Genomic DNA, 72,089 nt, shown 5'->3' on the forward strand with positions numbered 1-72,089 from the left:
AGGTTGCAAAGAACAAAATGCTGTTATACACCTTCAAGTGATGGGATTTTAGTTTATGAGATCATGGAGACATAAGGAGGCCTGGAAAATAAATTGGGAGTAATATAAGTCAACCTCTTGATAATAGGAGTGTCATTAGAGTTTCAATAGCATGTCATCATTTTGTCCCCTTGGAACTACTTGTAATTGTCCTTTTTTTTTGTAATTGTGTTATTCTAATGCTCTGGTACCCTTATATGTTCACATTCCACAGCTAAAAGATTTTCTCTACTGTAAAACCTAGGAGTAATCAAAACCTCCCAAAGAGATACTGATAACCAGAGGTAAAGGCCATCAACATGTATGCTTTTTTATAACGTATTCTCTTCCAGCTCACAGTCTTTGAGATATCTTTTTGATATTTCTTTGTAAACTTGTAAGTGTGAATGTTGACCTCTGTATGGCTATACCATCAGTTCTCACGACTTGGCAACAGTTTTGTGTTTACCCACTCACTAAGAAAGATTCTGATTTGATCTATTAGTCACTAATATATATTATTACCAGTTCTAAATTTTTAGAGATTATTTAATTTTTCCTGAATACAAATTTATTAGAAGTATGTATATATATATATATTTTTGGAGATGATGAAAGTGAAACAAAGTTAAGTCACTTGCCCAAGATCACATATCTAGTACATAATGAAGACAGGAGAGAATTTAAATACCACTAGATATTGTCTTTTGCAATTTAACCTCCATTGATCCCTGAGCAAATGGGGAACGACTTGACTCTTTTTGGCTGAGATATTAATTTCTGACTCAATTAGTGGTGTACAAGATGGCAGTATCATCTGGGATGTAGAATGGAGACTTCTACTAAAATACAGAGTCTTTGCTTCAGAAGAAGACTTAGTATATCAAAGTGATTCAAATACTGTATGCTGTTTAGCCCCAATATCAGGTATATTAATTCCTGCTCTTTTTTTTCTCATCCTCCTCCCTACACTTTCTCCCCCACCCCTAACTTTGTCTCTGTGTCATTTTAACACTCTTCTCAGCCACATGCCCATTACAGATTATATTAATAAAGTTATGTTTTAGAATATGATAATTAGGGGCACCTGGGTGACTCAGTTGGTTAAGTGGCTGCCTTACGCTCGGGTCATGATTCCAGGGTGCTGGAGTCAAGCACCGCATCAGGTGCCCTGCTTAGCAGAGAGCCTGCTTCTCTCTCTCCCTCTGCCTGCTGTTCTGCTTACTTGTGCTCTCTATCTCTCTGCCAAGTAAATAAATAAAATCTTAAAAAAAAAAAGAATATGATAATTAATGGCATATAATGGTAGTTTCTTCCTCTCATATTTTAAATTTGAAGACTATTGAGGACAAAGGAATTCATTTAAATTTGCAAACTGTCATTATAATATAATAATGGCAGTAATATAATGTCCAGTATTCCGTTGTAAATGAAAATCATAAAACTATAGAAGTACTGTATTGCAAATAGCTCTAAGTTTAAAAAAGAAAGTAAAATAAATAAGTTAGAAGAGGGTTTAGATTTTCAAAAGATAAGACAGACAAAAAATGACTTGCTTATACTTTATATGAACATATATTACTTAGGTTATTTTGCATTTGGCACTTTTGAAAAATCCCAACTCTTGCGGTATGAATGTGTGAATTAATAGCTGGTATTTAATGTTAAAAAGATGTGTAATTTGTCACATTGGGATATACTTTAAATGCATATTTGTGTTGCACCATGTCATAAGCCAAAAAGAGATATTCTTTAGTTTGACACATCAGAAATGCAATTTAATTCTGCAAAAGAAGTACAGGGAAGGGACAGCTATTTTTGGCTTCACAGTATGAACATGTAGAGGTTGACTTTTTAGTTGTTTAAGTAACATAATTTTATTAACTGAGAGCACGAAATGCCGGAAAAAAAAAAAAAAAAAAAAAACAACTGTAAATTCTTGTACTCTTCCAACATTCTCTGCTGTTTGCCTATTGTCTTCAATGAGATTGTTCTCCCGAGTAAAAAAGTTTATGCTTTTACAGAGAAAACAAAATTAGCAGATTTATAAGTACATATTCTTATTATCTGAAATGTGCCAGGATGTCACTGAATTAATTACGACATGAACAATTAAGTTGTATTATTAAAGGATTGTTTATAAAAATTACTAAAATATATATCATAAATTTCAGTTTCTGGATTTTGAAGTCTACAGTTTTTATTGAAGTCTTGTCATTATTGCTGGACTACGAAATCTGATCTTGCTTGGTAAGCTATTTCCTAGAGCATTTAGAAGCAAAAGTAAAACATCCAAGGAAATCCCTTCTGTGCATAATTATAGTTTACAGTTTGATTCCAACCTTGAGAGTGATATTTTGAGAGATCTTTGTTTCTACCATGTCATAGACCTGTGAGATTGGTTTAGATGGACCAATTACATGCTATCTTGATATAGAAGTTTCCCTGTTGCACTTCTGAATCCACTCAGAATGTCTTTTTTAACTGTTTAAAATTTGACATAGTTCCTGACATATAGTTGCCATTCAATATATACATGTAAATAAATAAATAAATAAATAAATAAATAAATGAATAAATAATGAGATCAGTGAAATTTTTAAATATTTTGCCTATCTAGCTAAACTATGACTCTGCACTGGGTTGTGCTTTGTCTTTATTGATTTGAGATTCACATGCTTTTCAAGTTTAAGTGGTAACCTTTACAAGATGAAAACTGAATTAATCATTTGAATCTATAATGGGTAATTTAGTATTAATTTATCTAGTGAAACACTCATTTATGTTCTAAGATGTCTAGGAGAATACATGTTCACCCTTAACTTTGATACGGTAAATAAAAACGTGTATCTTACCCAAACCTGGAATTTGGCGGAAGGGACTGAACGAGCTACGAGACAAAATGATTAGCAAAGAAGATGACAAGGAGAAGCAGTTTTTGTTGCTGCTGCTGCTGTTTTTGTTGCTGTGAATTCAGAATGGAGTGCAAGAGAACTTTGAATCATGTTCCAGCAAGCATGAATGCATGGGCTTCAGTTTGGGTTATGCTGGGTTATCACCCCCTTCTTTATCTGCCAGACCTGAATCCATTTTGTTTTGCACTTCTAGTACCTTCAATCCCTCTTTGTTCTTAAACTTCTTATAGTAAATATCCAGTGTCTGAAATATTTAACGTGGTTTCATTTTTTTTACGGACTGATATCCGTCATTCAGACTCTCAAAACTCATTTTTCATTTTCGTTTTCATTTCTAATTTATTTTGGATATTGAATAATTCTGATTCTAAGAAACACATTTTATTCCAAGTTATTCTAGTGGCATTGACCTTTTTTCTGCTTCTAATGACACTGCTATCCATCCATCCATATTATTATATGTCAATCAATTATCAGACCATAGTGCTAATGAGACACTTTTAGTCTCTAGCCCTTCATTTTACAACATGAAATATTAATTCTTCATGATATACATGATTTCTTAGACATTCAAAAATAAATAATACAATATTATTAATCTCACAATCACATAGAAAAATAGGATATTTAGCATTTTCCCTTTGAACCATGAATATGCATTTGCTTAATGATCACTAATAAGTACATTATATTTTTCCCTTATGGAATTTATGATTGTCTGCATCTGTAAACTGGAGGTCAAATAGTAGTCATCATCCAGATAGTTAGAGAGAAAGCTCTGGAGTCTAAAATGGCTATTTTTGAAATCTATATCCCTCAATCACTGACTCCAGTCCAACTACTGGACTCCTCTGTACCACAGTTCCCAATCTGTGAAGCAGATAACAGCACTAGCATTGAGGAGTGGTGGTACTGATTAAATTTAAAAAGATATAAGTGATACTTGGAACGGTGGGTGGCTCATATTAAGTAAGCCCTTTATCATTGTTAGTGCCTATTACTGTTACTATTATTATTTTCTCTGAAAATGGCAGAGAATTTTTCAAATGAAAACAATGGAGGAAATTTCTCATGGATTATCATTCTGAATTATAACATATAAGTTGCTGAAAATAATTTGAGGATTCAAAGTAGAGATTAGTATTTTTGCAATTAAAATGTCACTTAAGAGTGCATTTATAGCAGTAGTTTAGAAGATAATTGGCAAATAGTACCATGTATCATTTATTTTTGATTGTATAGGTGTTAAATACTTGTTCTGATATTTGATGCACAATATTATATCAGGTTTAAATTTTACTAAAATAATTCAGAGCTTTCAGTAATACTAATATATCAGGCTTTATCTTTGTGCCACATCATAAGTTAGGATCTACAATAAAGGATGAATTAAAAATAGGGATATAGTCTATTTCTTCTCAGAATTCATGATATACATGGTCTAGACAGAAATACAGTGACATGATTTTAATACTACATGATAGACACTATACCAAAAATATGCCAAAGACTCCATGAGAATATTTTTAAAAAATAAGATGAAAAAACAATTATAACTGGCATGCCTAGGGATTCTATGGAGACTTGAGCGAAGTGATAGTTTTTGAGTTAATAAATGTAAAAGAGAAATAGGATTTTTGGTAAAGACTGATGTAGAAAAATGTACACAGATATTCAAAAAACATGGCACATTTAAAATAATCCTTTTAATAATTCTTTAATAATCCTTAAGCAGTATGATAGATAGGATACAGAGGTAAAGTAATGAGAGCTGAGGTATGACTTTAAGAAAGTGAAAGACAGGAAAGAAAAGAGAGAGATTGATTCAACTCATTGCATGAAATTCTGGCAAATTCAGAAGTAAATTACTTCCATTTTATTAAATTTAACCATTTTCTCCTCATCTTAAGTTATAAAACTTTCCTTTGATGAATAATTTTTGTTAATCTATCAGAAAAAACTAATACTTGGAGGCTTGAAAAATACAATTGTATTATTTTCTCATTTATATTTCTAAATGTTATTTATCATAGAAGATATACCTAAAATTTATGTATTAAGTAGCCATGTATTACATTATGTATTTTGTGAACTATTCTATTAACTTATATCTAACATAACTATAAAAGCTCTAGTAAGATGGATTCCAATTACCCTCAAATAAGAAGCCATTTGGAAACATTTCATGTGGTCTTTACCTTTACTTTTGTATTGGGAACTTAGAAAGCAAAACTCTTATTCTTAGACATTGAGCTTAGGTGAGTTAAAAGCAATAGGTTTCTGCTTCAGGGTTTGTTATTTGTTTTGGACAGGTGTGCTATAAACGAACAATTCCAACCTACTCCTAAACAGAAATTCCTCCCCCGAGCCCCCTATGAAGTGTATGATCACTATTTACTCTCCTGACAAACCCAGTACTGTTAATGAACATCAGGGTTAACCTATAGCCGTGCAACTCCCTGGCTTGTCTTTTTGAGATGAAAGTTCTATCGTGTGATGAAAACCACTCTTGTCTCTCTTAACTAATGAGAAACAAACCTACTGCCTGGGCAAAGATAGTGCAGAGAATGTGCCTCAGAGGGATCACTGAAACTATCCAGAAAACTATATTAAGGATCATTAAAGATCTCAGTACAGCATTTTTCATATCTTTACTTGAAAAGAGCATAAAATAGAATTTGAAAGTACATGGCAGGGACTGAAATCATTTACTCTAATGCAGATCATTATTTATCTAAAAAATATTTCACATAGTTATTTAATTTAAAATCTCATAAAACATCTGGGTTATTTGCTACATTTGGTTATCCAAGCACAGACCACAGATTGGATCCCTAGACCCAACAACAAGCTCTATGCAGAAAGGAACCGAATGACAGAACAATTCATTTGTTCCAGGATTCCAAGTTGGAGAGCAAGGGAAAAAAATACCTACTTTTGAAATACAGAGCCCTCAAGTATAAATATAATTCACTCTTTGACTTGATTCACTAACTGCAGGGAACATTAAATGGCATTTCTATGTTGTCTTGTTCTCCTCAAATTCACTCCCTATATTTTATTTAAAAAGATTTTTCTAGGAGTCAATTCTAAGAACTTTTCATGAAACTTGCTAGAACAGTCATAGTCAGAAATGTGACCTCCCTTGAAAAGAACCTTCTCTCCCATAATCAACTATAATGAACCAAAGTAAACATAAATAACCACAAACTATAATATATATGATTACACATTACGATTTTGAGCACTTTGGAAGAGAAGAGTAGAAGTCAGAATATAAATCCTTTTTGAAAGCCCGCCATGCTGGTTGGCAAGTAACGGGAACAATTCTGACAAGGTCACTATGATATAGCCCAATATATTGAGTCTGCATTCTGAAACCCCTTGATACACCTATCTTTCAAGATTCGAAATATTTTCAATGTAACTAAGCCATACCTTCCTCTACAATATATTGTGTAGCATCCCCAGTAAGATCTGGGATAGTAACTATGGGAAAAAATAGTGATAGTATATATATCCTCATGTAAATCCAGGTCTATATCAGATATACATATAAATTACCTTCAAGAAATTACTCCCCAAATATGGATGGATTTTAAAAATGTGGATAAAGCACAGTGGACCTTCTTATAGTGGACCTGTAAGAAGAAAGAGGAGGAGGAGGAGGAGAAGAAGCTGTGAAGTTCTGGGATGAGTATTGAAACAATTGGGAATATCCTCTCCTAATCCTGTCTACCTCAGAGGACAAGTCATAACATCAAAACTAAAGAAAAGCCATGTATTGAACATTTTTCATGAGCATCTTATCCTAACAAGAAGGATAAAGAACTAGATATGAGTAATTATTAGAAGCAGGAGAGCCAAGAAAAACAAACTTTTGTAGGGAACATTACCATGCTAATCTGTAATTTAAGCATCTGTAAATTGACCATAAGAGATAACACACCTGGGAGTTTCATTCTTATGCAATTATTTCCTTCATGCTGGCTCACTCATAATTGGAAGAGCAAACTGAAATCTGAAATATGAAATCTGAGCAGTACACATGCACTCCTCAGGACTCATGAACTTTTCCCCATGACATTTAGGTTTTTCCTTCATTACACAAAGATAAATTCAAGTGGCTACATTCAACTATATAAATTTAAAAGTAGATTTAACAAAAGTATCAGAAAAATAGTAAATTGATGGTTTTATTTTCTTTTATGGCCATAGTAAGGGTAAATTTTTGCTCTCAAATTCAGATATGTAATTATGAAATTGTTTATGAATCAACTTGTTATTACATGTTCCTTTTCTTCTGTTTTCCCAGAAATATAATCTCAATCAATTTGAGGTCCTTCTTCCATGTGGTAAGTTTGGAGTGAGAGATGGTGTTTGAGTGATGTCGTGGGTTTCATAGGAGCTCAAGTTTTTTCCTTGGTGTCATGTGATTACAGAGGCTCTTACTTAGCATCTACCACTAATTAAGTCCTAAGGTAGTGGTCCTCAATATTGACTGCATATTTGACTTTCATTCTCGTTTCATGGACACTATAGGTCTGAAAACTATTTCTTCTATTTTCATGTTATCTTATGATACACTACAATGGTCCTGAAGCAGCCCCTATGAATGTTGAGAAGAAAACTTATCAGACTGCGAGATTTTTTTGAAGTCTTTCCTGTTTATATATACTAGGCTTCATATCATTTTTTAATTTATCCCAACTTTCCTTAGACTCTAATTGAATAATCTTTCATAGAGCTTTGTCTCATTCAGTTCTAGATCACCAAAGCAATTAGGGATGTTTGCCAAATCCCAGGCCTACAATAGAATGTATAGAGTTATTTCCCTAAAATCCCGTAATTTCTTCTATCAATCTTACAATCTCTAAAGCAGAGATTATGCTCTTTTGTTGAGAGGGTGGGAAAAATCTACTTTGTTTATGATGTTTCTTTCAAGACTTGGACTTTTATATTTCTTTGGTGGCCTAGTTTTCCTTAATCATGAAAGTGAGAGAAAGACAAGAAAGACATTTTTATTCCTTTTTTTTTTTTTTGTCATGCAAAACTCTTAAGTTTGGGCACAGAACCTATCTGTTTGAATAAGTTGAAGAGAAAAATGATTTGCTGAAGGGGATAAATAAAAATTATTTATAGAGGGCACCTGGGTGGCTCAGTGGGTTAAGCCGCTGCCTTCGGCTCAGGTCATGATCTCGGGGTCCTGGGATCGAGTCCCGCATCGGGCTCTCTGCTCAGCGGGGAGCCTGCTTCTCTCTCTCTCTCTCTCTCTGCCTGCCTCTCCGTCTACTTGTGATCTCTCTCTGTCAAATAAATAAATAAAATCTTTTAAAAAAATTATTTATAGAGCAAAAATAGCTTCTGTTTTTAATAGCAAAACTTTATGTAAGAATAATATATAAAGGTGGGAGAGTATAAAAGAGAATATGAGTTGTTTGGACCCTGATCACTAGAAAATTATATATAAAAATATAAAGTCATAGTCAATTGAAAAACTAGAAAAATTTTTCATAGTACACTGAAAATAGAGTCATGTCACATTAAATATTGCAAAAGTGCTCATATTTAATGTAAACATTAATTACAACTATATCAAGAAAAGCAAAAAGAAGCAATGGATAATTGAGTGAAAGCCATAAACATTTGACTCAAAAATATAAGAAATTCTCAATAAACATATCAATAACATGTTCTATTATTTTTGAGAATAATTTAAAAATATATATTAAAACATTATGTATGCATATGCTGTTCCTTAATTTTACTTTAGGCATATAAAATTATCTAATCTATTAATTTATAGCTGTTTATCTAGACATATGTCATATCTTTATGATAGTTACAATTATTTAACATATTTGTAAAAAGGCGTCTATTAAAGAAATTCTAATAATTTTATAAAATGGAAGAATTTACTGCCATTAAAAATTATATAGATCTGCATTATGTCTGAGTGTATACATACATATATATAAGAATTTCAAGATAAATTATTAAGTGATTTAAATAAGCTACTTATAGAGTATGATCATATTAATGAAAAGGTGTTTGTTCAACAAATATTTTTCTAGTACTAGTGTATATTAAAGCCTATGTTAGGAACTGGGAAGAAAATCTTAGACACAATAATCATAATCTTTTCCTCATATAGTTAACAGTCTAATAAAGAATAAAGAAAATCCTTAATAAATAGTCATAGAACCTCTATCATTGTTTCTTTTTATTTCATTTATATCTAAATAAATTAACATATTAATATGAAACCTACCTCTACATTTTATATATTAATTCAAGAAATAGTCTTCTAGGCACTGAAATTATAACAGTAGACAAAGTTTGCGTGCCATTACCCTTTGCATAAGTAAAAATATAATGAAGTTCCACTAGACATTGAGATTATAAATGTTTGGTGGCCATATATGCATTCATGTCATTCACTTCTAGCACATCTTATTCTTTATTACAGTGTCTAAAATACCTTATCACAATACAGACTGAAACTTATGACCTTTAAAAACTCAGTGTGTTTGTTGCATCATCATAGATAAAATTCAAACTACTTTCCTAGAATAAACATCTATCATTTTTTCCTAACCTCTAAGTAATGAGGATTCTTTGAGATTTTTCGTTATCACAAATTCTTGGATCTTCCAAATTGCATTTCTGCAAATTGCAATGTATTTCCCATATTCCCCAATTCTTGGTCTATGTGTTTAGTGTTCCTATTGTGTAGAATGAATATCCCATGATGTAGATACTGAAATACAACCCAGTCTTCAATTTCCAGCTCTAATGCTATTTTATCTCCTAACTCTCATGTTCCCCATAAATGTAATGTCAACTCTCCACTGAATATTGAATGAATTTGTCCGGGTCTGCCCTCATTCTCCTATAGTTTTTTTTCCCCTTCATTTTGTTATGTAAATTGTACACACACACACACACACACACACACACACACACCTGCATGTATTTATCCATATATATACATAAATAATCTTTTCTAAAATTATAATCTCAAGACAATTCATGTTTTGAATAATTTTTGAGTTGTTCAAAGCATCTACCACAGATATTTAAAATAATATTAAATATGACAACTATTTGCTACATACCAGGCACTATTGTAAACACTGTACATATATTGATTCATATTAATAATTCCAAAAGTATATATTATTATCATTAGAGAATATTAATTTTAATCACTCATTTGTTTTGAATGGCTTATTGAAAACAGCAACACACATAGGGAAGCATATCTGCTTTTCCCTCAATTCTCTAGAGCAGAAGTCATGTAATACCATTCACTCACAAAAACTGTGATTAGTGATGGCTAGCCAGGCCTCAGTGAAGCTTAAGTCCCAGGACCCTGCCTATATCCTTTTCACACTCCCTTTGGCTCATCAACGTGCTAACAAGTTGTACTGTTTATCTGAACATCCAAAATCAAAGCAATTGAAAGAATCTAGGAATTAAACAATGAGATCAGTTTTGTTATACCTCAAAAACATTTTACATGTTTTTTTTTTAATTTGCATATCCATATTTTTAGTACTACCAAGTTTTATGCTTCTCAGAGAACATTCTTTCTCTGATTTCTTTTTCTTTTTGTATTAAACCCAGGCTTTAACTACATTTTCTTGTTTCACTGTAATGCCCACCTTTTGTACCTGCTGCAGGCCTCATAACTAAAACCTCAAGTCAAGTAGCTGGCAACTCTCTGTGTTCTAAGCATTAGAAGATTGAGGTTGTGATTGCTCATTACCATAAATGGTGGGGAATGCGTCTTCAGGGAAAGGAAGATCTATTTAGTTACATAATGAAGCAGGACTAGGGACTGGCTTTTCCTCTACTGGCTGTAGCATTTTGTGGAGTACTGTTGGCAAGCTCCTTGCGTGCTCCCATGGGCATAACTGCTCCCTTTCTTTCACAGATCCACTGTTTTTACTGTATTATTCTCACCTAACATAATTCTTACCCTGTTTATTGTGGAAAAGTGTGAGAGAAAGACAAGAAAGACATTTTTATTTCTTTTTTTTTTTTTTTTGTCATGCAAAACTCTTAAGTTTGGGCACAGAACCTATCTGTTTGAATAAGTTGAAGAGAAAAATGATTTGCTGAAGGAGATAAATAAAAATTATTTATAGAGGGCACCTGGGTGGCTCAGTGGGTTAAGCCGCTGCCTTCGGCTCAGGTCATGATCTCGGGGTCCTGGGATCGAGTCCCGCATCGGGCTCTCTGCTCAGCGGGGAGCCTGCTTCTCTCTCTCTCTCTCTCTCTCTCTGTCTGGGCTTCATCCCCCTTTATTTATTTATTTATTTATTTATTTATTTTGTTTAGAAGCAGCAATTGCAGCTGCTCCTTGAGAGGTTCAGAAACATCAATCAGTTTCACAGCTAGAGGTTGAGTGATGAAGATTCAGCCTTGACTTTTTTTTTTTTTTCTCATTTTAACTTTGTTCTTCTAGGAGAACCACTTTTGGTTTTGTCTTTGTTTTTGTTTTTTGCACTAAACATAATGTACTGGAGGGGCTACAGATTGAAATGGTACAAGCAGCTCGATCTTTGCCTTTGCCTATGACTGGGAACAGAGAAGGTACGGGAACAATTCCCTTCTCCAGCCACTGACAACTGCAGTTCCAATATCCTTACTGCCTCTGCTTTTCAGTCACTGCATTGACCATTGGCTGAATATTATTTAAAATTCCAGTGAGGCACCTGGGTAGCTCATTCTGTTAACTGTCTGCCTTTCACTCCTGTCATGATCTCTGGGTCCTGGGATTGAGCCCCAAAGTCACTCTTTACTCAATGAGGAATCTGCTTCTCCCTCTCCCTATGCCCCTCCTCCCACCATTTGTGATCTCTCTCAAATAATTAAATAAAATCTTTATAAATAAATAAATAAATAAATAAATGCATACAGACTCCGGTGACTTTCCACCACTTAAGGAAACAGATTTTTACAGTGGTACTGCATCAGTTACCTGGTCTTCCCTCATTTGGTCAAACCCTGCTATCCCTAATGTCATGTGGCTTATATGAGTCATTTTTTTCTTTTCCTGTATTTCCTGATTGTAATATAAGTGTTTTTTTTTTTTTTTTAGGAAGTCGATTATACCTTTTCCACTTTTACATATCCTTAACATAAAATACAAAATAAGGCTGAAAGTGGAGACTAGGATCTTACTGCAGGGTTCCACAGATGGAAGGCCGCAGTGAGAAGTAACTGCTGAATCCTATGGGTGATAAGAAGGCAGTGAAGGTCTATTTGTTCACTAAATGTCCACTCAAATGTAACATGCCAAAATTTTAATTCTGTGATACAGTATGTGCCCCTTATTATCTATCTATGAAAATATATCTTGTTATCTTCAATTATTCCTTAGTGATGGAACTTTAAGATCTATCATTACAGGCCTGGCATATGCACTTGCATAATAGATAAAAGATGTGGTAAATTTAAATGTGTTTTACTTAGTAAGTAGGAAAGTGAATACCTTGACTAAAGCTCACTTTTATAAAAGTTAATTCACCATAGTGCATAGCATGGCTTGGAGTCAGAAGTCTGTAAAACTATATAACTGAGAAATCACAAGCTTATTTTTATAGGCTCCAGATAGTGGTTACACAGGTGAGATTTTATAAGGTCAAGGACTATTGAGTTGGCAATAGCAACAAAAAGAGAGAATGGAGTGCATAGACTTTGTACTTGTAGAATCTATAGGACTTTATAAATTATTTTTTGTTTAGAGAAGAGTAGAAGTAATATATTTTTAACTAACACTGAGCAAGGTAAGTGCAAAAACCTGAATTTCAAGAAATAACAGGATGAGTGTAGAAAGAATATCTGATAGAAGGAAAAAAACCTGAATTTTATGTTTTGAAACTTTAGTTATTGTTCTCAACTATGACCATAACTAACAATCTAATATTGCGTTAATTCTTTAAGTTTTACGATCTTAATTTCTCATCAATAAGAAAAAAAAAAGATTAAAGATCAAACTGCTGGGGCACCTAGTTTGCTCACTCAGTATAGAGCATGTGGTTCTTAATCCTCAGGTCATGAGTTCAAGTCCTAGAACAGGCATAGGACTTCCAAAAAAAAAAAAAAAAAAAGTTTCTAGACCCCTATTCCATGATTTCTGACAAGAAAACCCAAGCAATAAAAGACAGGGACAGAGGGGTGACTGGGTGGCTCAGTGGGTTAAGCTGCTGCCTTCGGCTCATGACATGATCCTAGGGTCCTGGGATTGAGCCCCACATTGGGGCTCTCTGCTCAGCAGGGAGCCTGCTTCCTCCTCTCTCTCTGCCTGCCTCTCTGCCTACTTGTCATCTCTCTCTGTCAAATAAATAAATTAAAAAAAAAAGGGACATAGAGTGAGATGAAAGAGTGAGACAGATTTTCATATTCTAAAGGAAATGTTTTGTTTATTTTTGTTTTAAAGTGAAGAAAAAATGTATAGCTAGAGAAGTGAGGATAATTTTAGCACCTGGCCCTGTATGACATATGAAAAAAAAAGTATATATAGTTTAGAATTTGCCAAGAAAAGAGGCACCTAGGGGCACCTGGGTGTCTTGATCAGTTGAGGGTCAGACTTTTGGTTTCTGTTCGTGTCTTGATCTGTGGTTGTGGGATCAAGCTCCATGTCTGACTCTGTACTTGGCATGGAGTCTGCTTCAGATTCTTTCTCCCTCTCCCTCCCACTCACTCTTTACCTCTCTCTCAAAGAAATAAATGAAATCTTAAAGGAAGGAAGGAAGGAAGGAAGGAAGGAAGGAAGGAAGGAAGGAAGGAAGGGGTGCCTGGCGACTCAGTCAGTAAAGCATCCTACTTCTGATTTCAGTTCAGCTCATGATCTCAGGGTCATGTATAAATGCATGCAAGTATAATGAATAAATCATGTTTTCTTAACTTTCTGAGAAAGGTTCAAAATGAGCCTGCTTTTGACTTAAAAGACCAGAAATAGGCACAGAATGGATACTACAATGCTTAGAAACTGTGCATGGGGAAATGAGTGATTTAGCAAGCCAATATTAAATGATTAAAAAGAGATAGAGATCACAGCTGAGGAGACATAACATGAAAATTTGTTATATGAACAAATGTACTTTCTCACAAATTTTCTCATCTTCCATTTTATGCATTTAAAAATGATAGAGAATATATTTCTTAACTGACTCACAATATTATTTTGGAAAGAAAATTGCATATAGTCATTTTGATGGGTGGTATTCTAGGTTAGAGAATGAAGATGAGCCAAAGAACTTGAAGGGACTTTCCAATGAGACTGAAGAGTAGATTCAGAGAGAATATAGAAGTTGGGCTCATATTTCAGGTTTCAAGATCAAGAAAATATACAAATTAGAGTTGACAAGGTGAAAGATATAGTCAGATCATGGTAGATTGTGAGCATATGAGGTAGAGGTCACTGAAGTAGAGCAGGTAGAATGTTTATGAGGCCAGGACTTTGTTAGGGACATGAATACAGCTGTTAACTATGTGGAGATTTTTTAGTACAATACATAGTCTGTTTTATACTCTAGGTGTATATTACGGTTTTCACAATATAAAGAAGACACCTAGGAGATTAAAATCTAAACAAATCTCACAGGTTTATCATCATCATCATCATCATCATCACCAGTATACCCTTGAAGTAGATGTTGAAGTTTAGTGGAAGAAATGGATAATAAGCACACACTGAATAAATGTATAGTCACACATAACAATGAAGAATTTGAGAAATGAGAACATGGAAATCTTGGAGAAAAACTCATTTAAATATGAGTTTATAATACATGTTAGAAAAAAAATCCCCCTAAAAAACTGTTGCTCTTAATCTAAAACCTGACAAATGTGTTGAGATTAGCAAGATGAAAGCTTAGAAAAAAATGTTCCTGGAAGTGGATACAAGAAAACCCTCTAAAGAATAGTTCATATCATTCCCTTTTGGCTGGGGTGGAGCTCGAAATGACATTGAAGAATAACTGATACTTTACCACCCAATAAAATGTGTAAATAAATTCTAACTCTGTATAGCAAATAACATATATGATAGAGTGGGTAAGTCTGTTTCCTCTTCTTATTATGAATAACTATAGACCATGAGGGTTATTACCATATTTTCAATCTGTAAAATGCAAGAATGGAAAAGCATTGATTTAGATGTTAGAATAGAAATAGGAGGAAAATGTATCGATTATAAAATACATGGCATTTGCCTTGCTTTGTAAAAACTCCAAATATTCTTCATTTAAAAGGAAAAACCTGAACCAGGATGTTTAACAGAGGACGTTAAACTGCCTTTCTAAGCATAAGATTACAAACAGATTTTATCATATTGTTTTTCATTGGAGAAGCTTGTCTTTTTTCCAACACTGGACCCTCCATTCTTTTTTTTTTTCTTTAAAGATTTTATTTATTTATTTGACAAAGAGAAATCACAAGTAGATGGAGAGGCAGGCAGAGAGAGAGAGAGAGAGAGAAGCAGGCTCCCTGCTGAGCAGAGAACCCGATGCGGGACTCGATCCCAGGACCCTGACCCTGAGATCATGACCTGAGCCGAAGGCAGCGGCTTAACCCACTGAGCCACCCAGGCGCCCCTGGACCCTCCATTCTTAATAGCTCTGACACTCCATTGTCATATCTACATCCAACTGTCCTGTGATATCAGAGGAGGAAGTGTTCATTCAAATTAGATCATATGATACTGAACTGAGACTGGGTGGAGTATGGGGATCCAACCCAGCATTATTCAAAGTGGATGATCAGCGCATGACAGATGATAATCAATGATTTGTACTCCTCATGAGCTGGTACTGATGGTGGATGGGTTTTGCCCAGGTGGGTCTCATGATTTTCCTCCTAGAAGCTTGGTACCTTCTGTTAACACTCCTTCTATCACTGATGCTAGCAAAAGTTATATATAGTTTTATTTTTAAGATTTTATTTATTTATTTGAGTGAGAGAGTACAAGTTGGGGAGAGGCAGAGGGGAAAGGAGAGGGAGAGAGAGAATCTTAAGCAGGCTCCATGCCCGGCATGGAAACCCACTTGGGCTCCAACTCACAACCCTGTGATCAAGACCTGAACCAAAACCAAGAATCAGACACTTAACCAACTGACCCCCCCAGGGGCCCAGCAACATAAAATTTTTATTCCCCAAGTTGAAAGTTGGTGAACCATGCTCCTAGATACACTATGAGTGCAATTTATTAAGTCATTTTTGCATTTGTTTTGACAAAAGCATTGATTTCAGTATTTCAGTGGAAAAAAGATAGGCAAATTTTGAGGCATTTCTTAAAATTTAATTTAAGAAGATAGATAAGAAGTTAAACCCAGGCAAGATTGGCACATATCAGGAAAGGATTACAAACTAAGCACAGTGGAAGATCATGGAGAGAAATTTAACAGAGGAGCTTCCCTGAGAGATGTCTGAGATGAAATTTGAAAAACTGGAATACTTTGAAGTGGTGGAGTGGGGGTTTTAGGACATTATGGGTAAATGTAGTAGCTTGAGGTTAAGATCAAAGATAAAGTCAAAGGCTTTTGAAATGTTGATTTATTCCTCTGGATAGGATAAGTCTATGGATTTAAATTTGACAATCTGTATGGGAATGCTCACTGAAGTTAAAGAAATAAATAAAATCCCATTAAAATAATGGAAATGAAAGAAAAAAGGACAGAGTGCAGAATAAGCCTCAGCAAACAACAAACCTCTCTGCTTTTTCCTCCCAATCACTTTCCACATCTTCTTTCCTTTATTTTCTTTTTTTTTTTTAAGATTTATTTTAGAGAGAGAGAGAGAGAGAGCAAGTAGGAGGAGAAGCAGAGGGAGAAGAAGAGGGCAAGAATCTCCAGCAGACTCCCCACTGATCAGGGAGCCCCACGAGGCTCATCACGACCTGAGCCAAAACCAACAATCAGTCGCTCAACCAATGGAGCCATCCGGCACCCCTTTCTTTTACTTTAAATTCTATAGTTTTGAAGGTTTTTTTGAGCTTTATACTGTCTTTATAATACTGAATTGTATGTATTCCTTTATATTTGGCTTCTCTTGCATAATACTAAGTTTAAATTAGTAATCCATTTTGTTGCATGGTGACATATAGCATTTTTTTAACTATTAAAAATGCCACTGAATAAAAGTGGAAACAACATTCTGAGGAACCTCCACGCTGTTTTCCAGAGTGGCTGCACCAGCTTGCATTCCCACCAACAGTGTAGGAGGGTTCCCCTTTCTCCACATCCTCGCCAGCATCTGTCATTTCCTGACTTGTTGATTTTAGCCATTCTGACTGGCGTGAGGTGATATCTCATTGTGGTTTTGATTTGTATTTCCCTGATGCCGAGTGATGTGGAGCACTTTTTCATGTGTCTGTTGGCCATCTGGATGTCTTCATTGCAGAAATGTCTGTTCATGTCCTCTGCCCATTGCAGCCATCAAAAGAAATGAAATCTTGCCATTTGCGACAACATGGATGGAACTAGAGCGTATCATGCTTAGCGAAATAAGTCAAGCAGAGAAAGACAACTATCATATGATCTCCCTGATATGAGGAAGTGGTGATGCAACATGGAGGCTTAAGTGGGTAGAAGAAGAATAAATGAAACAAGATGGGATTGGGAGGGAGACTAACCATAAGTGACTCTTAATCTCACAAAACAAACTGAGGGTTGCTGGGGGGAGGGGGTTTGGGAGAAGGGGGTGGGATTATGGACATTGGGGAGGGTATGTACTTTGGTGAGTGCTGTGAAGTGTGTAAACCTGGTGATTCACAGACCTGTACCCCTGGGGATAAAAATATATGTTTATAAAAAATAAAAAGTTAAATATTTAAAAAAAAAAAAAAAAAAGTGGAAACAAAATGCTCTTTCCTTGAACCCAAAGTAAGGTTGGTGTCTACTAGTTAATTTAATGTAAGCTTTGGGTTTATTAGAGGTATCTTTTATCAAATAAAGAACGTTTCCCTGCATACTTCGCTGAAAGGTTTTACGTAATAATAAATAAATAAACTTTTTATAAAAAGATTTTATGATAAATGTCTTACTTACTCTGTATCTTCTGATGTGCACATATGCTTTTTCTTATTTTTCTTGCTAATTTGAAGTATTTATTGATTGATTATTGAATGTTAAACTAACCTTGTATTCTCTTTTATATATTAATTCAAAGTACTAATATTCTGTTCTGAACATTTCTATCAATATTTATGAGCCATATTGTTCTTTAATTTTCTTTCTTTAATGTCCTTGCCAGGTATTAGTGTTATAGTTTATGCTGGTCTCATGTATCAAGGTGGGGAATGTTCTCTTTTCTGAAAGATGTTTACAAGATTGGTAAAAGTCTTCCCTAAGTGTTAGGCAGATATCACCAGTGCAGTCATTTCGGATGGAGTTTTATTTTTGGATCATTTAATTCACTAATTAACATAGAATTATCCAAATTTTCTATTTAATCTTTCTCAGTTTTGGTAAGTTGTACTTACTAAGCAATTTTCTCACTTCACTTATGCTGTCTAATATATTGCCATAAAATTTTTCAGTAATATCCCCTTGTAATCTTTTAAATATCAATAGTCTGTAGTGATACCACATCTTATTGGTAATTTATGTTATTTTTCTTTATTTTGGATGTGTTTTGATAGGGACTTATGAATTTTGTTAATCTTTTAAAGAAGCAACTTTTGCTCCACTGATTTTTTTCCCTTCTATCAATTGTCTGCTTTACTTAATTGATTAATCTTAACTGCAATAGTTTATTTATTTATTTATTTATTTATTTATTTTACTTTATTTGATCTTCTTTCTCTAGCTTTTTGGGATAAAGACTTAGATCAATTTTAATTTTTGTTTTTATTAATATATGCATTTAAAGCTATAAATTTTCAGTTAAATATTGATTTAGCCAAATCTAAAAGTTTGTTATATCATAATTTCTTTATGTCCAAATTGTTTTCTAATTTCCATTTCTTTAGACCCAAAATATATTTTGAAAAATTTTTTTGATTTTCTTCCTAAATTTAATTCCTCTGAGTGCAAGAATCTAGTGTTTATTTCTCCGATAGTTTGAAATATTTTGAAACTTATTTTACAGTATATTATATGACCACTTTGGTAAATGCCATATGTACAAAAAATGGGAATACAGTTATTGGGGAATAATTATACTTTGTATAATTATGTCAGATGGTTAATTAGGTTTCTCTTTTTAAAGATTATATTTATTTGACAGAGATCACAAGTAGTCAGAGAGGCAGGCAGAGAGAGAGAAGGGGAAGCAGGCTTCCCAAGGAGCAGAGAGCCCAATATGGGGTTCCATCCCAGGACCCTGAGATCATGACCTGAGCCGAAGGCCCATCCAGGTGCCCAAGATGGTTAATTAGGTTTCTTAATTGATCAAAATAACACATTTTTAAAAATATTTGCTAGTAATACCAATTACTAGGATCTCAAATATAGTTGTGGATTTGTTCATTTATTATGTTAATTTTGTGATTTTTACCTTAAATATATTGATGCTTTGTTATGAGAGTCTCACACATTAGTAATATTGCTTCTTGTTGCTTTGTTTCTTTCCTTTTATTATGAATTCACATTTATCCCAAATAACATTTTTTAACCTTAAAAATGTACATTGTATGGCACCTGGATGGCTCAGTTAAACATCCAATTCTGATTTCAGCTCAGGTCATGATCTCAGGGTCATGAGATTGAGCCCCACATATAGCTCCATTCTCAGCATGGAGTCTACTTGACTTTTTCTTCTTCCTCTCATTCTGCCCCTACCCTGTGCTTGCTCACTCTCTCTCTCTCCAAAATAAATAAATATTTAAAAAATATATCTTGTGGGGGTGCCTGAGTGGCTCAGTGGGTTAAGTTTATGCTTTCGGCTCAGGTCATGATCCCAGGGTTCTGGGATCAAGCCTGCATCCTGCATGGGGCTCTCTGCTCAGCAGGGAGCCTGCTTTCCTTCCTCTCTCTCTGCCTGCCTCTCTGCCTACCTGTGTTCTCTGTCTGTCAATAAATTAAAAAAAAAAAAAAGAAAAATAAATTTAAATATATATATATATATATCTTGTGTAACATTAACAGTCATACTAGCTTTTTTATATTGAGAGTTTTACATAATTTTACTTTCAAATTAATTATGTTTTAATTATTACTTGACTTCCATAAACAGAATATAGTTTCAACATTTATTAGGTTTTAACCTGAAAAATGTATTCTTTAAATTTGAATGTTTTGTCCACTTATTTTTAATGTAATTAGATAGAGTTTGCTTGAATCTACCATCCTTCTTTTTGTGTTTTGTCTTTATTTCTTTATTCCTGTTTTCTACTTCCTTTAGATTAACAATTTTTTTTCATTTTTGTTTGTTTGTTTTTAAATTCATTTTTTTTAGTGATCCAAAATTCATTGTTTATGCATCACACCCACTGCTCTATTGAATACATGCCCTCCTTAATACCCACCAATGGGGTCACTCAATCCCCCACTCCCCTCTCCTCCAAAACCCTCAGTTTGTTTCTCAGAGTTCACTGTTTCATTTTTTAACTTTATTTTCTTATAGTTGACATACAATGAACTGCACACATGTAATATGTAAAGTAAGATTTGATATGGGTAAAAGGCTATAAACCCATCAATATAATAAAGATAGCAAATATATCCATCACTCCATCCCCTGCCAAAGTTTTCTGGTGTCTCTTTGTAAGCACTGCTACCTCCCTACCACTCCTAGGAAACTGGTGCTCAAATTTCTGATTGGTTTGCATTTAATAAATTTATATATGCATGAAATCATAAATGTGAACATTTTGTCTAGTGTCTCTAATTATTCTGAGATCCGTCTATATTATTGGTTCATCAATAGTTTATTCTTTTATGCTACTAAACAGAATTTTTATTGTGTGGTACAATATAATTTTTTTTATTCACATTTTGATGAACATTAGGTGGTTGTACTTTGGAGCAATTATAACTACCATGATCATTATTATATAAGGTTTTCTATAAGCTTTTTCACTTATCTTGAATAAATATTCTGGAGTAGAATGACTGCATTGTAGGATAGGACTGTGAATAACTTCTTATGAAAATGTTAAATTGTCTTCCCAAGTCATTATATTATCTTACATTTTTATCAATAGTGGATAAGAATTCCAGTTCCTCCGGATCTTTATTACCATCTGGTATGGTAAGTCCTATTAATTATAATAATTTTAATATAATGGCATGCAGATATATCTTATTGTAACTTTAATTTTCATTTCTCTAATGATTAAATATGTTCATCACCTTTTCAAACCTTGATGAAGTGTCTGTTCAAATCTTTTCACATTTTTATTTGGAAGCTCTTATTACTGAGTTTTGGGTGTTTTTATAAATATATCACAGACACAACTCTTTTTATGAATACAAGATGTGCACATATTTTCTCCTAGTCTGTGTCTCCTGGTCTTTTTATTCTCTTAATTGTAGGCTTTAAATTTAGGCCAACTCACAATTTTTTTTTCAATGGATTGTGCTTTTGGTATTGTATCTAAACATTTTTTGCCTAACCCAAGGTTATAAGGATATTGTCATATGTTTTCTTTTAGAAAATGTGTAGTTCTAAGTTTACTTAGGCCTATGATCCATTAAATTAAGCTTTTTATATTGTGTGAAGTATTGATTGACATTAATTACTTTTATAGATGTTTAATTGTTCTAATACCACTTGTTAAAATGCAGTTGGGAAACTATAGTTTTCTTGCATTTTACACAAAGAGTGTAAAAGTGTCATTTAAATACTAACAATAATAGTTGCAATGTATATGTGCTAACTGTTAGGACAACCACAAGTCTAAATAAAAGTCAATATATTAAAATCATTCATAGTATTTTCTGCAATTTGCTTAAAATCAATCTACAGATAAAACTTAAAAATTCAATTAACTACAATATTCTTATACATGTAAAAATTAAGAAATGTCTAAATAAATTATATGTTAAAGAAATAATGACCTATGTGACAAATAAGTTGCTGGAATGGGTTTTAGGTATATTTTGAAGGACATGGAAGTGAAAGTGTCAAGACGTGGAATACAGCTAAAGCATGTTTATAGGAAAATTGTGTAAGTACAAGATTAATCTCAGATGGCCTGCTGCAGCCTAATGCTTTTTTCTAGGGATGCTTAGAGATACAGTGCCACACCTTGACTAAAAAAGCAATGGAGTATATGAGCTAATCAGTATTGTTTTTCTGTATTAAGATTTATAATATAATAAGGAATAACATACAGCAGATTTGCAACTTTGTTTTCAGATATGTGCCGATTTGTGTCTATGTTATCACGGTTTGTGTTATTGATGTTGGTCATGGTTTAAACATGGTTTTAGCTAGCTAACAGGAGTGGCATAAAAGACTTGTCGGTGTCTGTGAGAGAGAAAGTACTCTGAAGTCTCTCTGAATGCTATTTTAGGCTTGTTTGCTTTTCTTGCTATATAGTTTTTATTTACATTAAAGTGTTTCATGGATAAGTGTTTTGTTCCTGTAAGTCCTTTCAATTTCTAGACCAATATAATTAGTATAGTAGGCATATTTGGTAGAATAATAGCATAATCTTTCAATAATAATATAATCTATTCAGTAATGTAGAAGTGTTTGATTTTTTTTCTTAATGAAAAAGGAGAAGTAAAGAGCAGAATATGCCATCCCAAAATGTAATTGTAGAGGAGTTTGCCGCTTTGGTAAATTGGTTATGTTAAGCTGTAGGCACTTGAAAAACAGCAAATATGGGGAGAGAACTTTCTTTGAACTTTCCGTGTCTGTTCAGATACAGATTTCCCAAAAGGAACTAAGCTTTGTAAATCTTTTCCCCAAGAGTTTCATCAACCAGGGAAGATTGATTCTATAACAGGAGAGACTTGAAGTTAACACCATATTCTAACAAACTTTATCACAAACTACCATACCTTCAATCTATTCTTCTAAGTACTCATTCATCTTTCTAAGATTTTATTTACCCTCCCCAAAGATGCCTAAATCTTCCCGCCCTTTTCCTTATTAAGATGTTATATAACTCTGAAATCTATTTTTTCAAAGATTTCATTTATTCATTTGTCAGAGAGAGAGGGAGAGCACAAGCGTGGGGGGGGGGGGAGAAGCCAGAAAGAGAAGCAATATCCCTGTCGAGCAAGGAGCCCAATGTGGAGCTTTATCACAGGAGCTTGGGATCATGACCTGAGCCAAGGACAAAGACTTAGCTGGCTGAGCCACCCAGGCATCCCTTAAGTCTGAATTCAGGCATCCCTTAAGTCTGAATTCTGAACTACCTTGTAGAATTACTTCTTTTTCCCTGGATGTTTCCCCTGTATACCGGCGATATATGCATTAATAAACTTTGCTTTTCTTTGTTAATCTGTTTTCTTTTTTTTATTAGAAGGCTTTCAGCTATGAACTTTTCCTCCCTTACAGAAGGAACAAGAGGAAGAGGAATCTGTGATACCTGGTTTGCTGCTGAGCCATACATGACTTAAAGTCGATCAAATGTTACTGTCATTGACAGTTAGAAAAAGCTTATCAGTGGGATTTAGAGGTGATAGGCCCAAAACTTGAGATCATTGCTAAATCAATAAAAAAGTAATTTAGACAGAAGAGAACTCAACTAAGAATTTGGAAAGCTATTGCTGAGCTGTATATTATGCAGTGGGGACCCAAGAGTTATCTCTCCAGCTCAAGACTCAGTGATCTAAGTGTAGTTTGAGCTTACTCAGCATCCCCAGTTAATCACAGCCCTGTAGAAATATAAATGGAGGGATAGATCTCCAATCTGATGAGCTGGTTAAAGGTAAGAGTTATGTAAAGATTACTGTGAGAAGAAGAATTGCCCAAACCCATCTTTATACATTAAAAGGAACATTCCTGAGTCTGTTAAATTTTAAGAAGATAAGCTACTTCGGATTGGGTATATGATGATATTAGGATGCTAAGTTATCCCTTTAACTGAAGTCATGACTGATACTAAAAACTCTGCCTCTTTGGGCTTCTTATTTTACACTGTAACTAAGAACAAGGCCAAATAAGAGAAACTATCATGAAGCTAATAGCTACCTGCACATAATGGGGCAGCATGACAGAAAGAAGATATGAATTGTTCAGAAAAAATTGGAAATAATTGATAAAGGGATGATACAAAGGCAAGATGTTTATGTAAAATGTATTTAGGTGGTGGTTAAAAGTGGCACAAAAAAATAGGAGATAATTGAAACGGCAACTAAAGTGATCATGGATGATAATGTGAGATGATGTGGTCAGGCTGCTCTAACAACTCCTAAGGTGAAAAGAAAGTAACAGATTTCCTCGTTCACCCTAGTCCTGGTGAATTTAAAACCAGTTAATGACATAAAAGTGAAATCTGTAGTCTCTTCAGAATTGGTGCTGTTCAAAATAGTAGGAATTAAAACAAGGATTATGAGTCAGAATGACTAGGGAGCTGAGGTATCTCTTAACACAACCTCCAGAGGAAATTTGAGGCCTTTTAATTGGTGTGGGTGAAACAGTCTGGAAATGGTGAAGAAGCATTCTTGGGATTATAAGAAATGGGTGCTCAATATATCCTGATAACTAACCTGAAAATGAAAATCTGAAGGGCATTGTGTTAAATTGACAGGATGTGGTGATGGTTCTATGGAACATTCAAAAGTAAAAGTGTGCCTTAAGATGGGAATTTATAAATGAATTATGTCTGATAATCACGTTGTCTACAGATTTATACATTATCAGAATGAATGTGATGTCAGAATGAGAAGCTCTGACCTTACCCAAATGATTGAGGAATGAGAATCTCATGCCAATTGTCTTTCTTTTCTTTCTTTTTTTTTTTTTTCTTTTTCTGGCCAAATTGTTGTTTATTTTGATTTCATTTTTAAAAAGATTTATCTAGGCATAATTGATATGGAATAAACTTACAATAAACTACATATGCTTAAATTATACACATCTGTCTTAACATATGTAAAAATGCATTGTACCTACATTGTGAACAAAGCCATCACTTTCTAAATTAAATGTTTAGAATGCCCTTTTTTTTTTAATCCCCACCTTCTTTCTTTTTTTTTTTTAGATTTTATTTATATATTTGACAGAGAAAGATTGAGCACAAGCAGGCAGAGTGGCAGGCAGAAGAAGGCTTCCTGCTGACCAGGGAGCCTTACGTGAGGTTCCATCCCAGAACCCTGGGATCATGATCTGGAACCACCCACCCTAGTGCCCCTAATCCCACCTTTCTGATGTTCTCATTTTTCTATCTTCAAGGAAATATTGGTCTGATTTTTTTCACTATAGATTAGTTTGCATTTTCTAGAATTGCACATAAGTGGAATCATTTAATTTGGATTTTTTAAGAGAGGGTTGTTCATCTCCTTTTATTCAGAATAATTCTTTGAGATTAATTGATGTCATGGCATATATCAAGAGTTTCTATTTTCTTGCTAAGTTCTATTCCATCGTATGGATATATGCTATTATATGTGTATCACCATCTACCCATTGATAGATACTTGGGTTGCTTCCAGTTTGGGACTATGAAAAAACATCAGTTATGAAAATTAGTGTAAATTGTGTGAATAGCTATATATTCTTTTTTTTTTCTCTTGGATTAATACCTAATATTGGAATGATTCATAGCTCTATTTTCAATGTATGAAGAGATCATCAAACTATTTTTCCAAACCAGTTTTATATATACCATTTTATATCTCTACCTGCAGTACATGAGGGTTCTATTAATTCCATGCCAACACATGGTATGATCACTCTTTTTAACTTCAGTTCTATTAGCATGTAGGTTTTTCTCCTTGTAGTTTTAACTTGCGTTTCCTTAAGGACTCATGGTTTTGAGCAGCTTTTTGTGTGTATTTGCTACTTAAATATTTTGTGGTGACATTTATATTCACTTTCTTTTTATTAAGTTGTTGAATTTCTTGTCAGGTTTTGAGAATTCAGTATCAAAGGTATGACTTGAAAATTATCTGCCTATGGCTTGTCTTTTCTTTGTCTTAATAATTCTTTTGAGGAACACATGTTTTTCTTTATTTTTTTTAATTACATCCAACTTAAAAAGTCCTTCCATTGGCTGAACTTAATATTTCAAATACACTCTATTTCAAGTCTTCTTAGTCCTCCTTTGAGATTCAATTTAATTGAATATACTTAATAACAAGCATTTAAATGAAAAATCAACTTACATACCTGATATAAACACATAATGGGAAACATTAATTTTCCTCCCTTTACCAGGTGTACCATTGTCTATCCTGGTCATACCACTTGTATACCTTACAGCAATCACAGTTGTAATCCACTGGACAATGGCCCAGTGACACACAACCTCATCCCCCCCAAAAATACATATAGGAGTAAAGGTGGGTTTGGGGGCAATATCTAAGCAGCATGTATATAATACTATCTTTAGTAGCACAGTCTGTTTTAACAGTTACCTAGATAAAATCAGTTCTCAGTTGAGTCTCTTTGAATTATGTTGTTTAAAAGGAGGCATCTTATTATTCTTTGTGCTATGTTCCTATGTCCTAATCAGAACTTTGAAGGCATGGGTACCACTGACTTATCCCACTTATATTAGCTGGAAAGAAAACCATCATAAATGTTCAGCAGTGATTTAATGCATCAATACAAAACACGACTCAGGAATAGCAATAATGAAAATAAAAATAGTATGTGTTCAATGCTTAATATGTGCCAGGCATTGTCTTAATCCTGCTCTATGTTACATACACAGTTTTCCCCTAGAATGTAAGCCTAACCTACAAATGGATTTTTGGAAAACAAAGTTGTCTTCCATCTCACAGACCCAGCGCAACCTCCTCTGTATTGCTTTCATCTTAAGAAGTACATCACCTGTTTTCAACACCTCGCTTTAGGAAAGCATGTTCAATACACTAAAATTTTAATAAATGTACCTTTGGAGATAAATGTTTGATATTTGTCTCCTCCCTACTAACCTTCATAACTTTCATATTAATAAAATCTCTTGCATGTAGAATATTGTTTTCCATTAATTAAAATACATACATACATATTACTTATTTATTTTTATTGGTTGCCCTATATGCCATGAATGCCATCTATCCATTATGGACATAGACTATGTTGCCCTATATTAACTATAACAAAGTTTATCTGTTATGTTTTTTTTTTTTCCTTTACTTACTATATGGCAGTCACTGAGCTAAAATGAACTTGATTCATCATGTACTAACTCAAAAGGAAGTGAATTCTGAATGTCTGAGTTTAACTCTCTAGACATTTTCCTTAACTTTTCTATGCTTTATTCCTAAAAAGAAGAATAAGACTAACAAATCCCTCATAGGTATAGAATAGACAGTTTTGCCAGAGGCTCAGATAAATCTCTTTTACCTTTAAAACTGTTCATATAAGGCATTTTAAAATCATGGATTTTAATGTTTGGTAAATTTTAGTATCCATGTTTATTGATATTATTCTAAAAGCAAACACAAAGCTTTTCCATCAAACACGGATTACTTACGACAGCACTGACTATGCCAATTCCCACATTCAATGCACTTCACTTCAGGATGATGCCATGATAGCCCCGTGGACTTTGCATGTACAGAAACAGTTTTATACACCCCAGGAGAGGGAGCAAAAAATTATGAATCTTGGAGTTTATAGACAACACTGGCCCCTTCCCTCCAGAGAAATGAGGGAAACATTTGATCCAGAATGTGCTATCATTCTGTGGAATGTAAACAGCCTACTATATGGTTCCAGGTTTCATTCCACTTTGAAATGTAAACAAATTTTAAGATAAATATCTAAATCTCTCCAGAGGTCTCCAACTATCGAGTGCAGCATCTTTTACCTTTCAAGACTTCTTTAATCCAGGTTCCAGTGTCGTTGCTGAGAAAGGCCCAACCACACAAAAACATGAAAATACTCACTTCCTGACATGGTATATTTAAATTAAAACTGTATATAAGTATGAAAACTAGAAGTACTAACAAAAAATTAACCATGAGATTACTAAATATGTATTTCCTCAAACTTGACAAAAGGCAGCCAGCTTTTTTTATTTGTGCCAATAATACAACTAGCCTGTATTACTCGGAGTCTTTTGTACATAACTCTAAAAGTCAAACTATTTTTAATGAAAATTAAATACAACATGCTGTTTTTGTCTATCTAATTGTCACTACATGGGATAAGATGAAAATATTGCATTTCAAATAATTGTACATCATGCTACGTTTCCCTTAGAGACTTAATCTACATGCAAGATTTTTGGAAACAGCCAAAGCTTTAATAAGAGAAAGTCAATGAACCTCATGTACCTTTTATAAAACATGACATAAGGCAATATAATTAAAACTAAACTTATTTCCTGTGGTGAAATTAACTTACAGAAATGAAGGTGTTTATTTATTAAATGGGATCTCTGGAGCTCTTGCCTTATACTTTCCCCTCCTGGGAAGGTTTTGATTGTTTGCTTCCTTTCTCTTGCCTGCTTGCTGTGTAATTTAAAACTGATGCCTTCCTTTGGGAAACAAAATTTGATAGGAGAACAGCCTGCACCACCAGCTAAACAAATTACCAACGTTTTACTCACTTTTCTTCCTGTAATTCTTTTTTTTTCCCCCTTCCTTTAAGAATCAGAAAAATTGCGTGTAGGGGTTTACAAGTGCTGTTGTACAGTTCAGATTTAATTTGTAACAACATGGAGGACATACTGGTCCCTTTAGTGACATATAGCTGCTTGATGAAAGTCAGCTTAGAAGCAAATGGGTTTCTCTTCTCTTTTTTTCCCAATGTCTTAAGTTTTTTTGTGTGTGTGTGTGTGTGTGTGTGTGTGTGACAGGATTTTGGTTTCTAAGGAACTCTACTTTGATAACTGATTAAATTACAAATGCATAATAATTAAGTAAAAACAATTATAATATTTTTCTTGTAAAAGCAAAGACCAAATGATTTTTATAGCACCATACATTCAAATAGTATCAGGTAGAGCATATAACCACTTATTTGTTCATTAAATAAAACATTTCTTGAGTTCAAACTCTGCTTCAGGTATTATGGAAATGACTGCTAATACAGATGTAAATAGGAATAATATACTGTTTTTGCTTAAGGTAGTTTATGTAACAGTCTATTTACTCATTTTGAGGAAGATGTACATGAAATATATTTAGCCCACATGACCCCAGATAGCAGTAAGGTATGATTCACACTTGATTACTAAATGATGGTCAGAAATATCTTTTAAAGTATAAGTAAATTTGGTCAGTTAATCCTACATATTGAGAAATTATTTTTCAATTAGGTTCATATTTGCTTTGGAAAATGATGCTCTATACCTTCAGATTTACCATGACAAATCTAACTTTATTAGATAGGCTATTATTTCTAATCTCTTATTTTCTTTGTGATCAGCAAATTTATTCTAAAGTTGGAAACTTTAGAATAAGTTTAAGTTTAACTTAGAACGTGTTTAGTACTGTTTTAATTAAGAAAGACTTATTACTAGGGCGCCTGGGTGGCTCAGTGGGTTAAGCCGCTGCCTTCGGCTCGGGTCATGATCTCAGGGTTCTGAGATCGAGCCCCTCATCGGGCTCTCTGCTCAGCAGGGAGCCTGCTTCCTTCTCTCTCTCTCTGCCTGCCATTCTGCCTACTTGTGATCTCTCTCTGTCAAATAAATAAATAAAATCTTAAAAAAAAAAAAGAAAGACTTATTACTATTATTTATTTAGCTTTATCTTTAAATTTGTAAACGATTTATAATGGTACAGAAAATTCTCCAAATTTAAGAGGCTTTAGAAATCTGAAAAATACCTTAATAACTGAAATATTTCCATGTGACCTCAGAGAGTGTTAAAGACTGATCATTTGTACCCCCCCAAAAAAAATTTAAGATAAACTTAAATGCCCAGTGTAATGGTATTATGAGGTGGGTCTCTCAGAGGTGCTTATGTCATGATAGTGAGTCCTCATGAATGGGATGAGTGCCTTCATAAAAGAGGTCTAAGAGAGGTGCTTGTCCCGTTTTTGCCATGTAAGTTTACAGTGAGAAGATGGTCATTAGTAAAGATTCAGACACTGAATCTGCTCATACCTTGATCTTAGACTTTGCAGCTTCCAGAACCGTGAGAAATAAAAGTTTGTTGATTACAAATGTTGAGTATTTAGCTAAGCTAATCCATGGTATTGGGCCTTAGCATCCATTTTGTCTGCCCAAGCACCTGACAGTAATCTTAAACTGACACTAGCTTCTCATGCAAGTACAAGCCTACATAGCAGCCCTCAGAGTCACAAGTAAATGTAAGTTCCTAATATGACTGCCTCAACAGCCCCTGTGATCGATCAGCCATCTCCCCTGCCTCCCAATACCTTCCCCTCAGATAAGACACCCATAGGACTTACCAAAATCTAACTCTTTTGGCTTGAATTGACCAATCTGGCCTTAGCCTGAGTACTCCAAAGCACTCTATGCACAGACCCTAATAAAGTCATGTGTCCCAGGTTCTGTCTTTCTATATCTGTCTGCATTCTACCTTGATCTCCCTTTCCCTGGAGGCATGCCAGATACTTTATCCAGGACCTGTGAATAATAAATTTCTCTATTTTAATTGCTCTTGTGGTCATATTTTGAGTTATGACTCACCATTCAGATCTTGTGTTCCACTTAACAAGTGTTAATTCAACAAACCCATTACAATAAGCCACCTAATGTATGGTATTTGGTTATTGTAGGTCAAACAGACTGAGACATAGTGAGAGTCCACGCTGTAACTAACTCAGACTTCCTCACACTGAGTCTAGTGTTTCTTCCATAGAAAATCCTATGCAAAGTAAGTCTTTTGTCCTCTCATTTATCTGACAAACAGGAACTCATTGAGCATCTATTCTACCTGACATTTTGCTAGGTGCTGAAGACAGAACAGCAAAAAGACCAGGGTGGGGCTTGCGATCCAATATGGGAGACAGCCACTGCTAATTATAAAATATATAAAGAAAATATCAGCAAATTTTAAGACACGGTATAATGGAAGTAAACAGAGTGCTAATATAGGGAATATCAGGGTTCTGGAAGTGTATTGTTGGGGATTATTTGTATATAATAAGCAATAGACTTCCCTCTACAGAGGACATTTAAATTAGGAAGATGAGTTGGAGTGAAATATATGAGAAGAAGATAAAGAAGTGGTCTAATGTGAGAAGACTACAAACAATGGGTCTGTATTACAGAATGATAGAATACATTCCTTTACCTTCCTGCACTGTGGAAAATATATTGAAGGGATATAAGAGTTAACACTGCTTAGGAAACTATTGGATAAGTGAGGGAAGTCAGTGAGTAGATTAGGATTTTGGTGCTGGTGATGGAGAAGAGTAAATAGATTTGAGAAATATGCGACATGGTATTAAAAGAACAGGTTGATAAAACAGATATCATTTTCAGGAGTATAAAAGAAAGAGATGTCAAAATGACCATTAAGTTTATGGGTTAAGCAATTGAAAAAGAGTGTGATTTCCTAAGATTGGTGAATTGGGGTATTATTGGGCTATTATTCGTGGAGGGGAGGAATTATGACTTCAGTTTTGGACATGATAAGTTTGAGATATCTGTGAAAGACCAGGAGGAAATACCAAGTACATCCTTGGAGGTGTGTGGGGGGGTTACAGAGACTTGGGACAGAGACATAAATTTGAAACATGACATTGAATTGAAAACTTGGGAAATCAATGATAGAATTGACTGGGGAATACCAAGACAAAAAGGGGACTAAAATGCTCCCTGTGAAGTACGTAATTTTAGAGGCCAACCAGAAGACAAAGAATGGAAAAAGGATTCTGGAAAGAAACTGTCAATGAGGTAGAGGCGAAAACCATAATAATTGGTGACAAAATACTACCATTTGTACAAGAATGATGATGAGCTCACATCTTAAATGATCTCCGAAGATTAAAAATATGAGGATGGGAGAGTTTACTTTGGATTCTGAATGTTGAGTCCACTAGTGACTTGGATGAGAGCCGTTTCACTAGAATTCTGGGCTTGACAGCTGAATTTATAATTGATTGAAGAATGAGTAGAAGGTAAGGTATGGGCATACTGTGTGTAGGTGGTTCTTTGAGAGAGTTAGCTATGAAAGGGAACAGAAAATTTGGTGTTCTTCATATTTCACTATTTGGCAAGAACATTATTAATAGAAAGTATCTGTACAAAATAAAATTATTCAGCCCAAATGGAGAGAATGATGGTAAGAGAGGAGTTAAGGAAAAATGCAGATATTAGGAAGTCTAGAGTAGTAATGATCCATAGCACAAGTGGGGAAATTGTTTCTTGGTTTACAGGAGGAAATACTTTTAACAGGAAGAAAGATGATGGGAACAAAAGCAGTAGGTGTGTAGATTTCAGAATGTGAGAGTGAGAAAATGTGTAGCTGTTTATTTTCTCAATGAAATGTGGGTAAGACCACAACTGAAAATTAGAGGAAATGAAAACATATGGAACATTTAAAAAGAAATCAAAGGCTGCAAAGTAAACATTTTAGGAAGTGAGGAAAAAGAAGTTCATTATAAGTAAAAGGGATTGAAGTATGGTTGCATTCTTTATTGTTAAAATATGAATAACAGGAAAGAAAAGTAAGGATGGCTTAAGTAAGACTGAAGTTTTACTATTTCTTATACATATGTACAGACTGACCAGAGGGAGTGTGAGGATAATGTGATCATCGGGAAACCAAACTTCCAATTTTTCCTCCACTCCCCTTAAACTTAAAATTAAACTCCCATGTTCCCACCTCATGGTGCAGGTTGCCTGCTTAAGCTCTCTGATAGGATACCACCATTTATATGCCTTCCAGGCAGCCAGAAGAAGAGAAAGAGAGAAGGAAGAAGGGCAAAGTCTTACTGTTTAAGCACAATTCCAATTAATTTCTTGCATCATTTTATGTTATATGCAATTTGGCCAGAATTTAGATATGAAGTCATGCTTAACTGCAAGGCAGACTGAAATACAGTCTTTATTTTGGCAATGAATCCAGCAATAATTTGGGTTCTGTTTCCAGAGAAGGGGAGAGAAGCTATCAGCTTAGGTGATGGTTACTTTTAGGTGCCAGTTTGACCAGGCTAAGGCATATCCAGATAGCTGGTAAAATATTATTTCTGGATGTCCCTGAGGGTGTTTCTGGAAGAGATTAGGATTTGAATCCGTAGACTAAGCAAAGATTTGCCTTTACCAATATGGGCAAGGCATCATCCAGCATTAAGGATCTGAAGAGAACAAAAAGGTAGATGAAGAATGAATTCTCTCTCTCTTCTTCCATCTTCTTCTGCCCTTGAAGTTCCTGGTTCTTGGACCTTTGTATTCAATCTGAATTATAAAACCAGCTTGTCTGGTTCTCCAGCTTGCAGACAGCAGACAGTGGGAATTTTGGGTCTCCATAACTATGTGAGTCAATTCCTGTAATAAATCTCTGCTGCTATGGACTATGTTTCTCTGGAGAAACCTGAATAATTCAGGCAACAAAAGTAATTTGTGCTACAGCATATAGAGGACATTTTTAAGATTTTTTTATTATGAATTCCAAGTGAAATAAAGCAGCTTTACTTAATCCAGTGCTGTTATCTAGCAGTCATGGGATGTATATCAGATAAATCAGAGAGGTAAAAGGTTCAACCAAGTTTTAGATTTTTCTGGGTGAATATGAGTAAAAACTGAAAGATAATATGTTTATATAAAAAACAGAAGATACCCAAAGTTATGTGTTAATATTTCAAGCTAATCAAGCAGTAGAAAAATCTATATTTTAAAGAAATATAATTATATTCATTTATATGCAGTAACTCAAATAAGACAATTTCCAATTAAATTAAGCAATACAAATTTATAATGATATATTCACATTTGTTTATCCAGCAGATCTAAATTGGTGAAGAGTGAATTGCACCCTGCTTTAGAACACATAACTATTTATCCAGATAATACTTTTCTTTAATTCAATTATTTTAGATTTTTCTTCCATATTCATTGAAGTGAATTAAAAGAAATATGTATATACCTGTTGACACAAGATTCTAATTGCTTAGTAGTTTATTGTTATACTTCTACAAGTAAGTTCCTGTCTCCTGACTTTTATTTTCACCAATATTGTCACCCTTTTTTCCCCAATATTAAAATACTTATAGATTTACCATCCAAAAGCAATTATAATTTTGGATACTATAAATTGGTGTTTTTGAGGGTTATGGAGGGAATATGAAGATAAGCTGGCTGAAAAAAACAAGGACTTTTTTTTATTGGCCTCATGACACCATTCGTACTATGGAAATCAGGCAAAACCTTAACCTATGGCCAACAGAGAAATGTTCATATGCAATTTATGAGCTATTTTCCTCTTTTATCCTCCTGGTTTTCTGATAAGAAACTTTTCTAATTTTTGATAGTCCAAATATTTACAAAAAAAGCAAATCATGTGCTTTAGATTGATGTTTACCAGAGATCGCATATCATTTAGATGAGATCTCTTTAGGAATGGTGAATAATTTAGTTAACTGATGCCTTAGAAAGAAGAAAGGAAAGCCTCTGTGCAGTGGCTAAGACACTCAGATCACTCCCTGAGAAGTCAATAAAGGCTGAAATATCAAATAACCCCAGTTTTGTTGTGGCTTAAAAACTAAACAAAATAAAACAAAAATCACTTCTTGTTCATGTTACATGTCCAGTTAATGTGGAATATTAAAGTGTTTTGCTCCACAAGGCTTTCAAGTACCCAAAGTAACAAAATCTCTATCTTTTCCTTTCTGTACCAACTGAAATATGCAGCTGTTTTAGTCAGGCAATGAATCAGAGGAAAAAAGATTAGGCACTCATTAATGGTTTTCCATTGCGTATACTGAGTAATGTTTATCACCTTCTTTTATAGCCCTTTGGCCAGAGGTACACATAGCCTCACATATTTGGACGACATCTGGATAATGCAGGGAAAAAATAAGAAATGGAACATTTAGTAAGTATTAATATCCTCGATTCAATCTTTTAACTACCAAATTCTCTCTTTTTTCTCTTCCTAACTCATAAAAAAATATTTGACAATTTCACAAGGTATTTAACTCTCTGAGAAATTCTTCCATGTCCCCTATCCTACTTGGTCACAAACGAAATAGCTTAGAAAATATGCTCTCTCTATAAGTTATGCACCTTTCCAAGCCCATTACCCAAATGTAGAAATTGTTTGGATCAAAGCATACAGTTCCAACCAGTCCCTGTATATAGCCAGGTTATGACTTCTCAAAAAAGTAAAAAAAGATCGGGCTCCTGGATGGCTCAGTGGGTTAAGCCTCTGCCTTCGGCTCAGGTCATGATCTCAGGGTCCTGGGATTGAGTGCCTGCATGGGGCTTTCTGTTCAGCAGGAAGCCTGCTTCTCTCTCTGCCTGCCTCTCTGCTTACTTGTGATCTGTCAAATAAATAAGATCTTAAAAAGAAAAGAAAAGTCAAGGTGTGGTACATAAACAATGGATCCTGGAATACTGAAAAAATTTAAAAAAAAAAGAAGTAACTTAAAAAAAAAACTAAAAATTAAAAAAAAAAAAGAAAAGAAATGGAGATGAAGATCAAATATTTACCTTACTATAAATCTCAATCAAAAGTTTTGGAGGGGGAGTAAGGAGTTGAAAAAACAAAAACAAAAAAAGAATTTCAAAAAGATACTTTAATTGCCTGACTCCACACTATAGTAATAGAATACACCCACAATATAGTAATAGAACAGGAAAGGCAAAACTGTAATAATCACATTCAAAAATTTAGAAAATGTTAATGTCAATGACTGTTCCAAAGTAGTAATAAAATCCTGCTGCGGAGGCTTTGGAAGAGTCTGTTATTCATCAATTCACTTAAAACTCCCAGTTTCACTCCCAGGAAGGAGCTTGCTTTCCAGCTTGTGAATATTTGGATCCAAAGTACAGTTTGTTGTTGCTGTGGCTGTTGTTTGATTTATTTTTTTTTAAGATTTTATTTATCTATTTGAGAGAGAGAGAGAAAGCATGGGCAGGGGAGAGGTGCGAGGGAGAGGGAGAAACAGACTCCCTGGTGAACAGGCACCCCAATGCAGGGCTCCATCCCAAAACCCTGGAATCAAGACCTGAGCCAAAGGCAGATTCTTAACCACCTGAGCCACCCAGATGCCCCTAGTTGTTGTTTTTTAAAGACTATTTATTTGAGAGAGTATGTGCACACATGAGGGGGAGGAGAGGCAGAGGGAGAAGCAGACTCCCAACTGCACAGGCAGTCCCATAGGGGGCATGATCCCCAGACCCTGAGATCATGACCTAAGCCAAGGCAGATGGTTAAATGACTGAGTCAGCCACCCAGGCCCCCTCAGAGGACAGTTTTTGCCTTAAACAGTAACAGTATATTTTAGGACTGACTTTTGACATTTTTTACAGAATATATTTCTCTAAAATTTAGTAAACACACATATATTTTTCAAGATATATTGAGGTGTAATATTTGTTTTTGTTTGTTTTTGTTTTTGTTTTGTTTTCAATTTTACTTTCTAGTCTCTGTCCATCTTTCTTCCCAACTCAATATTGGGTACCTTGAATGGAGTGTCTACATTCTCCTTTGCTCTGAGTCATTGAATTGAAATAATTCACTGGGAGTCACAAATATATTTCCCTTTTCTATTCCTTGTGCAATTTCATCATTTGAAAGATACTTAGGGTTCACCATTTGCATACTCTTTTGGTCTTATTTTTTGCTCTTTGGGGTTGAAAAGTAATTGGGTTCTTTTTTTTTTTTTTTTTTTTTTTTTTTTTAGATTTTATTTATTTATTTGACAGACAGAGATCACAAGTAGGCAGAGAGGCAGGCAGAGAGAGGAGAAAGCAGGCTCCCTGCAGAGCAGAAAGCCCGATGCGGGGCTCGATCCCAGGACCCTGGGATCATGACCTGAGCTGAGGGCAGAGGCTTAACCCACTGAGCCACCCAGGCTCCCCAGTAATTGGGTTCTTTAGCAATGAAAAGTAAGTTTTTTTCTTCTGGAAACTCTATATTCATTTTCTATTTTGCTTTCTAATTATCATTCATTTCCCTGAGCTCTCCTCTTTCTTTAAATATCTTGGCAATATAACCAATGACACCAACACATATTAAAAAGATTCTGTATTTTTACCTTTTCCCATAAGGATCTAGGTTGATTAAGTTATCTTGCATCCATTTAATTTCAGTTGACTTTTTTTCTAAGTATTTAGCCACCAGATATCATGGTTCATCAGCTTCCCACCCTTTAATCATCTTTCTCACTTTATGCTACATATATTGGTGTGGTTTTTAATATTTTTTTTTCTAGAAGGATCACCTCATGTTTTTCATGTCATTTTCTTTACCAGTCAGTACTAGATAGGTTGTGATGTAGTAACAGAAATTATCAAGGTCTCAATGGGGAGACAAATACAAAGTTAAATTTATGCTCAGATTCATATTCGGTGAAGTCCCATGGCAGTAAGGGATTCTCTGCTTCACATAGTCACTCAAGAATATAGATGAAGCTCAAAATCTTGGAGTGAAAATATCTACCTGGAGCAACTGGGAAAATGTTCCAAGGCAAAGTAAGAGAGACCAGAGAAGCTCCTGACTAGCCTGGAAGGGGCACATATCACTTCCTTGCCCAGGCTGTGAGGTGGTCTTCCCTAAACACGAGGAGGGGCAAGAAATAAATTGTAATGAACTTTACCATCTTTGCTACTTCTACAGTGAGATAATTTATTCCCTAAGCTATTTACTAAACATACATATCATGAACATCTAGATTTTGCATTGTGATTAACAAATAAGTCCTTGCAACTCCCCTGCATGAAATATTCTGTGGCCTCCCCTGAATTAAAATATGTAGTACAAATGCACGAGCTGAAATCCAGTCTTAAAACCTTAAAAAAGGAAGACTCTAATCTTCCTTTCTAACTATATTCTGTTAATTTCTATTAATATCAACACCTTGTCTTGTGTATAATCTTAGCTCTCAAAATATAATAGTTTCATTCACATATAATTATTTTATTCATTCTTTTTATTCCTTTAAAACTATCTAAATCCTAGCATCTCTATAGTGGCAACACGTAGATCTTGGAATAAAAATAGAAAAAAAAAAAGTATCAACTAACATCTCTGAATTTACTCTGACACATTACCTAAATTATTTGAATGAATGTGGAGTGCTACTTTGTGTTTTATGACAGCATTTTCAAAAGGCATTCAGGTAAGAAGTCCTTAAGATATGTTAGCTTTTTTTTTATTCACCTTTCCTATTTGATGCTCATTGTCTTATGGGCAATAAAGAAGTCCAGTTACTGAAGAACTGGATTTCATACCTGCTTACAGGTTCTATGACTAAAATATATTATCTCTTCTAATTCTTAAGTTCTCATTGTTTGAGAAAGTATAATAGAATTTTCCATATTGTTTCCACAGACTTACCATGGGAAACAAATTGAACTTTGCAACATGGTTCTTAAATTCTTAATGTGTAATATAAGCATCATGTATTCTTTAACTGATATCACTACCATTATTGAAGGTTCATTCTGGTCTAACAATTTCTTTAAAAATTTATACAGTCTTCTTGGGCCAAATTTATTATTCTTTTTATTAAGCATTTATTAGTTTCAATGATTTTGCAGTTAAAAAATAAAGCAGTCTCACAGCTCTTTAAGCCTTTTTTTCTTTCTTTTTTTTTTTTTTTCCTGGTCTCTGTTCCTAGACACCCATTAACCTTTCTGCAGGGGTTGGTGTGAAGCATGATTTTTGTCAAACTCACTACTTGGTAAGTGTCCAACATTATCTGTCAAACTCAATTAACACATTTCTCCTTCTGGCCTGTTTACATTAATATCATTATTTTAAAAATCTACTAAAAGGAAAATTTGCTAAACAATGAAATTTTACTCTAGTTCAAATGATCGTTCCATATATCATGAATAATTTAGAATTATTGATATTTAAAGTAAAGTATTTTACTCTTTATACCTTAAAGCTAAGTTCAGATCTGGTTCAATAAAAAACCAAAAATTATCACTCTGGTAAGTTAGCCACATAATTTTAAAAGCCCTATTTCAATTTTTAAATCTAACTCCCTTCTCTCAGGGTGAATGTCTTTTCTGGGAGACGTCAGTCCTTCTGTTCCTTTTGCAATGTTTTTTCTCACTAATCTTACTATTGATGATTTTCAACTTTTTTGTGTTTCACCTATACTGGAAATAAAACTATTTATTTGACAGAGAGAGACAGCGAGAGAGGGAACTGGAAATAAAACTAAAGATAGGTTAAATAAAAATCACAACAGCTTTGTTTCAGAATTATAAATGGAAATATAAAAGCTATAGAATCATAATCTATGAAAACTCAAGCAACGTTAAATATCATCCTGATAAACATGGCACATCCTCAGTAATGAGAAACCTTACTCCTGGAGTATGTATGTGAACTTGCTTTGTACATTCCACATGAGAGTGTTAAGAAATGGATCCAGAACTCCTGCTTCCTGACTCCCAGGAGAATTTTCACCACATTGCTGTACTTTCAAGTTTCCTTTTGGTACCTAAGTGACAATGTTAAAGAAATAATATTTTAAAAAAATATGGTAAATATCCAGATGTAACTTTTATTTAGAGACAATATAAATACTCATTTAAATCACACAAAATTCAACTAAATGAATTAAATGGCAGGCAAGTTATTATTATTTTATTAATTAATTTATTTTCAGAAAAACATATTCATTATTTTTTCACCGCACCCAGTGCTCCATGCAATCCGTACCCTCTATAATACCCACCACCTGGTACCCCGACCTCCCACCCCCCCGCCACTTCAAACCCCTCAGATTGTTTTTCAGAGTCCATAGTCTCTCATGATTCACCTCCCCTTCCAATTTACCCCAACTCCCTTCTCCTCTCTAACACCCCTTTTCCTCCATGATATTTGTTATGCTCCACAAATAAGTGAAACCATATGATAATTGACTCTTTCTGCTTGACTTATTTCACTCAGCATAATCTCTTCCAGTCCTGTCCATGTTGCTACAAAAGTTGGGTATTCATCCTTTCTGATGGAGGCATATGTACTTAAGGATTTGGAACATTTAGGTAATTTGGCAAATTCCTAGTGACTGAAGTATTTATAGCAAGTTAGGAAATGGAGAGAGAAAGAGAGGGTTGCTTTCATTCATGGCATTTTCTACTGTACTAATTAATTATGTAGGATTTGATTCTAAAGGTGTCCATATTCCCTTTTGACTTGCTATCTTCAAACCTATGGCTTCTCAAGAGTGAGATGAAGTCCCTTCCTCTGAAAACTGAAGACAGGATGAGGTGTCTTTAAAAATTATTGGTTATGGATGTGGCTAGAGGTAGGGAGAGCAACAAAAGACAACACAGTTTAAGAAAGAAAGAATTCAGGACACCTGTGTGGGTGTCCTGCTTAACTGACTAGTTAAGCAGCCAACTCTTGATTTCGACTCGGGGCTTGATCTCAGGGCCCTGAGATAGAGTCCCATGTCAGGCTTCCTTCTTAGCGAGGTCTCTGCTTCTCTCCCTTCTCTCTCTCTCTGTGCTCCTGCCCCCTGCTCACTCTCTCTAAAATGAACAAACAGATATGTAATTCTTAAAAAAAAAAAAAAGTATGAAATAACAGATGAGGGAAGAATTGACAAAAGAGATGGAGATGTACTAAAACTAGGAAGCAGAATAAATGAGTTATGCCAATTAATTGGAGAGCTATATGGGAAGAATAGTATATTTATAGAGATTCATGCTTTGACAACAAGGCTATCCATGTCACTATGATTGGGAATACAGAAGCAGAAAAAGTCCATATAAGGACAGGAAATTGACCTGACAACTTGACTTTGAGAGACAAAAAGAAATCCAAGCAATATTTTAAAGAATAGTGACATTTAGATTTGAGTTTAAAAAATACATATTTTCAAATAAATTTGTGCCAATGAATTTTTGGGTTTTAGATGAAGCCAAAGGTATAAAGTGTTTAGGAAAGCATATCGAAGGAAGAAAATAAAACAGCAGACAAGATGCTAGGGGCCCTCAAAGAAACATAAAAGCAGCACAGACTTAACAGAGGTCAGCCATGAAATAGACAAAGGCAGAGTAGAGTTAGAGAAATCAGGTGAGGCAAGAGGTTCAAGTGCCTACTGTGGCAGAGAGGTCAAAGATAAAGAGATTAACCTAAAGAACATCTCTGCTCAAATAAGTACAAAATAATTTACATGGAGTGATGACACGATGTGGTAGTGAGCTGAGAAGGTAAAGTTGACATAAGTACAGGAGGAACAGACTTTTTTTTGGGAAATTAACTGTAAGAGTGAAAACAGAGAATGGATAATACAGAAATGGAGGGAGATAGTGATGTGTGTTATTTAAAGGCAGAATAACCGTAAAGATGATTGATCCATGTTTTTAATATGTGTAACAGCCAATTTACTGCTCTCACCATCACCCTTTCATCTCATTTATTTTTTAATTTAATTTAATTTTATTTTATTTTTTTCCAGTGTTCCAAAATTCATTGGAATTCATTATGCACCACATATTTTTAAGCAAAGCAAAGCAAAGCCATTATGCTGAACTCAAAATTACCTGTGTTTCTTGGTCTTCTCCTTCAGACCTGCTGGAACAAAAGCAGTGTATCTCTGTCTACTGCATATACTCTTCCCTGTGTTCAGCATGCTATCTCTTCCTCACACCTCATTCACACTCATCTTTCTGTTATCTCCTGTGCAGCATTTTGGCCAGTAGTACTTACATATTCTGGTAGCTTTCTTCTTAAAAAAAAAAAATTCTCCTTTGATACAAATTCTCCTAAATTGCTACTTTCTCAACACACATTTATATCTTATTTCTTTGAAGAGACTATTGAACACACTAATTTCTTTTTTTTTAATCACTTTTAATTTACACCAATCTCGTTATCCCTCTACCGAAAGTGGTCTTTCAAAGTCAACTGTGATCTGTCTTTGTTTAACAAAAGGGATTTTTTATGGGTTGTCATCTTACTTTAACAATGTATCTTTTAAAAATAGATGAATACTTCTTCTTTCCTTATTATGCATTAGGTTTCTGAACATAAATTTCTTTCTTTCTTTTTATTGCTGTTGTTCTACGTTCTATGTGCTGCTGATGATTTTCAGTTTACTTCAGCAACTTGACTTTCTCTGTTCTATTCTGAATGTGTAAGTTGCACTGGGCTTGATCGCATGACCAGTTACCTTGTTCCTTTACACTGTTTCTCTCCCTGTGCTTGCATTCATTACAAAAGTTTTGTATACAACCCATATATAACCTAAAATACTTATCTCCTGTCCTATACCTACCAAATGTGGGTAACTTCCTTCCCTTATCCTCCATCTTCATCGAATGGTACCTTTCACCATCTAGCTTTTCCAAAAATTTTGAAGCAGTTTTCTTTTCTCTCTTTCTCAAATTTTAGAAACAGTTCAGTTTATTCTGAAATTCTACATGCAAATTATGGATAACATGGGCCCATTTCTGTTGATTTAGTAAAAATCAACAAGATACAAGAATAATCTTATATCTCCCACCTGGGCTAGTATGTTCACTGTTACATAAAATTTAAATTCACCACATCCTTGATGTGCTATTTTAAGGATATAATTCAGTGATTTTTAGTATACTACAGTAGTTCACAACTTTAGGACATTTTCATTACTTCAAAAATAAACCACATATACCAATTAGCAGGCAGCCCCCATTCCTTCAACAAGACCTAGACATAGGCAGCCACTAATCTACTTTCCGTCTCTGTGCATTGAATCATATGGTATGTGGTCTTTTGTGGTTTCTTTCATTGGTGATAAATTTTTCCAGGTTCATCCATGAAATATGCTATCAGCACCACATTCTTCTGGATGCAGAACAATATTCCACTTCATGCATCTACCATGTACAATTGCCATCAGGTATTTGGATATTTAGGTAACTTCCATTTTGGGGATATTATAAATAATGCTACAGTAAAGACTAGTCTGTAAGTTTTGTATGACTATGTTTTAAAATTTCTCCTGAGTCTATGTTTAGCAGAGGAATTGCTGATCCATATGACAGTCCTCTATTTAGTTTTCTGAGGAACTGCCAAACTCTGTCAAAGTTGCTGCCCCATTTCACAATCCCACCAGCACTGTAGGAAGGTTCCAATTTTTCCATATCCTTGCCAACATGTATTATTGTATGTCTTTTAATGACAGGTTGTCTAATGGATATAAAAATATATGTTATTATAAATTGGTTTTACATATCACTAATGGGTAGTCATATTGAACACCTTTTTACATGTTTACCGGGCATGTATATATCTTTGGAGAAATAACTATTCAAATAATATGTCCACTTTTTAATTGGGTTATTTGTTATTTTTATTATTGTGCTTTAAGAGCTCTTTAATATAGATATATCCTTTATCAAATATATAATTTACAAATATTAACTCACATTCTAAGTGTTTTTTTTTATTTTTTATGGTATTGATTACAACACAAAACTTTTTAACTTTGAAGAATTATAGTTTATCAATTTTTTTGTCACTTGTGCTTTTTTTTTTATCACTTGTGCTTTTGATGCATTATGTATTATCCAAATTATCTGTTTAAAGCTGACACAAATTTATTCCTGTATTCCCTTGAAAGAGTTTTAGAGTTTTCCCTCTTAAATTTAGATCTATGACCTATATTAATTTTTTATATTTGTTTTAAATAAGGAGTCCAAATTCATTCTTTTAATGTTGATATCCATTTGTCCCAGCACCAATTGTTGAAAAGACTGTTCTCTGCCCCATTACTCGTCTTGATATCCTGTAAAAAAAAATCAATTGACCATACGTAAAAAGGTTTATTTCTTGTCTCTAAATTTTGTTCCATTGATATACATGTTTGCTCTTTTACCATTACCACAGTGTCTTGATTATTACAGATTTTTGAAATCTGTAATTTGAAATCAGGAATTGTGAGTTCTCCAACATTCTTATTTTTCAAGATTGGTTTGATTATTACTGGTTCCCTCAAGTTCCATGTGAATTTCTGGACCAATTTATCAAATGCTTAAAAAAAAAAAAAGGCGAACAGTCGGGATACTGATAAAGATTCTGCTGAATTTCTATATAAATGTGGGCGGTACTGTCACCCTAAAAATATTAAGCTTTCTGATCCATGAAAATGAGATATCTTTCCTTTTATTATTTCCATTTCCTTCATTTCTTTCAACATTTTGTAATTTCCATTGTGCAAAACTTTTTTTTTTTTAAGAGTTTATTTATTTGTTTGACAGACAGAGATCACAAGTAGGCAGAAAGGCAGGCAGAGAGAGAGGGAAGTAGGCTCCCCGCTGAGCAGAGAGCCCGATGCGGGGCTTAATCCCAGGACCCTGAGATCATGACCTGACCTGAGATGCTATTATAAAAAAGAATGTTTTCTTAATTCAATTTTCATATTTTATTGCTATTTTATAGAAATGTAATTATTTTTATATTTATCTTCTACCTTGAAACTGTGTTGAAATAATTAGTTCTTATAGCTTTTAAGTAAAATACTTAGAAGTTTCCTCAGATAATTTCATATTATCCACACAGAGAAATAGTTTTATATCTTCCTTTCCAATCTGGATTTTTTGAATTTGTTCTAGGGCTTACAATGTACATCTGAACATACCAGGATCTATTTCAGAGCTATTTAATTCCAATGAGATTGAGAAATGTTACCCTAGTATAACTCTACCAAATATTTCCCTTTTTTGTGCCATTACTGTTATACATATTACATTTAGAGGTGTTATAAACTCAATAGTAATTTTTATAATTATTCCTTTATGTACTATTATATCTTCTTTAAAAGACTATTTATTTGAGAGAGAGAGAGCATGCACAAGCAGGGAGGGAGGGGCAGAAGGGGCGGAAGAGGGAGACAATCTCAAGCAAACTCCCTGATGAGGGTGGAGCTTGATCCTATGACCCTAAGATCATGACCTGAACCAGAATCAACAGTCTACACTCAATTGACTGAACCACCCAGGCACCCCAATATTTTATTTTTTAAAGAAAGTGAGAAGAAAGCAAATATATACTTACAGTTCATTATGTTATTATTTTTCATTTCTGGTTTTCACGCTTGCTTCCTATGGGTTTCAGAAACCATCTGTTGCCATTTCCTCATACCAATACAGTTTTTTCTTATCTGTCTCCTTTGGCTATTGTTGTCATATATATTACAACTCTATATGTTAAACTCTGTTTCTATTTGTTTTGTTTGTTTTTATTATAGAGTTAGCAGCCTTCTTTTAATTTCTCACCACCAAAATCTTTATTGCTTTTAACAGTGTTCTTTGGCTTGAATTTCTCTATGCTCTGAATAAAAGCTCTTTTTCTAGGGAGCTCCTCCAGAATCTGTTCTTATAGTCTGTCCTTCCCCTAGGCAGAGTACCACTGCTCTAGGGCTCAGGTGTGGACAGATGTCTGATGTCTCTCTTTTTTTTTTTTTTTTTTTTTGGAGTGACACCCTTGGTCTATGAGTAGATACTGAACAATAGAAGTAGGACTTGGTCCTCTCAGTTTACCTCCCATGGTACAGATTCTTCATTTTATAAGCAAGCTACAAAAGAGAATGATGAGGACCCTGTGGATTTTGGCCTGCCATGCTTGTGGTAGAAATTCCTCTTTGGAAATTGAGGGTGGGTAAAAGAAAGGAGCCCAGAATTAGTCATCCTTGTTTCAAATAGAACTTCTGCAACATGAAATTAATTAGAAGGATAAAAAATCTTGATAGTCTGTCCTTCTTAGGGGGAAACCATACCGTAAACTGGGAGCTTAGGTCATACTTACCCAGAAGTTGCATCTCTCTGAGTTAGAAAAAGGGTTGTGGGTCATTCCTCATGTCTCACAGACGGTTGCATTCTTCTAACCAAGATGCATTTGCTTCCTCTGCCAAGAATGTTCTTCCACATTTTCATGTGGATAACATCTGCTCAGCTCTCTGGGTTCTATTTATCCATATCATTATCTCCATAACCTAGCACAATGTCTAGATTATATTACGTTCTGAAAAGTTATACATCACATGAATACGTAAGTCCATAAAAATGGAGGAAATTCATAGAAATGTTGATAAAGCAAAGTCCTAGAGATAAAGAAAGTGATAGATTACACATCTGATTTGCATAGGGCTTCCTCTTCCTCTGAAACAAGTGAGATATACTTTCTTCAAAAGAAGATTTTGTGGAAGCACATACTTCATGGGAAGCAAGAAGAAAATGTCTGGTATTTCAACTGTTACTTCCTGTCCATACTTTATAGTGCATGGCTTGTCTATTTTCCGCCTGTACTTTGATAAAAAGTAATGGGCCTCAGCTATAGGAGACCTAAGTACTATGTCCAAAACTATATTTTCATCTCACAAATTCTAAAGTACAGAAGGAATTTTGAGCTGAAAATGACAAAATAAGAGATAAGTCAAAACAAAAACAAAAACAAAAATATTGTTCCCAGAACCTCAGAAACACACAGGTGTGGATGCCTGGGTGGCTCAGTTAGTTAAGGTCAGGTCATGATTCCAGGGTCTTGGGATCAAGTTCCACATCTGGTTCTCTGCTCAGCAGGGAGTCTGCTTCTCCCTCTCCCTCTGCCCACTGCTCCCCCTGCTTGTTATTTCTCTCTCTCTCTCTCTCTCTCTCTCTCTCTGTCAAATAAATAAATAAAATCTTAAAAAAAAAATAAAAGAAACAGAGGTGGCTATAACTTAAGAAAATCTATCTCTTAAATAAATAAATCTTTTTTTAAATTTTTTATTTTTTATAAACATATATTTTTATCCCCAGGGGTACAGGTCTGTGAATCACCAGGTTTTTGCAACAACATGGATGGAACTAGAGCGTATCATGCTTAGCGAAATAAGTCAAGCAGAGAAAGACAACTATCATATGATCTCCCTGATATGAGGAAGTGGTGATGCAACATGGGGGCTTAAGCGGGTAGGAGAAGAATAAATGTAACAAGATGGGATTGGGAGGGAGACAAACTATAAGTGACTCTTAATCTCACAAAACAAACTGAGGGTTGCTGGGGGGAGGGGGTTTGGGAGAAGGGGGTGGGATTATGGACATTGGGGAGGGTATGTGCTTAAATAAATAAATCTTTAAAAAAGATATTGTGGCCTATTCTTTAGATGAATTTCAAATGACATTTCTTCAGTTTTACACATGAAGAAACTGAGACTTAGCAAGACTAAATTTCTGCTTCAAAAGGATTAAATAGCAAAGCTAAAGTTAATTCTTCCATAAGTTAGCATTTCTCTAGCAAAACATTTCATTCTTCCCATAGTTCATTTATTCATAAATGCTCATGCATTAAACTTTTCTTTTATATAAAAATGATTTATTCTTTACTTGGAATTATACAATTGATGTAGGTTATAGTTTCCTAAACCTCGGGGTGATATATGAAATATTCAGTCATACTGAATCATAAATTCTTTTGTAAGGATTGAAAATCTGTATATTTTTAAGTTTACCTTACAGGCTAAGGGTTATGTTTGTGAAACACTTCACTGGACATATAAAGTAAGCTTAACTCCTATTTATATTCTTCTAGTAGGAATAAGATATTTTCAAGAAAAATATAAACCAAGAGTATAATTTACATTTTAAAAAATGTTACAGCTGAGGAAAAGACAGATGAATTTGTAATTTGGGTGAAAATTGGCCATTTTCTTTTATAGCCTAGCTTTGAGATGAATGAGTAAGATTTCAAAGGTATAATTCAGACTTTTCGAGTAATGGATTATGTATGAACATGGGTGTGGAAGTCAAACAATATACACAGGTGTACACTGTGTTGCAATGTGAAAGGATTATGGGGTTCAGAGAAAGAATAGTGAAAAATCATGCCAGAAGTTTAGATTCGTGCTAGATAAAGAGGGTTTGAATGTTGGCCAGGAAGTTGGAATATGGAGCATGTATTGCAGACACAGGTGACTTCTTGATCAAGGGCAAGACATTTTAATAATTTTATGTACAGAAAATATTATCTTTAGACTTCTACATAGCAGATTACAAGAAAGCATTCTAGAAATCAGAAGATGTGTAAGCAGACCATTTCTAGGGTCAATTATGAGGTAATGAGCTCTTGAACTAAGGTTCCTAAGGAGAAATTAAAGGCACAAACAGAGACCAGGGATAAAATAATAAAATGGTAAATTCCACATCACAAAGCAGATGCAGGGAAAAAAAAAAAAAAAAAAAAAAAGCTCTAGTAATACTTTCAGAAAAAAAAAAAAGGCAAATTCCCTCTGTAATATTGGAAACTAATGAAAGAGAAATACAGACTATAGGATTTTTTGCAGTGCAGCATTCCTCAAGGAGATAAAACAATTATTACACATTATTTTCTCCCTTCTTTCAAATTCCACATCGATTTCTACATTATTCCTTTCAAGCTTCATAATGGAATTGAATGCCTACTGAACACTGGAAAATGAGGTTTGCTTATTTAAGAGCACCATGACTTTGAACATTTCAGATTTATTTCAATCACTGTCATTTCAGCTCATATATAATACTCAACTTCAACTGAAAAACCACACAAAAAAATAACTTCTTCACAAGAAAGCTAAAGGCACTTATTATTATTTTTTTCTTAAACTGCAATAGTGTATGGCTATTTGGCTTTCATTTTCTACTGCAATACAGTATTCAGAATTCATTTAAGCCCACAAAGAAAACACATTCTTCATAAAGGTCTCCCAAATCCTCACAAACTTCAATCCATTCCTTCCTTTGGTCAGCTGTAGAGTCTCTTTCTTTATAGTTTCTGTGTTGGGTTATAATTCTGTTCTATCACAGGTTTCCTGCTTTATAATAGAGTTGATGAAGTAGTGGCATACTTTATTAGTGATTAGGAGAAGAAAAGATCAGCCAGGTGGTAGTCTAATGGGGTAGGTAGACTTAAGTAAGAGAGGTATACAGTTAGTCAAGTAAAGCATCATCTCAGAGCAAACTGCTATTTTTAATATAATGTATTTTCACAGAAGAAAGAAGCAGGAGAAAAATTATATAATACAGAGGGTTTGAATTTTGCTGATATTTTTCTGCTTGGAGTAAGTCGAAGATAAGCATAATACAATTCAACCTTCTGAATATCTTTTAATTACATTGTCATCTAAATCTCTCAATATTTTAAAATGACAATTGAAGGTACAATCGTCTATTTTGAAAAAGGGAAAAACCAAGGCTTCCAAAAGTTACTGTCCAAAGATGGCAACAAAATCTAACCAACTGAGAGTTCCAATGAAATTTTTCCATCTCAAAATCCAATCTCCTCTCTTTTTCAGCTTCTGTCTTATTGATGATTCATTCTTATCCCTCTTCTCCCTGCTATATGTTTTCTATCTTTGTCTTTAATGCATTCATCAAATACGAATTATTCGAGGCATTTTAACTTTCCTAGAGATTCTGAAGTGAATAAAACACAATCTGTGACCTCACACAACTGTGGATACCGTGTAAGACAAATGTGGGAAGTTTTGTTGGATAACCTCTGATTTCTACCCCTGCTAAAATTCAAGTAAAAAAAAAAAACAGGCCATTTTACAATCTCAGAAAAAGAATTTCACAAGAACATGAATATTTTCTGAATCTTTTGTACAAGAGACAGAGGAGAGTATGTAAATTACACAGTTATCATCCTTTCAACCCCCAGTCCCCACTGGCTATATTTTCCTAAGTGTCTCTCTTGAACATTTCCCTAAGGAATATAAACCCTCTCCTTGTTCTAAGCTTGTCACTTTTTTTTTTTCTTAAACTGCATTTTTTCCCCTCCATATGCATATTTAATGTACTTCTGTTCTGTTTTTCTAAACATCCACAGAGACATCTACTTATACAAGGATAAAAAAAAACCCTTCAGGTGCCAGTGGAGAAAGGAAAATAATAATATTTACTTTCACTGTCAAAACTGCTATATTGGAGTGTTAATATGGTACTGAGGGCTGAAGGCACAGCAGAAGTCCACACAGGGGAATTAGAATTGACCATTCTTACTTGCCTTCCTCTGTCCCCAGGATGTCTAACATGGAAATATTGCAGCACATGTATAAACATATTAAGTACGATAATGAAAATCCACATACAAAACTGTTTGCCAAGTTTGTTTCTGTAGTGAGAAAATCCAACTGGTTCATTTTATCAGCACTACACTCTAACCAACTTAGCTAACAAGCCACTTCAAAAATTCATGTTATATTATTTTTCAAAGTAGAATTAAATGTGAACTTTGTTGTATTTTTTTAAGCTATTTGATTAGTTTTTAAAAGAAAGTGCCTAAAATAGCCAATGCTAATGGGTTGTGTTTTCGATTTGAGATTATTACTGTAAACAGTAGTAAAGTCTCTGGTTTTGTTGACAGAATCCTGGTTAACGTGGATCTGCCATTTCTTCATTGTATGACTGGGCAAATCAGAGTCTTTAATCTTAATGTCTTCTCTATAAAATGAAATAATATTTTATTAGGTTTATGATATGCTTTGTATGAGATGATGTGTGTCAAAATATTTTGCATAAATAACAGGTTTTATTACTGTTAAATTAATTAAATAAGGAGGTCATTAGAATGAGGTGGTTCTATTGTTTAGTAGCCTATAAAAGCAAACCAAGACCTAAGCCTATAAATGCCTCAAGTTTAAAAAATTACAACCTAGGGAAGCCTGGGTGACTCAGTTGGTTAACTCTCTGCTTTTGGCTCTGGTCATGATCCCACGGTCCCAGAATCGAGACCGAATTGGGCTCCCTGCTCAGCCAAGAGCTTATTTCTCCCTCTCTCTCTGGGGCTCCCCTGGCTTGTCTCCTCTCTCTCTCTGTCTCTCTCTCTGATAAATAAATAAAGGAAATTGTAATTAAAAAAAAAAATCACAACCTAAAGACAACTAATAACAACCAACCAAAAACCTTTTCAAGTAAGGCTAATGTTTTAACTATAGCCAATCAAGTAATTTCCTTCCTTTGTTTCTGCCTTTTCTCTATAAAAATTGTCTCATCTTTGGTCATTACTAACAGCTATTACAAAATTTTTCAAATATGTATAAAACTATTAACACAGAATAATGTATGACTAATGCTGATACATTAACTATATGATACAAACCAAAAATGTGGTAATATAGAAGAGAAAGTACTATGTAAGAATTGGAAGGAAGAGAAATGGTTTTTTGGAAGTGCTAGGAATGTGCATGAAAGAATTGTTAAAATACTTCAGGAAAGAGCAATAATAATATTAAGCGTAGGCAGCTGAGTGAAAACGTGATAGGTGTGGTGGGCAGTGGGAATATCTAACAGACTAAATATGAGCAATGAAACTGATGAAAATTTGTATTAAAGTGATATTAATCTCAGAGCTTTGTATATGACAGCTATTTAAAAATGGTTCTCTTCTTTCAATGATGAAAATTGTCACATATTTGCATATTTATTTAGATTTGTAATATCCTTTTGAATAGCTAATTACATTTAGTCTTCACAACACACCTGTGAGATAAATATTATCATTACATTTATTTTGCATATAGGAGTGATTTGCTCAATTTCACAATGTCAGTAAGTGGTGAAAAGAGATGCACATACCAGGCATAAGAATGTCTGGCCAAGGAGGTAAAAAGTACAAGCTGAAAACCACTCATGCATTGCTTGCCAAATCCTCTAACTTGGCTCAGTACTCTGACAGTGTGGAAAAGAGAACCTAAGTAGAAATCTCATTTCCCCTCCAGATGCACCTTCTATCCTTCCTTACTCTGTTTTAGGCTTTTTTGCCTTCTGGCACCTAATTGTGATGGTCAACAGGAATCACCAACGGAGAGTGAAGTGAAAGAAGGAGAGTATTAGGGCACTTATGTTTTAGTCTTCCTCTCTCCAGCATTATTTCAGACTGTCTCTTTTTCCAGCTCTCAAGATGGATCACTTTATCATCTAGCTTTCACAGTTGTTCCCCTTTCTTACTCAGTTAATGGAAGAGAAAATAAAATAAGCTATTCTACAAACCTTTGTAATTTTAAATATTTGTATGAGGATTTTTAATTGCCCTAACTTAATTATGCTGAATTTTTCCTGCCGGGACCCCGACTGACACAGAACCTACCTCTACTTGCATAGAAAGGCAGTTGCCTAATTTATTTCTTGAACAAAATGTCTTCTTTTACAGAAATCTAGTTTATCTGCTAGCTTTTAGTTAGGATAAAACTAGAATTTAAACCTGTCTTATCAGTAAACCAGATGGAACTTATTAGAAACTGGATAGTTTCTAGTACTTTATCTCCTGTTGACCTGGTAGGTGAGGTCAGACCTTTCATTTGACCAATCAACAACACCCTTTGCGGCTTGAACTCAGGACCCTTAGATCAAGACCTGAGCTGAGATTAAGAAGGGGGTACTTAACCAGCTGAGCCACGCAGATGTTCCTAAAATAATACATGTTTAAGGTTCTTTCTTAGTATAAAAGTTTTGCTTGTTTGTTTTCTTCTACCTCTGTTTTGTTTTGACTTTAAGATTCTATAAAAATTATACTTGGAAAAGGTTATCTTTAACACTAAATAATAATAGTACCATGAATAAGCTTAAGTTTATTGAAATTAAACTTAAGACAGTAGTATGTTTTATTTAAATTATTTCTGGAATGTGTTTTAATTGATATTTCCAATTATTTTCATATGTTATATATTTTAATTATTAAAACCATTTCCTGAACATATAAAAAATAACATTGAACACTGCTATAAATATCTCCAATGTACGTTTGCCTTCTAAATAATCAAATAATCTTTGTGAAAATTATTATATTAATAACTCAAGGTAATTATAAAAATTGATTTAACATCATATATCTAAAACAAAATGCAAGAGCAGTCTAGTGCTTTCATCTTCTCCAAGTGTACTTATGCCTGTACAAAAAATCAATCTGAACCATGAAAGCAATACTTACCCTGTACATAGTGTTTTCTTATCTACTATATTTATATTTTATAGAAAATGCGTAATAAGTCTATTAAAATGCACAGAAATGAAACCAAAACATCATGCATGTAATTAATCTACAAACTCTGAGCCAAAAAATATTGAGGATTATTTCTTTAATAAAAGGAAAAGAAGAAGCATATCATTGATTTTTTGAGTGGAAAATTCATTTTAATCTAATGCCAAAAGTGTCAGGTTTATCACAGTATAACATAGCTTGTATTTTTCATGGTCATCTAAATAAAATTCTTTATAAATTATCAAAATTCTTTCCTCTGCCCAATAGCAATCACTTCCATCTTCTACTGATTAAATTTCAAATGGTTCACACTTAACTCAGCCAGACACTGGGCAAGTCAAACATCTCTACCATCTGGCCCAGGCAAAAAAACTGAAAGAAAGCAGTGACATTCTGCAATTCAGACCAGAACATCATGCCCATTAATGCTTCCAATTTTAACATTTCTTCCTCAAAATATACGCCAGTGAAGATTCAAAAAATAAATAGTTCCATTAAGACAAACTATACTATAAAAAAAGATAAACTATACTATAAACCATAAAATAATATAACTAAGAAGATATTTTAAAATGAAATATACATTTTATGATTACTGAGAAAGAATAAAAATATTTTCTATCTACTAAACAATTAATTTAAAAAATAATTCCAAAATAGAGTTTAAGATAGGAAGAGAAAATTTTAATATGACAGTGACAGTATGATCTTCTAGGTAATCTGATGTGAAAACAAGTAAAGCTTATAAAGGATGATGTAAGGAATAAGAAGATGCAAGGATCTATATGTCAGTAATTGAATGTATATGTTCACAGGACAGAGCCAGCCTTCCTGACACTCCAGTGTGCCCAACTGAATCCATGCTGCACAGACCCTAATCACAGAGGCACCTTGCAAAAATTCACACACACACACACACACACACACACACACAGGAATACTATGCAGCCATCAAAAGAAATGAAATCTTGCCATTTGCAATGACGTGATTAGAACTAGAGAGTATTATGCTGAGCAAAATAAGTCAATCAGAGAAACACAATTATCATATGATCTCTCTAATATGAGGAATTTGAGAGGCAGGGCCAGAGGTTTGGGAGTAGGAAAGGAAAAAATGAAACAAGATGGGATCGGGAAGGAGACAAATCATAAGAGACTCTTAATTTCACAGAACAAATTGAGGGCTGCTGGGGGGGGTGGGGAGGGATAGGGTGGTTGGGTGATGGACATTGGAGAGGGTATGTGCTATGGTGAGTGTTGTGAAATGTGTAAACCCCCGGGGCAAATAATTCATTAGATGTTAATAAAAATAATTAATTTTTTTTTAAATGTTAAAATATACATTAGGACATGATTTTTTTTTTTTAGGACCTGAATTCTTGATCAAATTGAATATTAACTGAAATGAGAGCCTGGAGAAGAAATGACAGCTTTTACTTCAGGACATTTACTGATTCTATTAAGTTTTATCTTTTGTTATCATGAAGCTCATCCTCAAGAATTACCAGAATTACAAAAAATAATTCCAGTAAAATGGAGTCCATAATTGAGCATATAAAAATTAAAACTATGTAACAAATTAAAAATTCAATAGATTTTTTAGCAGAGATAATACAAAACTGAAGAATCACTCTTAAATATATAATATAAGTCATTATACAAAATGCTGTAAGAAACAGATTAAAACAAAAATGAAACTAACACTAAAGAACTATGGCTAAGGGACGCCTGGGTGGCTCAGTGGGTTGGGCCTCTGCCTTGGGCTGAGGTTATGATCTCGGGGTCCTGGGATTGAGCCCCGCGTCGGGCTCTCTGCTCAGCAGGGAGCATGCTTCCTCCTCTCTCTCTGCCTGCCTCTCTGCCTACTTGTGATGTCTGTCTGTCAGATAAATAAATAAAATCTTAAAAAAAAAAGAACTATGGCTAAGATACATGGAGTTTAGAATGAAAATATACAAAATGCTTTAATCAGAATTTCAAGAAAGAGCTAAGACACAAAAAATATTTGAAAAAATAATGACCAAAAAATTCCAAAACTAGTAAAAGATAACAATTCACAGAAGCTCAAAGAACCTCAAATGAGGTAAATAAAAGAGTTCTAGCTTTCTATTTCTTCCTGGTTCAGTTGTGGTAGTTTATATGTTTCTAGGAATGCATCCATTTCTTCCAGATTGTCAAATTTATTGCCGTAGAGTTGCTCATAGTATGTTCTTATAATAGTTTGTATTTCTTTGGTGAACACAGATGCGAAAATACTCAACAAAATACTAGCCAATAGGATTCAACAGTACATTAAAAAGATTATTCACCACGACCAAGAGGGATTTATTCCAGGGCTGCAAGGTTGGTTCAACATCCGCAAATCAGTCAATGTGATACAACACATCAATAAAAGAAAGAACAAGAACCATATGATACTCTCAATAGATGCTGAAAAAGCATTTGACAAAGTACAGCATCCCTTCCTGATCAAAACTCTTCAAAGTGTAGGGATAGAGGGCACATACCTCAATATCATCAAAGCCATCTATGAAAAACCCACCGCAAATATCATTCTCAATGGAGAAAAACTGAAAGCTTTTCCGCTAAGGTCAGGAACACGGCAGGGATGTCCATTATCACCACTGCTATTCAACATAGTACTAGAGGTCCTAGCCTCAGCAATCAGACAACAAAAGGAAATTAAAGGCATCCAAATCGGCAAAGAAGAAGTCAAATTATCACTCTTCGCAGATGATATGATACTATATGTGGAAAACCCAAAAGACTCCACTTCAAAACTGCTAGAACTTATACAGGAATTCAGTAAAGTGTCAGGACATAAAATCAATGCACAGAAATCAGTTGCATTTCTCTACACCAACAACAAGACAGAAGAAAGAGAAATTAAGGAGTCAATCCCATTTACAATTGCATCCAAAACCATAAGATACCTAGGAATAAACCTAACCAAAGAACTTAAGAATCTATACTCAGAAAACTAGAAAGTACTCATGAAGGAAATTGAGGAAGACACAAAGAAATGGAAAAATCTTCCATGCTCCTGGATTGGAAGAATAAATATTGTGAAAATGTCTATGCTACCTAAAGCAATCTACACATTTAATGCAATTCCTATCAAAGTACCATCCATCTTTTTCAAAGAAATGGAACAAATAATTCTAAAATTTATATGGAACCAGAAAAGACCTCGAATAGCCAAAGGGATATTGAAAAAGAAAGCCAACGTTGGTGGCATCACAATTGCGGACTTCAAGCTCTATTACAAAGCTGTTATCATCAAGACAGCATGGTACTGGCACAAAAACAGACCCATAGATCAATGGAACAGAATAGAGAGCCCAGAAATAGACCCTCAACTCTATGGTCAACTAATCTTTGACAAAGCAGGAAAGAATGTCCAATGGAAAAAAGACAGCCTCTTCAATAAATGGTGCTGGGAAAATTGGACAGCCACATGCAGAAAAATGAAATTGGACCATTTCCTTACACCACACACAAAAATAGACTCAAAATGGATGAAGGACCTCAATGTGTGAAAGGAATCCATCAAAATCCTTGAGGAGACCACAGGCAGCAACCTCTTCGACCTCAGTTGCAGCAACATCTTCCTAGGAACAACGCCAAAGGCAAGGGAAGCAAGGGCAAAAATGAACTATTGGGATTTAATCAAGATCAAAAGCTTTTGCACAGCAAAGGAAACAGTTAACAAAATCAAAAGACAACTGACAGAATGGGAGAAGATATTTGCAAACGACATATCAGATAAAGGACTAATGTCCAGAATCTATAAAGAACTTAGCAAACTCAACACCCAAAGAACAAATAATCCAATCAAGAAATGGGCAGAGGACATGAACAGACATTTCTGCAAAGAAGACATCCAGATGGCCAACAGACACATGAAAAAGTGCTCCATATCACTCGGCATCAGGGAAATACAAATCAAAACCACAATGAGATATCACCTCACACCAGTCAGAATGGCTAAAATCAACAAGTCAGGAAATGACAGATGCTGGCGAGGATGTGGAGAAAGGGGAACCCTCCTACACTGTTGGTGGGAATGCAAGCTGGTGCAGCCACTCTGGAAAACAGCATGGAGGTTCCTCAAAATGTTGAAAATAGAACTGTCCTATGACCCAGCAATTGCACTATTGGGTATTTACCCTAAAGATACAAACGTAGTGATCCAAAGGGGCACGTGCACCCGAATGTTTATAGCAGCAATGTCCACAATAGCCAAACTATGGAAAGAACCTAGATGTCCATCAACAGATGAATGGATCAAGAAGATGTGGTATATATACACAATGGAATATTATGCAGCCATCAAAAGAAATGAAATCTTGCCATTTGCGACAACATGGATGGAACTAGAGCGTATCATGCTTAGCGAAATAAGTCAAGCAGAGAAAGACAACTATCATATGATCTCCCTGATATGAGGAAGTGGTGATGCCACATGGGTGCTTAAGTGGGTACGAGAAGAATAAATGAAAGAAGATGGGATTGGGAGGGAGACAAACCATAAGTGACTCTTAATCTCACAAAACAAACTGAGGGTTGCTGGGGGGGAGGGGTTTGGGAGAAGGGGGTGGGATTATGGACATTGGGGAGGGTATGTGCTTTGGTGAGTGCTGTGAAGTGTGTAAACCTGGTGATTCACAGTCCTGTACCCCTGGGGATAAAAATATATGTTTATAAAAAATAAAAAATTATATGAAACTTTAAAAAAAAAAAAAAGAGTTCTACTCCTAGACATATCAAAGGGAAGCTGTCATACACCAAGGCTAGAGAATCTCTTAAAAGTAGACAGAGGAAGAGAAAAGATTGCCCTCAAAGCATTTTAACTAGACTTGCAAGTGATTTCTCAATAGGAACAATGGAAGCCAGAAAATTTTGAAATACCACGAATGTCCTGACAGAAAACAATACTAAGTCTTCCTAAGCTTCTAAACCAGCAAAAAAGTAGATGCTGAGTCACACAAACTGTGAGATCTTGCCTCAGACAGACCCTGCTAACATGCACTTCCTTCCACAGGATGTACTTCTACAGAATAAAAGGTGCTAACAGGACATCTATGAAACCATGCAGAACTAAAAGCAAAGAACCTGTTATACGGGCCATAAATTTAAACAAAAATTGCCTAGACAAGCCAAACTTAAATATATCTTGTGGGAATTAAAAATTCAGAATTAGAATAATAGGTGATTTGGGAAAATTAGGGGAAAGTTCAGTCATATTTAAAGTATTCTAAATACTATTTGTGAAAAGAGTAATAATACCAAATGACTTAAGTTAATGAGTGCTAAAATTGTGGGGGAGAAACTAAAGATAAATAAGATATGTAAATTTGACTGAAGAGAGGGGAAATGGAATTAGAACAAATAATTACAAAAGAAGAAAAAGAGTGAAAAATGCAGAAACAGGAAAATTTAAATGGTAGCCTATGGTATAAAAAATAAATGTATATACATCAATAATTATAAAAAATATAAATGAATAAAGTACTTGAATTAAAGAACACAAAGTTTATCAGGACAAGCCCTTCAAAAGCTATTTATGTGCTCTCAAAAGACATATCTAAAACATAGGAAACAGAAATGTAGAAAGTAAAATGATGAACAAAGATAGAAGGGTCTAACAACATTACAATGTGTATTTTGAAAAGGTCAAGAAAATAAATGAATATTCACTTGAAAAAAATGTTAAAATCAGATTCAGCTTATAACTTTAAAAGTATTGGCTGAGTAAATTCTTCAAAAAAGAAAACACAAAACCGAGATTTTTTTATTTCTATTTTTTTTTTTTTTACCAACAACTACTAAAATGCATTCAGGAAATAAATAATCCCATTTCCCATATTCCACTTCAAAACACAGAAAATAAGATATATCCTCCACCTATTTTTATTGGATTAATGAATTCTATATACTAAAACCCACAAGGACAATACATGAAATGATTATAGGCAACCTCACTTATTATAATACGTGCAAAAATTTCTAAACAACTTAACAGATGAGATCTAGTTAAGTCCTAAGTAAAAGCTAATATATCTGGATGAAATTCTAATTATTCTGGAAATGTTAGGTTGGTTTAAAATGAGAAAAGATCAATTGAGGTATCTTACATTAACAATTGAAGAAGAAAAATCATGTCATCATCAAAATAGATGATAAAGATAATTAAAAAACTCAAAATTCTGTGGCTGAACATTATAGAAACAAACACAAAAACTAGGAATGAAAGAGAATGTTCTTATTTAGATAAATACTTCCCTGTAAAAATCTCCTATAAAACTTTATACTTAGTAGGACTGTGAGGAATGAGAGGGTGTCTCCTTTGTGTGAATGGAGGTCTGGGCCCTTGGATTTCCCATGAGAATGTACCCTCCAATAAAAACAGCCAGAAGGAAAGTAGAAAACATGAAACAATTTATTAAAGTGAAAGTACATTCTTTTTTTTTTTTTTTTAAATTTATCAGAGAGAGAGAGGGAGAGAGAGTGAGCACAGGCAGACAGAATGGCAGGCAGAGGCAGAGGGAGAAGCAGGCTCCCTGCTGAGCAAGGAGCCCGATGTGGGACTCGATCCCAGGACACTGGGATCATGACCTGAGCCAAAGGCAGCTGCTTAACCAACTGAGCCACCCAGGCGTCCCGTGAAAGTACATTCTTAAGGTGAGAGAGGCTGAAGAGAAATCAGCCTCTAGGTTGTTTTGAAATTAGATATTATTGGGTCCCTTGGCTGGCAGGAGCTGTGACATACAATGGGGTGGTCTCTAATGAAGGTTGCTTCCAGTTATTTGGGAAACTCCTCCCACAGGTTGGGAGGGGGAGTTTTTGACCCCACAGGGTTTATAGAGGAACTGCCATGGCAGCCTTTCTCAAGGATGTAAGGGAGGGTGGAGGCTTTGACTTCAATGCAAATGCATTATAAGGGGTTTACCTGGGACAGAGGTAGATGAGGAGAAAGCATGTTCTATTGCTCTTGGTCTGTCAGGCCCAAGGTGTTGGAAGCCACAAGGTCAGGATGTTGAGCTCCAGGGCTTATAATATTTAAGTTGTTTGATTGTTTGTTTTCAATATTATTTATTTATTTTTCAGAGAGAGAGAGAGTGCATGCACAAGCAGGGAGAGCAGCAGGCAGAGGGAAAAGCAGGCTCCCTGCTAAGGAAGGATATCTCCATTCTGGACTAGATCCCAGGACCTTGAGATCATGACTGGAGCCAAAGACAGATGCTTAACTGACTGAATCACCCAGGCATCCCATGTAGTTTCTGGTTTTGTTTTTATTTTTTTTTTTTAATTTAATTTTTCATCACTGTTCTTGTCTCCAGCTCCTGTTTCTATCATCCCCTTCAAAGATGTGGGACTCTGTCTCTGGATGGTCTTTCCTCTGTTCATATCTAGTTTCTACCTAACAGACCACTGAAAACATTACTTTTAAGGATGTACACCTGTGCCGGAGTCCAGCCTCAGCAGGTCCAGGTGTCCCTGAAGGAGGGACAGTGTTGGCGAGAGGAATGAGAGAGCCACACAGCAAGTTCTGGTCAGTAGTCAGACATCTCCATCTTTATTCTGATTTTAGAACTTCTTAAATAGGCCATTTACTTGGGGTAGGGGGTTACATTCATGCAAAGGACATCAAAGGACTCAAGCACTCATCAGATAATTTTTTCTTTTTAAAGATTTCATTTATTTATTTATTTGACAGACAGATCACAAGTAGGCAGAGAGGCAGGTAGAAAGAGAGAGAGGAGGAAGCAGGCTACCCGATGCGGGGATCAATCCCAGGACCCTGGGATCATGACCTGAGCCGAAGGCAGAGGCTTTAACCCACTGAGCCACCCAGGCGCCCCCTCATCAGATAATTTATCTTGGTTCAGCACACGTTATTCTAGTTAAGCTGTAATGGGTACAGACTGGCAGCAGGGATAGGGGACAGGGTCTTGCTTCTTGAGTAATCATGTCCCTCAGAAAGCTATAGGAGGTAGCACAAATATGTGTTTTTTGGTAACTTATTCTGGGGTCTGCAGGAAAACAGGATATAGGTTAATGGAAAACGAGAAGCTTTAGGGATGAACTAGATAGTAAGGAACTGCAGGAAAACAGGATATAGGTTATTGGAAAACAAGAAGTTATCTGGAGAAGCTAAATATATAGGAGAACCAGAAGGCATTACCTTTGCAGGAGGCAGGGTATATATCAATGGCTCGGCTAAGAAAGCACTGGACAAACAACAACCTAGGGAGGAAACCGTGTATCGCACTACACACCTAAAGTTCTTCAGTGTCCTAGGTACAGAATAATTTACCTCCTTGAAGTTGCTCAGGCCCACAAGCCTGAGAGATGTTTGCAGCAGATTAGCAAGGGGCTCTTTATTTGAGAGAGATACAAGGATCAGAGAAAAAGGCAAGAGACTATGAGACCATGCTTATCTGCAGGGTTATCCTGCCCTCAGCAATCTTGAGGGGCAATCCAGCCCTCAGCAGGATTAAGCCTACATCACTTCAAACCTTAACCTAATGGGGCAATGCCCTTGACCAGGCCTCATGGCTCCCAACACAGCTGTGCACAACTTCAAGAGTTCTCATGCTCATCAGTTTTATTTGTCATTACAGTGAAGAGTCTATTTAACATAGGAAGATATCAAAAAAGCAAAGCTACATTAAAATGAGAAGTTTCAGAAAGAAGGAAAAACCTTTAATAGCATACAGATAATACTATTTCTATAAATAGAAAATCAAATAACTGTATGGATACAATGATAAGGAACTATGGTTTCAAATGTTTGCTTGATGCAAAATCAATGAACAAAACTGGGTCTATTTCTATACATAACCGTAAACAAAAATTTATACTAAAATGTATATATCAATAAAAAATAAAATGCATCAATTAATATAAGTATATTATTTTGTATATAAAGTCAGGTAAAATATATATCTAGAAAAATGTGTGTCAGCCCTTACTTTATTGAAAGATTTTAAAGAAGATTTAAATAAATAAGTTTTAATATATACTACATTCTTAGATAAGAAGATTAAATATGATAAAGGAGGCAATGCTCTTCAATACGATAGATAGATTCAATGCAATTTCAGTCAAATTTCCTAATAGTCTTTCAAGGAATTTCCCAAACTAATTCTAAAATTACAAATAAGGTGAAAAATCAAAGAATCACAAGATAATCCTAATGCAAAACTACCAGGATGGGATGACTTCTGTGATATCACAAGACTACCTTATTCTGCTAAAATAATAAGCACATGCAATATTGCTAAAGAGAAGATAAATTGAGCAATTAAACAGAAGGCCAAGAAACAAATATCACCGTATGGAAATTTGATTTATGTCAGAAATGGTATTGTTAGTCATTGCAGAAAGAAAGAACTTTATAATAACACACACTGAGATAATTAACTATCCATATGTCAAAAAATGGAACTGAAATCCTACCTCACAACATAAACAAAGATCTGATAAATTACAAATTTGAATATGAAAGGCAAAACTACAAAACTTGTAGAACGTGTATGAAATTATTTTATAACATAAAGAATTTCTCAAGTTCAAAGGTAAAAGCATAAGAAAAAGGAAAAGATTGATAAATGAGACTATATCAAAATAAAAATATCTATTTATGAGAATAAATTATAACAGGTAGAAATATAAACCATGAATTAGAAGATATATGAAACTGAAATAACTCATACATTCAGAATATATAAAGATTATAAGTCATTGAGAAAAAAAAGATAATCCAATAATATGGGCAAAAGACAGAATTCCCTGGGAACCAAACCTTATTAGATATTAAAAAATGAAGATGTTAACCTGATAAATAATAGGCGTGATTCAAACTGATTTATAATGAGATATCATTCCATATCAACCAAATTAGCAAAAATTTAAGTCTGAAATATCAAGTCTTAGTAATGATATAAAGGAACTGGAATAATTTTATACTCCTGGTGGGAGTGCATGTTTAAAAAACTGCTTTAGAAAGAAATTTGGCATATTCTAAGAGAAATGAAGATACATTCTCTACAGTGCAGCAATTTTATTTTTAAGCATATACCCCTGAGAATCTCTGGCACACGTGCTCCCAGAAATAAATATAAGAATATCATGGCAATACAGAAAGATGGAAGGGCACCTGGGTGGCTGAGTTGGGTAAGGCTCTGCCTTTGGCTCAGGTCATGATTCCAGGGTCCTGGGATCCTACTCTTTTTTCAGTGGGGAGTTGGTTCTCCCTCTCCCTCTGCCTGCCACTCCCCTTGCTTGTGTGCTCTCTCTCTCTCTCTCTCTGTTAAATAAATAAATCTTTAAAAAAAAAAAAGGTGAACATAATCCTATATTTGATATTTTGCTAGTGTTATTCAGTGGAATACTACCCAGTAATTAAGAAATAATGTTAATTATTTACAGAGACCATAGATGAATTTCAGGAACACAATATTAAGCCAAGTACCCAAAGAGAGAGATTTCATTAATATAAAGTTTAAAAACATTCAGGCACAGGATCATACATAATCCATTCAAGGACAAAGGCATATATTTGGAAAACTAAAGGAAGCTAGAGAACAGAAATGTAACATTTTGGGTGGTGATTGTCTGTGATGGAAAAGACTGATTTAGGATCAAGCAAGGGCTCACAACAGTCTCCAGGGTAATTTTAATCTTTATTGTAGAAAATATACTATATACATCAGTATTTCTCTACAACTAACAGATATCCATGCATATTTTTATTATGTGATATTTATATGATATTTAATAAACTGATAAATATAATATTTAACAAATTCAAAAAGTAAGCATTATGAATTAGGATTCATGAGTCCTACTGGGGAATGAGAAGTAAGTAAAAGTAAGGGGACAGTGTCATTCAGTACAAGGAATGCCGATTATTTATTAAGTGAAGACCATGTTGAAGACTAATAACTGAAAGTCATTAACTTACATAAATTCACAATTTAAAGAGAAAAAGAAGTATTCTGATACTGAGGATGTTGATGTAAGGTTTGGAAGATTGATTTTGATCAGGATGTCTATTTAAAAGCAAGGAGAAACATCAAGTTTGTATTTGTAAGAATCTAAGGGACTTGTACAAGCCTTAAGAGTTGTTTCTGTGAAGACATTAAATAAGGGAAGTTAAGATTATCTACTCATTGATCATCAGTTACTCTTTTCCAGGTTGTGTTCTGGGAATGCTTGGGAGGAATATAGAAGGAAGCATAAAAACAAGTAGGCTTGGAATATATGTATGCTGGGAGCAAACACTGTAGACTAATAAGAGGTTTTCTCTTAACAAAGATGTGTGAAGTAGGCCTACAAAAAGAACAATTTACAGTGGTGGCAGAAAGCAGAAACAGGAAAATTGTAGAGTCTGATCTAGATTGGGTTGAATCACATTTATTATAGTCCAGGATTTAACAAAATTGCACCACTGAAATTAAGCATTTAAATGATATGTTAACCTAATATCTTATGCATTGTTCTACACATGTAGTTTATGTAAGTATCAGCTTAATTGAATTTAACAAGTAGAATAAAATGACCAGGGCCTTGAACATCTAGACTTATCAGTAGTGTATTAGTTTCCTAGGACTCATAAGGTATCACCCCCCCACCCCAAAATCAGCTGTAAACAAAAGACATTTATTTTCTTACAGTTCTGGAGGCTAAAAGTCTGAAATCAGGGTGTCAACAGTGTTGATTCCTTCTAACTACTATGAGGGAAAATCTATCCCATGCCTCTTTCTGAGCCTTTGGTAATGGCCACAAATCCTTGGCATTGCTTAGCTTATAGTTGCATCATTCCCATCTCAAATTCTGTTTTCACATTGAATTTACCTGGTATTTCTGTGTCTTCGCATGGCCCTCTTCTTATAAGGATGCCCATCGTATCAGATTAGGGCCTTAATGACTTCTTAACGTGATTAAGTCCACAAAGATTCTTTTTCCAAATTAGGTCACATTCCACGTTCTCTGGTACTGGGGATCATGACTTCAACATATCATTAGTTGAAAGAATTCAATTTGTTATTCATGTAAAATTTTATTCTTAGAAATAAGTTCCTCTTCTTGATTATTTATACTGCAAAAAGTATGCATTTTCTTATTTCTAAATTGGAAAATTATAAAAATACAGTGTCACTTTATATGTAATAAAGTGATTTCATCTGTAAATTCCAGTTTCCTATATATTTTACTTGCATGTAAATTATCAGCTGTTTAAGTGTTAAAGACATATTTTCCTTACAAAAAAATAATTACAAACACTATACTGTTTTTCTGCTAGATTCCTTCATGTTAACTTCAATAAAACTACTGAATTACAGTTAAGAGAATAGCTAGCATAACTGATGTGCAGCTCAAATAGAATCCTAGCACAGGATATCCCTCACGATCTTAAGTAGTCCTTATAATACAAACTGGTTTGTCATGCAGTAAGAACACCACAATAAAATAGGCAAAAATGAAAAAAAAAATTCTGATTACTTTAAGCACTTAAAAATAACTTTCTAAAGATTATATCAATGGAGAGTGCTACATTATTGTGATATTTTTCAGATGTGGCATTTATTCTCTAAAAATTGACCCAACCCTTGTATAATTTCCTAAGATTACTCTTTCATTTTCTTAGCTCTGAGGTAAATTGTTAAAATGGATCTTTAAATGCTCTACTATGGTCAGATACATATAGTTCCAAAATATAGATCAGACATAAAAATTAGAAGAGACCTAACCAGTCCCTGGCATACACAAAATCAGATTATAAACCAGTCAAATATAAATGTAGTAAAAGTAGATTTAAAGATTATAAAAATAACTCTCAAATAAATATACAATGCATAGATTCAGAAATATGCAATATTTTTCACTAATGTTTATTTTTACTAATTTTGCTGCAAACTAAACAAACGTTATTTTTCCCTCTAAAACTCCATTAAAATCAGGGTTAATTTGTGATCACACACTTTGTATAATAGAAAAAAGAAGAAAAAATGAAGACAGAAATCTTTTACCTTTATTAAAATTTAAGTATAAACTCCCATAATTGCCAAATTTATTCTGATTTGGTTAATTATATAAATATTAATTATTGAAAATTATTTAAACCAGTAGTTTTTTTTTTTTTAAGATTTTATTTATTCATTTGAGAGAGAGAGAGAGACAGAGATAGCAAAAAAGCACAAGCAGGGAGGAGAAGGAGAAGCAGACTCCTGGTTGAGCAGGGATCTGGACGCAAGTCTCAATCCCCAAACCGTGAGATCTGTGACCTGAGCTGAAAGCAGATGTGTAACGCCTGAGCCACCCAGGCGCCCCAAAACCAGTTCATAACAATCATTTAGATAAGCCTTTTCTCCTGATATTCAAGGTATTATTTTTCTCAAGATACTGGTTTTTTAAAGGCTATTATTTTAAGAAAAAGTTTAGAATTTCTTATAGATAAGTACAATTGATTCATGACAATTGTTCAAAATGCAGATTATCTGTACTATTCAGGTGGAAAGCAACTTGTGCTCAGGAGTCACAAACAGGTTAGCAACATTTTTCGTGCTTGGTTTGTCACTAATGCACCGCAGAAACTACTAAAAATCAGAAACACTTTTAGAAGGGCTGAGTAATTGCATTTGTAACAGTTTGTAAAGAACCTATGATATTAACTGCTTTTCTGTGTGTGCTCGGCTAATTGGAATCCAGGCTCGGCATTATACTCTGTATGCCTTAACAACAATGAATTTCTGGTTAGCCTCCAATGCACACTCCTTCCAAATTGCTCTTGCTGCCAGTTGAATGTGTTTATTTTCTCATTTGGACTTCCATAGTAGCATTGACTCCTGCATTATATTCTTACAGTATCTCTTAATGGCAACATAATCTGCTAGGGAGAATGTAAAACTCCTACAGAAATTACCTCTTATGTTAGGTATAAAGAGGTATAAAGAGGAGTTGTGGCCAGTGTGGCTAATATGCAGTTAGCAAGAATAAGGTTAATGACAGGGAAAGAGATTTTCAAAGAAAAACTTGGAAGGAGGGGAACAAGAAATTGCCTCATTAAAAAATGAAAAATGTAACTAGCAATTATTGTACTACTAAATCATGCTAGTGTGTTGGTGTGTGTGTATACACATGGACAATATGTTTACTTGCATGTTCTTATCCATGTTCTTTTTAATTGATTGTATTATAGAATGCAGTCCTATATCCTGCAATTCTTCTAAAATTGATTTGTGATAAAAGGTTTAGATAATAATTAATAGTAACAGGACTAAGTATTTTCTAAATGAGTAAGTATTCTCAAGTGCTAAAGTCAGTATATAGAGGGCAGCAACAACTAAATAAACACTTTTAATAACTTTTAACAAAGAAAAGATTTCTGGATTTTTGAATATAGTGACTTACAGTACCCGGTCAGTTATCAGTAAGTTACACTGGAAATTTGTTGAACACCCTGCTAACATCCTAGATTTTAAACAGGCTATATATTGGCAAAAGTTCTTAAACATTTTCACAAGGAAAGAGTATTCATATTTACTAGATCACATGAATACAGAATATGCAACTGACGCTGTGATATTTTACTACTCAAGAATTACATTAGCATTGCATAGGCATACCCTTACTGAAATTTTACTTAAGTTATGTGAATTTTATCAATGTCCTAAGTATTCACTAAAATGCATATACAATGTCATACTAAAGAGGACAATTAACAAATTATCTACCTCCTATTTTCTCTAGGTCTCAAACTGACATTTTAAAACCTATGATTTAGGGGTGCCTGGGTGGCTCAGTGGGTTAAAACCTCTGCCTTCAGCTCAGGTCATGATCCCAGGGTCCCAGGATCGAGCCCCGCATGGGGCTCTCTGCTCAGCAGGGAGCCTGCTTCCTCCTCTCTCTCTGCCTGCTTATCTGCCTACTTGTGATCTCTGTCTGTCAAATAAATAAATAAAATCTTTAAAAATAAATAAAATAAAACCTATGATTTAAATGGCAGCAATAATGAAACAGTAGATATACACTTTATATTAATTTAATCAAGAATAATTTAATCTTGGAATTTCTAAGAATGAGCAAGAACAAAGACGGGTGCTAAAAGTTGCCCCAGCAATGTAAGAACATTTATGAAACACCGACTGAATACATAACACATACTTTTTAAAACTGCTTTTGAGATTCTTCATATATAGATGCTGGGAGTCAGGAATCCACACCGAAAATTGTTTCCACTAAATGAAATGAAATGATCTTTTGACCTTTACTTCAGAAATGGTAATCTACTTCAGAAACAGAAAATCCACTCCTTGCTCTAAGGTTTTTTTGTTTTGTTTTGTTTTGTTTTTTGCTTATTTTCCTCTAAAAATTTCTCCTAAAAGTGTGTTCATATTTCTGTATGTTTTCTTTACCACCTTGTTTAAATACTTTTTAACATGCTGGGATTTTCAAAAATATTTTTCAAATATATTTAGAATGACAACTGGCTAATTAAGAAGCAATAACTTTTAATATTTATTTTGTGCATTTAATAGTTTTGATTTCCTGGGAGATACCTTCTTTAGTATAGTTTCTTCTCACATGAGCTTCCCCAGTGTTGCCCAGCATAAAAAAAAAAAAAAAAAAAAAAAAAAAAAACCTGTAGATATCTCTCTTTATCTTAATCCAGATTAGGAGCCAGCAATTTTTTCACAGAAAAATGGGAGTAATTGATCACAGGTTCTGCCATTGTCAGTTATGTTACTACATATTAAGATATTTAGTAAAAGAAAGCAATTTGCATGTTTCCTTTTCCTTCTCTCCCTTTTGGTAATTTGAACTTCTCTCAGCTAATTCTTATATTTAATATCATAATTTGAGTGCTTGGTGTCTGAAAACTAGTCAAAATGTCTTTGACAATATTCATTACTCCCAGATGGGACAGGCATACTCAGGAACTGACTCTGTTAGGGTGAGATTAAGACAGTTACTCTGTTACACCATTCTTTGGAAATGCTTCCAAGGCAAAACATTTTTCCAACTTTGAGCAATAATTGACATGTACCATTGTGTAAGTTAAGGGGCACAACATCATTTGATACATGTATATATTGTGAAATGACTGTGAAGGTGCTGGCTAACATCCACCAACTCACAGCCCCAACTGTCTTTCCTTGTGATGAAAACTTTAAGATCTACTCTCTTAGCAAAAACTTTCAAATACGAAACAGTATTTTTTTAATTTAATTTAAATTTTTCATTGTTCCAAGATTCATTGTTTATGCACCACACACAGTGCTCCATGCAATATGTGCCCTCCATAATACCCACCACCAGGCTCACCTAACCCCACCACCCCCCTCACCTCCAAAACCCTCAGTTTGTTTCTGAGTCCACAGTATCTCATGGTTTGTCTCTCCTTCTGATTTCTCCCAACTCACTTCTCTCCATCTCCCCGAGTCCTCGGTGTTATTCCTTATGCTCCACCAGTAAGTGAAACCATATAATGATTGACTTTCTCTGCTTGACTTATTTCTCTCAGCATAATCTCCTCCAGAATCCCCCGTCCATGACAAAACAGTATTTTTAACTATAGTCACCATGCTGTACATTACATCCTCAAGACTTATTTATCTCATAACTGGAAGTTTGGACATTTTGGCCCCCTTCACCCACTTCTCCAAATCTCGCAGCTCCACCTAATGCAATCATCAATTTATTCTCCGAGTTTATATATTTTTTTAAGAGTCCACATATAAGTGAGAGTACACAGTAGTTGTCTCTCTCTGTCTGACTCATTTCATTTCAATTTTCATCCATATTGGGACAAATGACAGGATTTTCTTCTTTTATATGGCTGAATAATATCAGGCCAAAATATTAAGATTTAATGTAATGGAACTCTTCTCTTTATTTATTATGATGTTACATCTCAAAAAGCTACATGAATTTTCTAAGTAGTAATATGGTTTAATAATTTGTGAATTGCATGTGATAATAATTTGTGAATTGCAAACAATTCATAATATTTTGAGACAATATGGCCAAGGACTGTCTATAACCTCTATTCATTTAAACTGATTTAACAACTTAAGAACTTTTAATAATCCATAGCAAGGAGATAAGACTGTGGATAATTTTAGACTGTTTATTTAAAGTTGAAGATGAAAATATGTTTTTTTATTATTTTTTAATTTTTTTTAAAGATTTTATTTATTATTTGACAGAGAAATCACAAGTAGATGGAGAGGCAGGCAGAGAGAGAGAGAGGGAAGCAGGCTCCCTGCTGAACAGAGAGCCCGATGCGGGACTCGATCCCAGGACTCTGAGATCATGACCTGAGCCAAAGGCAGCGGCTTAACCCACTGAGCCACCCAGGCACCCCTGAAAATATGTTTTTATTGTCAAGCAGGAGTATGTCAATTAAAAAAAACTCCAGAAACTAGTTGCTCATATTTGTCAAGGGTGTGTCTCTAATATATGTTATGTGCATATCTATTAGTTCATGTGATTTAGACAAGAATTGTTTGGCAAAACAAATTTAATTATATTTTCTGATTCTGTTTTGTAGACACAATAGTCAAGTATGCCTAATTTTAAGCATGACTTGGGTAACTGAAGTAAAGTAACACAGTGGAATAGATTTAGAAATTTAACACATGTCAAACTTCTGTTTTAGCAGCATACTATAGTTTAGATATTGACAACAGCTGTGATCAAATCTGTGTTGAAAGAAGCTATGTTTATTGAAACTAATTATTTATTGAAAATAGCTATAACAGCAATTTGCAGAAACATGATTATAATTTTCCATACACTTGTTATTTGTCAATAGCTATCTCAATGCCTTAGTGCAAAAATAATTTTGTTGGCATCATCAGTGTCATAATTAAATCTTCATGCCTAAACAATGCACCTTCAGGAAAGTTTTACCTTTCTTACAGAAAAAAATTGAATTTAGGAGCAGGTTCCTACATTCATGTTTACTTAAATATAAAGACACATTTTTTCATCAATATTTTTGACAGGTTTGGATTGAATTCAGACCCACAAGATTTTCTGCAGATGTAAGGTTTCCAAAGCTATTGCTTTAGTGATTTTGCACAGTGTATTATAAATGTGTTTTTCCCCCTGACTTCTCTTCTTTTCACCCTATCTGAAGACATTCTTTGCACATTAATGTATTTCTTCTGAGTCCAGCTATTGTCAATCCAATCCTCTGTGATCTTGCTTTTGTTATTATCAAGGACTATGACTTTGAGTACTTTGTGCTTAAATTTAAGGATTTATAAGAAGCTCCTATTTAATTCTGTTTTTAAATACTCATAGCAAACGTGTTTGGCTTTCTCTTAGTACTTGGAACAAGATGCATTAGTAAACACTGTGATTGAATTTATTGCCTATAAAATAATTACCTCTAGTATTCTGGAAAAAATAAAAATAAATCATCATCATGATCACAATTATTATTTCAATTTAATAATTATTTTAATTTATGCTCACCATGATGATAAAGAGATTAATGAATTATCAAATGGCAGGTACTCATATAAGATGGGAAGTACACAGTGTACAGATATCTTCAAATACATAGACTGCGGGATTTAATAGAAACATTTTACAATATCTTCATTTCCATTCATTATCCATTCTGGCAAATTATGTAATGTATCTAAATTTCACCTTATCTAGCTTTAATATTATATAAACTGCCTAAAACAGTTCTGAGCATTAAGCTTAAACTATTCTTGTAGTCATTGAAATCTAATAACGTTTTTTATTAAACATAAGATTATGATTGAAGTAAGTCCATCCAAAATATAAATATTTCACCCTATATTTATTTTTGTTGCCCCAGTTATATGTACTTCTGTATTGTGTTTCCCACATATAAATATAATCATAGAGTATTTCTATCAATATCAGTATTTGTGGGGATCCCATATCATGTCAAATGATAAGTTGACATGTGATAAAATAGAGACAACAATGAAGTAAATGTTCTATGATAATATAAGAATCAAAAATAAAGAAAAAAACACAAAACTTGATC

The sequence above is a fragment of the Mustela nivalis genome, assembly GCF_964662115.1.
Source record: "Mustela nivalis genome assembly, chromosome: 4".
In the NCBI taxonomy this organism is placed as follows: Eukaryota; Metazoa; Chordata; class Mammalia; order Carnivora; family Mustelidae; genus Mustela; species Mustela nivalis.